The sequence below is a fragment of the Neoarius graeffei genome, chromosome 2, assembly GCF_027579695.1.
Source record: "Neoarius graeffei isolate fNeoGra1 chromosome 2, fNeoGra1.pri, whole genome shotgun sequence".
In the NCBI taxonomy this organism is placed as follows: Eukaryota; Metazoa; Chordata; class Actinopteri; order Siluriformes; family Ariidae; genus Neoarius; species Neoarius graeffei.
Window position 1 is genome coordinate 54,370,038 of NC_083570.1, and position 72,089 is coordinate 54,442,126.

Below are 72,089 nucleotides of genomic sequence, written 5' to 3' on the forward strand. Positions count from 1 at the left end.
AGCTGGCAACAGCGGATGGCATGGTGAATTGTGTTCACAGATAATGTTCTCTGGAAATATTCCTGAGCCCATTTTGTGATTTCCAATACAGAAGCATGCCTGTATGTGATGCAGTGCCGTCTAAGGGCCCAAGATCACGGGCACCCAGTATGGTTTTCCGGCCTTGACCCTTACGCACAGAGATTCTTCCAGATTCTCTGAATCTTTTGATGATATTATGCACTGTAGATGATGATATGTTCAAACTCTTTGCAATTTTGCACTGTCGAACTCCTTTCTGATATTGCTCCACTATTTGTGGGTGCAGAATTAGGGGGATTGGTGATCCTCTTCCCATCTTTACTTCTGAGAGCTGCTGCCACTCCAAGATGCTCTTTTTATACCCAGTCATGTTAATGATCTATTGCCAATTGACCTAATGAGTTGCAATTTGGTCCTCCAGCTGTTCCTTTTTTGTACCTTTAACTTTTCCAGCCTCTTATTGCCCCTGTCCCAACTTTTTTGAGATGTGTTGCTGTCATGAAATTTCAAATGAGCCAATATTTGGCATGAAATTTCAAAATGTCTCACTTTCGACATTTGATATGTTGTCTATGTTCTATTGTGAATACAATATCAGTTTCTGAGATTTGTAAATTATTGCATTCCGTTTTTATTTACAATTTGTACTTTGTCCCAACTTTTTTGGAATTGGGGTTGTATTATCTCACCTGAGACAGAGTACACCAGGGGGCGAGGTATTGTTTTCGGTGGGGTTTCTTCGTTTGTTTGTTTCTTTTTTTTTGGGTGAACAGTATTACGGGAAAACGGCTGGATCAATCTTCATGAAACTTTCAGGATAGATGGGCATTGTTCTCACGTAGAACCTCCAACATTTTGAGGGTCATCCGGTCTAGGTCACCAAAAAGGCCAAAATCATTTTTTTGTGGCTACTGCCTCATACAGTATACAGGCACTAGCCACTATGTCATCATGCTGTAAGAATGTAAGAATGAGTGTAACAATTGTTCATTGCGCATGTGCATACATGTGTTCCAATTAAAAAGGCCGGTGAGTGTATAAAAATGTAAAATATAAAAAATGGCATATGAATAGAAAATATAAAAAAATTGCATATAAAATGGACTAGACTAAAGAAAAAGCTTTCAGACATGTTTATGCTTATTACAGAGGGAAAGTGTGTTCCACTGAGCTCTTGTGCTGGGCCATTTCTGGGAAATAAGAGTTTGGGTCATGGCAACAGTGTGTGTGTGTCAGCCTCGGTTCAGAGGTTTCGGCTTCGAAAACTGTAAGAGGTAAGAGTAGAATAATATAATGTACAGACACTTGCTGTATTTTACTTCTGTGATTTTTAAATTGTTCATTTTTGGATTAAGCTTCATTTTTGTGGCTACTGCCTCATAGAGTAAATATATATGCTATATTTACTGTATGGACATGGGATCAGAAAGCAATTTTATTTATAAGCAGTAGCCACATGTACCCGTAGGGTACCTTTTTTTTTTCGCAAAATCTTCCTTCATATTCATCATAAGTGCTACCGGGCAAAGTTTGTTTTGTCTGGCAACACTTGTTGTTGTTATTATCTATCTGTCCATCCATTATCTGTAGCCGCTTATCCTGTTCTACAGGGTCGCAGGCAACCTGGAGCTTATCCCAGCTGACTACAGGCGAAAGGCGGGGTACACCCTGGACACGTTGCCAGGTTATCACAGGGCTGACACAGAGACAAACAACCATTCACACTCACATTCACACCTACGGTCAATTTAGAGTCACCAATTAGCCTAACCTGCATGTCTTTGGACTGTGGGGGGAAACCAGAGCACCCGGAGGAAACCTGCACAGGGAGAACATGCAAACTCCACACAGAAAGGCCCCCAACGGCTGCTGGGCTCGAACCCAGAACCTTCTTGCTGTGAGGCGACAGTGCTAACCACTACACCACCGTGCTGCCCCATTATTATTTTAATTATTATTATTATTAGTAGTAGTAGTATTTAAGGTGACTTAGACTCCCCTTATTTAAATTTTTTAAAGGAAAAAAAACTTTCACAGAAATGTTAATTTAATTTATTATTTATGCATTAATAGAGTAGTATAATTCAATGTAAAATTACACCAGCTGAAATGTTAGCAGAAAAGCTGTAAAATAATTTTAACATTATTTCTTTATGTAATAAAGTTTCTGTTTTCTTGAACCCTTCTCAGTGTCTGCAGTAAGAGAAAATACTGTTCTATAAAAAACTGAAAATGTTCATACAGCAGTGCTGTAGGTACATTCATACACATTCTGCAAGAACGTTCTGAGAAAACCCTGAAGCTTGATAGATTAAATGTTCAGTATAACCAGATGTTCCTTGAACCATTTAGAAATGTGCTAAAATTATTAGCTGGGCAGCAGTAGTTTATAGCATCCATCTCTTTCTTTCAATCTCTGCCCAGTTACTGTACCACTGATGTTCAATTATTAGACTGTTTTCAATAAAAATGCAGGGCTGCTTTAGACTTTTTTTCCTGTCATATAGCTTGCCTGACTAATACAACATCTGTTAGGAATTTTTGTCTCTCGTTCTCTTGCTGTGTGTGTGCATGTGTGCAGTGTGTTTATATGTTAGTGGGTGTCTACATCAGTAGATCTGACACTTTAACACACAGGACTGTCTGCATTTGCAGCCAAAGCTGTGTTCTGGTATTTGTTAATGTTTGACTCGTATTCAGTATGTGTAATGGCATCACCATACCCTATATTACATCTACTGATCCATGTGGCAAACTCCTGAATTTATTCCTAAGTTCATAAAAGCACTGCAAATTAAAACACTACAGTATTATTATTATTATTATTATATACTGGTATGTACATGCGACCCATTTGCGTGAATAAAAGAGGGTGTCGTGTAACAACCAGGAGAGAACACTATGCTTCTGTTGTTAAAGATAAAGATATGTACAGCAAATTAAGGGAGGAAAAAAATCTCAAAAAAGATATTTATTTACACCTACAATGCATGTCTGATGCATTGTAGATCAATGCATGTCTGTACATGTCTGATCAAGTCTAAAATAATGAGAGCAACAGTGCCTGTAAACATGAGAAATTTAAAAAAAAAATAGGGACCAAAAAACAGGTGCTATTTTTAAGTCTAAGTATTCAACTGTGTTCCAATAACAGTTACTGGTCTGATGGGAAATTCACGGATACGCCAAACAGTGCGAATTTGTACCTAATCGCAACTTGAATCCAGCATCGTCTCATATGCCAAATCAGAATGTATTATTTAGGATCAAAATACAGGGTGTTTCAAAAAATTTTTGTATTACCTGAGATGTAAATATCCCAGAAACTACATAGTCTTGGCAAATGAAACGGAAAGCTTAAAGGAAAACTGAAGGCAAATTTTTTATTATCAAAATTCTATTTATCTCATTTTATTAAATATAGGAATGCATTTTTGATCGCTATTTTGTCACTGCTATAGCAAATTATGAGTGTCTGAAATATGCTCTGTAATATATCAGTCCATATGTCAAAGCGGGCGGCACGGTGGTGTAGTGGTTAGTGCTGTTGCCTCACAGCAAGAAGGTCCGGGTTTGAGCCCCGTGGCCAGCGAGGGCCTTTCTGTGCGGAGTTTGCATGTTCTCCCCGTGTCCGCGTGGGTTTCCTCCGGGTGCTCCGGTTTCCCCCACAGTCCAAAGACATGCAGGTTAGGTTAACTGGTGACTCTAAATTGACCGTAGGTGTGAATGTGAGTGTGAATGGTTGTCTGTGTCTATGTGTCAGCCCTGTGATGACCTGGCGACTTGTCCAGGGTGTACCCCGCCTTTCGCCCGTAGTCAGCTGGGATAGGCTCCAGCTTGTCTGCGACCCTGTAGAACAGGATAAAGCGGCTAGAGATAATGAGATGAGATGAGATGTCAAAGCGATGGTCGTAAACGAGATTCGCTGAGACCTGTGCGAGACTTCATAGGATGGAAGTAAAATGTACAGCAGAAATCAAAGTGACCAACATCTGCCAATGTTGTCCAAAGGCGCATGCGCCTTCTTTCGAATACTGATGTAATCAAGCTGGAAGTTCTGTTTGTTTTGATACCGTAGCAATCAGGAAAGTTTGAAAAAAGTAAGCAGTAATCGTCATTTAAACTCGTTTTTGTGCAATATTTCATTTGGAAAACAGTTTTCAAAATGGTGGCACTGACACCTGGCTAACACTTCACGTTCCGAAGTCTCGCACAAGTCTCGTGAAGATCGCGTGGATAAGCGACGCCTGCTGTGGACCAAACGAACTAAATTCAACACGGCTAAAAACCAAATAAGCCGATAAGTATAATATTTAATTGCAATTAGTTGCCAATACAAGTCACAATATAAGGTTACTAAAACCAAAAATGTAATTGAATAACACGTTAATTAAGAAATAAAGCAAGTTTAAAAATGACTTCAGTTCTCCTTTAATGTTGAGTAATATATGATTTATACTTCAACATCTGAATGAGAAATTCAAAGGTATGTGGATTCCATGAACGATTTCACAAATTTTCAATATGCACGCTGCTTGAGACACGGTACACGTCAAGTCGGTAGTCCAGCTCCTGCCAAACACACTGCAGCATGTCTTTGGTAAGTCTTTTCTGGTAACAGTGCATTTTTAGAGAATATGCTCATAAATGCATGCTGCACAGTCTTGTTTGACTGTGTTTGAGCGTACTCTAACACACAAAACACCTTTTCTTTTCCAGTGAGTGGCATTTCTATACCTAAAAAGATAAAAACAAAACACATTAAACATAAAATTTTGACCTGTTTCCACACATGCTGTTAAAATTTGAGGTCAATTGAACGAGAATTGGCAAAGTTATTAGATTGTGAAATTATATCAAATTTTTTTGAAACACCCTGTACCTTCCACAGAGGTGGTGAAGAGCTCACTTTTAGACTTAACTCTCTATGGTCCGGTGTTATCTTCAGGCAACATTACAAATATTTTTTTTATCCATTGCAATCATAATGTGTACCATAGAGGGTTAAAATCTTGTTTCATTTATAGGGAGGAAAAGCAGGATGTTTATAACTTACTATTAAGCAGTTCAGGTCAAGTCAAAGTCCTTTCCACGCCAGGATCTGGTCTTCCCAGACAGTCTCCTGTCCCAGTACTAACCAGATCTTTTGAGGCGCATAGGTGCGGCGCCAATCTCTGTTTCCATAGCCCTCGGCCTCTCGCCTATACAGCTGGGGTTACAGTGGGGGGTTAATCCTCTGGTAACTCTTGCTGTTAAACAGTTACTCTCCATTTTATTAGTCAGAGCTATGAGAGGTCAAGCTGATATATGTGTGGACCTTAGACACAAGATAGACTAAGAAGGTTTTTAATGCACTTGGCCTTTGGTTATCAATGAGAGCAGATATACAAGAAGCAATGTGATTTAGAGGTTGCATATCAGCAGCACCCTACATTTCAGCTGTTGTTTTTCAGCTCTTCTGTGCTATAAAATGCAAATGTAGATGGATTAGTAGCTCTCTTGGACTTTCTGAACTCTGAATGCTCAAAATGCTAGGTTTGGTTACCCCTACTAGAGTGAAATCAGCAGACTTAATAGCAGAGGAAAGGACTGAAGTAGACACTTTGAATTACAGTTCTGTTTCTCTTTGAATGTGTTCATCTAAACGAACATACTTATACACACTACTGATGCCCTGTGCTAAAGAAGGCTACATGCAAGAGGTTAGGAACATTTCGTTTTTAATTTGATAAGGGAACATTAAATGAGCATTTTCATGTGCTTCATAATATATGGACAAGTCTTTAATGATATTTAACGACTCATGAGTGAATCAGAACATTGATCATGAAGATGCAAGTTTGTATTCAACTACACACACACACACACACACACACACACACACACACACACACACACACACACACACACACCATTTATATGCACAATTATTCACCTCATGCCTGTGTCACTTTTTGCCTGTAATCCATTGCTGATACTGTTTTTCAATCTAATTCATATGCAGCTATTTATTTCTTTACTCTCTATATGCCATATTTATTTATTTACTCTTTATACCCTGCTTTGTTAAAGTGCTGAGAGACAAAAAATATCTCCTCGTGCTACACAATGGACTTAACAAATAAAATTCTTGACTCTTCAATTTTGAAATCTTGGGTCTGTAGGTAGAACTGGACAGGATTCAATATCCTTCTACACACAACAACTGCCTTGGTCTTTCGATCCAAGTTGACCAGCTGGATCTTCTGTTCTGACAGGTGGCCTGTCAGATTGCTGCAGCCATGGCAACATCAGCTGGACATGAGACATGATGTCTGAGCTCAGCTGAAGCTCTCCATCCTCCTCCTGCCATCCTCTCATGGAGGAGGACAAAAAGATGAGTGTCACTAGATCTCGGTCATTTAACCTTTTGGCTGTCATCTTGCTCCTGTTTTCCTCTGCAGGTAAGACTAGTAGATGAGAGTCTGACTATATGAACTTGCTATGTAGCACGTATTGTTTTTCACTCCAGAATGATTGACACCCTTTAAGAAAATGAGCAAAAATGAGTGTACAGTGTCTTGCAAAAGTATTCATCCTCCTTGGTGTTTGTCCTGTTTTGTTGCATTACAAGCTGGAATTAAAATGGATTTTTGGAGGGATAGCACCATTTGATTTACACAACAATGGTGCAAATTGTTTTTTTAAACACAAGCAATAATTAAGATGAAGATAAACAGAAATCTGGAGTGTGCATAAGTATTCACCCCCTTTCGTATGAAACCCCTAAATAAGAGCTGGTCCAACCAATTCACTTCATAAGTCACAATTAGTTGATTAAGATCCACCTGTGTGCAATCAAAGTGCCACATGATCTGTCACATGAGGTTTGTATAAATCAACCTGTTCTGGAAGGACCCTGACTCTGCAAAACTACTGTCCATAGGACCACTTTAAGCCATACACTCCAGAGAGTGGGGCTTTATGGAAGACTAGCCAGAAAAAAGCCATTGCTTCAAGAAAAAAAATAAGAAAACACATTTGGAGTTTGCCCAACAGCATGTGGCAGACTCCCTAAACACATGCAAGAAGATTCTCTGCTCAGATGCGACTAAAATTGAACTTTTTGGCCATCATGGGAAACACCACGTGTGGCACAAACCCAACACTTTCCATCACCCTGAAAACACCATTCCTACAGTGAAGCATGGTGGTGGCAGCAGCATGCTGTGGGGATGTTTTTCATCTGCAGAGACAGGAAAGCTGGGCAGGATCGAAGGAAAGATTGATGGCACTAATTACAGGGCAATTCTGGAGGAAAACCTGTTTGAATCAGCCAGAGGTTTGAGACTGGGATGAAGGTTCACGGTCCAGCAGGACGATGACCCTAAACATACTGCTAAAGCTACACTGGAGTGGTTTAAGGGAAATATTTAAATGTCTTGGAATGGCCTAGTCAAAGCCCAGACCTCAATCCAATTGAGAATCTGTGGCATAACTTGAAGATTGTTGTACACCAACGCAACCCATCTAACTTGAAGGAGTTGGAACGGTTTTGCCTATGCACACTCCAGATTTCTGTTTTTTCATCTTAATTATTGTTTGTGTCACAATTAAAAAAAACTATTTTCACCTTTAAAGTGGTAGGCATGTTGTGTAAATCAAATGGTGCTAACCTCCCAACAATCCATTTTAATTCCAGCTTGTAATGCGACAAAACAGGACAAACACCAAGGTAGATGAATACTTTTGCAAGACACGTATATAATAAATATTACAGACTCCACTCAAACAAGTCTTCATTCAAACACTTGGAGAAACTATTTACGTTTCTTCTGACAGCAGAATTTTTTTTAATGTTAAATAATGTTCACACAAAAATGTGGCAATGGAATTGATACCACTAAAGAGTATTTCACACAAATGCTATCAATTTGCAATAAATGCAATAAATTATCATTCTTGGAAAGAACATTATGTACTAAGTACATATAAGTATGAAGTTGTTCATATGTAACCTTTTTTTAAGTACAAAATCAAACAAATTTGCCAGAAATTGATCATAATGAATTTTGTGTAAAAAAATAAATAAATAAAATAAAACAAAACAAAGGTATGAATGTAAAACTAGTGCCCATATAAAAATATACCCAGATTTCTGTAAAGCTGTTTTGTGATAATATCTGTCATCATTATACAAATTCAGCTATACAAAGGTAAACAAATAAAATAGATTTGAATCTATTTTTGCTCACAAAGGGTGCTAATAATTCTGGACTTTATGCCTGCATGTGTCTGTGAGCATAGTCTCTTGGAGCAAACCAATGCCTTACCCTAATCTGTATGCCTTGTAGTATTATCCACTTGTAAACAAGGGAGACTTGGTAACTAAAACTTTTTTTTTGTCCAACAACGAGATTGCTACAAATTCGGAAAGACTGAACACAACAAAATCCGTTTTAGAATGAAGAGAAATGCAAGGAAGGAAACAAGCATGGCATCTGAGTCTAACCTTATTCAGTGCTTGTTTTCAAAAAAACACTGTGCTCATTACACATCAGAGAAATACTGCAGATTTAACTTTATCCAACCATACTGAATGAATTATTAATATACTGTAAAATGTTGTGCTTTGGCCATGTTGGTCTTTCTTTTATAATAAATGTTGAAACTTGGAATGAAGCCAGGTTGTACTGTATAAAATATTTAGAGAGAATGACATCGTCTTTTAAATCTAAGTGATTTGCTAAATTATAGAAGGTAAGTTTTGTTTTTGTTTATTTGAGGACCAATAGAAAAACCCTTGCGTCTTTCTTTTAGTCCCATCAACACATAAGACTTCTCTTCTCTATACATTTTCTTTGACGTAGCTCAGGTACAGCACATGAAAGAGAGCAGATGCTGCAACACTTTCATCTCGGAGATAATTACTTGAGATCCGCTGGCTTCCTACACTTATGATTTCCTGGTCTCATTGTACATCTGGACCCACTGACACATCTTTGGAGTTGAAGGGGTTAATCTTTTGAATTTCACACAGCTCTTTTTATTAAATGCTACTGTATCTTGCCTAGATGTGAAATTTGTTGTTTTGTTTAAAAGTTCCATCATCCTGTCAGACACATACAGGTGGGATGCAAATGCAGGGCTTATTTAAAACACTTGAGGCAGAGAAGTTTTCAAATTCACAACATGAAACAGACCTAAATAAGGAGATCAACAAACAGACTAGACAACCCTTATCAAAAAGAAGTATACTTCAGGTTCATTTCATTAAGTATACTTAAGTAAAGTTAAAGTATATTTCCTTAATTATACTTTTGTGTACCAAGTATACTGATATCAATGTACTTACAGTATACTTGTAAGTAAACTAATCTAATAATTTTTGGGACTAAATTGGCCCACTCTTAGTTTATAAAAAGTATACTTTAAGTCTAAGAGAAGTAAACTTTGAGTATGCAACTAATATTTTTTATTCTGTACTGCAAGTATACCACAAGTAAACTTATATACTCATAGTTTACTAGTTCTATACTTGTAGTCCACTCTTTAGTTTACAGAAGCATACTTCACTGGAAATATACTATGAGTTTACTTGTTTTATACTTCTAGTCCACTTTTTTAGTTTACTTTGTAGTATACTTTGTAGTATACTGGAAATATACTACTGGTTTAGTCGTTACACACTTCTAGTCCACTTTTTAGTTTATAACAGTATACTTTATAGCATATTGGAAATATACTATTAGTTACTGGTTATATACATCCAGTCCACTTTTTAGTTTTGAAGTATACTGCAATTACCCTTCTAGGTATACTATTAGTTTTCTAGCCCTAACCCTTACCTCATGCACACTACCAGTAGACAACTTAAGTGTTTTGTACCTTAAGTTACAATGAAGTTATAAAGGTAAGAATTCACAAAATAACAGATACTCAGGATTAAGAACATATTCATTTTCTTTAAAAATCAAAATTTAAAACAACATTGTATTAAACGCCAAAGTATAAAAACATGGCAATGACAACTGAAATTGACATCCAAGCTCTAAAGGAAAATAAATAAATAATAAAAAAAAATGTAATCATCCCACTCAGGAGACATTAAAAAAAAAAAAAAAAAACTTATATGGAACCACAGACCTACCTAAGAGTCAACAATGCTGAAGCACAACTACAGGGCAAGTACACTTAAACATAAGGCACAAATATTTTAATTCTTTATTACACTTTTGTTAAAAGCTTAAGTATAAGCTTAATATACTTAGACTTTTCTATATACTTTTCAGTATAAGCCAAGTATACTTATGTATAACTTTATTAAGTATATCTCTGATAAGTAAATAGAAAGTAAACTGATAGCATACACTCTTATTTTTAGTTTAAAAGAAGTATACTAGAAGCACACTTGAATAAACTTCTTTTTTGTCAGGGAAGGCAGGGACAGAATTGAAAAAGCATACCCGAAACAAAGCAAACCAGGATAACGAACACAGAACAAGCAGGATCTGTAACATGACACAACACCAAGAGTGTGACTTTGTAATGACCGACTGAAAGCCTGAATTATTTATAGAAGTGTGTGTGATTAGGAACAGGTCATGTTGATCAGAAGTCCAGGATATGACAGTTCATGTGATGTGATGTTACTATAAACTCTCTTTCCTGCAGCTCTCTCGGCTCATTTTCGCGTGTGCGAGCCCTACACTGACCACAAGGGCCGGTATCATTTTGGATTCCACTGTCCTCGTCTGTCAGACAACAAGACCTACATGTTCTGCTGTCACCACAACAACACTGCCTTCAAGTACTGCTGCAATGACACGGAGTTTCAAACCATCATGCAGGTCAACCTCACCACCACCCTGGATGGGTTTTCACACAAGTAAGTCAGTTAATGTGAGGAAAAAAAAAAAACTTCATACAATATATCTGCTTCTTACTAGCCACATAAGCGTGAATATTTTTTGCAAGCAGTTCATATGCTTGAGAGTTAGTTTAAAAAGCATGCACGCCATCAATTTAAATGATATTTCTCTATTTATATGAGGTTTATATTATTATTTATTTCTTCCCCAACATTAGCCAAAATAATTTGAATATTAGTATAATCTAACATAGGATAAAAAATTTCATGAGCTGTCTCTACCTTGCTTGTTGACTTCACAGCACTGTTATGGTCTTCCCACCAGCAAAAAAAGCAAGCACTCCAGATGGATGGTGGAGCAAGTAACTGACATTTAGATTGCATGAGGCATAGATAGAGGGATTATCAGCCTGGCACTAACCCGTGCAGCCCACACAGATAGAAAAACAAGATTATGTGATAAACTTGGACCTCAAAAGAGTCTGATATTTTTTGCTGCTCTTGGAACAGCATCTCCTTTCCTACGCAGACTTTGCCGTTGAAATGAGGCTGCACATTTTCTGAGATGAACAATGTCAAGTCCAAGTCATATCTGCATTTTTAAAATGCCAAATTAAGTAATGCTGCTCTCATGCACTCCTTCGCCTTTCACCCAGTGCAGTTATTATCACAGTTTAGCAAGGCTTGAAGCTGTTCTTGTTTCCCACACAGTATGTGTCCTTTACTAATGGTCAGGGCAGTCTGTGCTCACCTACTGTGCTCCCAGGCATTATAAAAGCATTGTGTGAGGAAAGGAAACCTGGTGAGAAGCCATTTCATTCACATTTGCGGTCAGTAGGACGTAGCCAGTGATATTTATCATTGCCCTTAGGTTTAAAAAAAAAAAAAAAATGACTGCAGCCACTCACAATCAGCTCAGCTATCTGTGAAAGCAAGCTCATGCATAACAATTCAGAAATGTGATCTTTAAAAGAGAAAAAGTGGTTTTATCTATAGACTGGTGTGGGATTAAATGAACATATTAAGGAAGGAAACCGAGTACATATAAAAGCCAATTTATCTGGTCAGTAATCGGAAGCTGTGTGCACTCAATTTTGTGCACGAACATACAGTACACACTTTTAAGTTAATCAAAATTTTACAAAAATACCCATCAGCTATATACAGAATATAAAATTATAACTGGATGGTTTTGCAAAGCCTTAAAAAAGGGTCGCTGGTTTGATTCCTGGAACCGGCAAGAAAAATGTGAGGGGAGTTGAGTGAATGAACAGCACTTTCGTTTCCCTCTGTATCATGGCTGAAGTGCCCTTGAGCAAGGCACCTAACCCCCAACTGCTACCCGGGCACTGTAGCATAGCTGCCCACTGCTCTGGGTATGTGTGTGTGTGCTCATTGCTCACTTGTGTGTTCATGTGTGTGTTCACTGCTTCAGATGGGTTAAATGCAGAGGAGGAATTTCACTGTGCTTGTGTACATGTGACAAAGGCTTCTTCTGCTTCTTCTTCAATATCACTGCAAATAAAAGGAAGCAACGATGAACTTAGTAATGAGATTAAAACTGCAAAAGTGGCATTAGCTGTAAATTATTATTTTTTAAAAAGATATAAGCTCAAGTACATAGGTAATTATGCTGCCTTTAACATGATATAAAATCATTTGTATCAACTTAAATTTGTGGAACTGTTATTCAAACAAGACTGCCTAATCTAAAATCATCATTCATTCATTCATTGATCCTGGCTTGAGTTGCAGCAGATTCAGGGTTTGTCACAGGACCACTGGGCAGGAGGCAGGAACATACCCTTGATGGGACTAAAAATGATAACTTTCACATTTAAAAATCCTTCTTCTTCAAGTACTGCTAGTTCCAAATGTTGCACTGACTGGGATTTGGCAAGAACACAGTTTATCAAAACCAAAAATATCTCTCTCTATATATATATTGCTGAAGACACCTAAAATAAATAAACAAAAATAATCAAACCCTCTCTAGGCAACCAGCCATTGTAAATGAGGTTTAGGCCTTGAAGGTCTTGATCCATTTCCATCACTGAACAGACATTCCTGTTCATACCTTATGTGCTCTGTATTTTATCTCAGTAACTATACAGCGCTGGTTGGAGTGTGGATCTATGGCTTTTTCATCATGGTGCTGCTGGCACTGGACTTCCTCTACTACTCAGCCATAAACTACGAAGTATTCAGAGTGTACCTGGAGAAGTGGGGGCTTGGGGGGCGCTGGCTGAAGCAAGCTCGCAGTCAATGCCAAAGGCCTGAGCAGGAGGAGAGTCAGGGGCAGCTTTCTCATCCTGGAGCTCCAGCAGGATTATCACACTACCAACAACAACACTATCATTCCCAGCCCAGACACAGCCTGAAGCCTGAGGCCCAGAGTCCGACACACACTGCACACAACACATCAATTGCCTGGTGAGTGTAAAAACTTACTCTACACTAGATTTCAGCCAAGCCTCCTGAAGTGTTTGTTGACGGTCTTGCAATGAGAGTCTGACCAAATAATATAAATTTTTTTGTAATTTTGTGCTAGTCACCAGATAACTATCAAAAGTTTCCTTATCGAGGCTATCATTGATGTTACCTAAAACAAAAGCAGGCAAATACCCTAAAGCAAGCAAAACTGTGATGCATTATTTCTGTCACTCCAGAAAATAAGCTAAAAAGAAACCCCAATGGATTGTCAATTAAAATATGTCTCTGATCCGTTGGTGATTTAATGTTGACCAAGCAAAGCTGGAAGGGTTTTCTCCAATATTAAATAGAAAGGTACAGAAGGACTTTTTACCAGGTTGTTTTACCATATTTATTTAATGAACTGATACGGTGACAGCCTTTCGATCTGGAATGGTAATTTCAGAGTGCTATGCAGCTGCTCCTGCATCTTCTGCATTTCCAAACCTTTACTGGAGCTCTATGATAAATTGTCAGATGATTTGAACCAAGGGAGAACACTCAAATACACAGTCAGACAGAGACAAACAATAATGCACTCATGGGGAGAGACATATGTAGGATGATAGCACTGGTAAGAAACTGATACAGATGAAACTTCTACTCTCTCTCTCTCTCTCTGTATGTATAGATATAGATATCAATATAGGCGGCATGATAGTGTAGTGGTTAGCACTGTCGCCTCACAGCAAGAAGGTTCTGGGTTCGGGCCCAGCGGCCGATAAGGGCCTTTCCGTGTGTAGTTTGCATTTTCTCCCCATGTCTGTGTGGGTTTCCTCCGGGTGCTCTGGTTTCCCCCACAGTCCAAAGACATGCAGGTTAGGCTAATTGGTGGCTCTAAATTGACCGCAGGTGTGAATGGTTGTTTGTCTCTATGTGTCAGCCCTGTGATGACCTGATGACTTGTCCAGGGTGTACCCCACCTCTTGCCCATCATCAACTGGGATAGGCTCCAGCTTGCCTGCGACCCTGTACAGGATAAGTGGCTACAGATAATGGATGGATGGAGATATATATATATATATATATATATATATATATATATATATATATATATATATATATAAAGTGTGAATATTGTAAAAAAGTTAATTTTTTCACAATTTAATTAAAAAAGTAAACTTTCATATATTCTATACTGATTACCCAAGCCTTTTTTTGTTTTAATTTTGATGATTATGGCTGATAGCTCATGACTTACTGCATCAAAGCGGTGTGGCATGGAGATGATCAACTTGTGGCACTGCTGAGGTGTTACTGAAGCCCAGGTTGCTTTGAGTGTGGCCTTCAGCTCGTCTGTATTTTGTGTTGGGTGTTTCTCATCTTCCTCTTGACAATTGCCCATAGATTCTCCATGGGGTTCAGGTCAGGCAAGTTGGCTGGCCAGTTATGCACAGTAATCATGGTCAGCAAACCATTTGGTAGTAGTTTTGGCACTGTGGGCATATACTAAGTCCTGCTGGAAAAGGAAATCGGCATCTCCATAAAGCTTGTCAGCAGATGGAAGCATGAAGTGCTCTAAAATATCCTGATAGACGTCTGTGTTGATTTTGGATTTGATAAAACACAGTGGCCCAACATCAGCAGATGACATGCCACCCCAAATCATCACAGACTATGATTTCCAAATTAAATGAAAAAATTATTTTCATCTGAAAAGAGGACTTTGGACCACAAAGCAACAGTCCAGTTCTTTCTCTCTTTAGCCCAGGTAAGACGCTTCTGACATTGTCTCTGGTTCAGGAGTGGCTTGATATTAGGAATGTGACAGGTGTAGCCCTTTTCCTGAAGATGTCTGTGCATGGTGGCTCTTGATGCATTGACACCAGCCTCAGTCCACTCCTTATGAAGCTCTCCCAAGTTCTTGAATTTACTTTTCTTGACAATCCTCTCAAGGCTGCAGTCATCCCTCTTGCTTGTACATGAAATTGAGTCATACATGACGCACCTCGTCAGCTATAAGCCATGTACGATGAGACTGAGTGGAATAACTGTTTTATTATATCCACGTTCACTGGATTTTGAGAAACAGAGCGTTTTTATTTTTAGCAAATTCAATAAATAAAAACTTTATACAAAACGGTCAACAAAATAATTTCTACTTAGAATGTAAACAAACCGGCGAAATGACAGTAGCAATTTGTGAAAAAAGCTATAATAATAATTCTTGAAAAAAAAGATATGTTCTTACCATCAAATACTTTTATTCCATATTTTGTTCCTTTTTTGTATTTTTTGTAGTTTTGTTTTTGAGTAGTTTTTATTTCATCCTCTGTTGGTTCAGCAACACACTCTGCCATGTTATTTTTCTTTACTCATGGTATATGAGCTGATAGCCTAGTAGTATGGTAGTAGAGTAGCCAATCAGAACAGGCAATTGCTCATATCCAATGAATGTGGATATATATACACATTTTCCCATCCTCAAGTTTGAGGGTCGGGGACTCCAAATTGCCGCGCCATCTCCTTCCATGTTCCTTGATCACACGCCAGGGCTGTACAATGCGCAAGTGACCTTCCCAACCATTCTTTGATGTCATCACCCCATCTTTTTCATTGTCTTCCTCTGGATCACTTTCCATTAATGCTTCCTTCAAAGATGTACGTGCACAGGTTCTGGGCTCTGATCATATGGCCAAAATACTGCAGTTTCCTTCTCTTGACAGTTTCAACTAAAGTTCGTGTGCCCATCTCTTCCAGAAGTGATTCATTTGTTCTGTGTTCCGTCCATCTTATCCTTAGAGCACGTTTATAGCAATCCATTTCGAACACATTCATTCTTCTTATATCGTCTGTCTTCATAGTCCATGATTCGCAACCATAGACTGCTACTGGCCATACAAGTGTTTTTAAAAGCTTCAACTTTATATGTTTGTTCAAGGCGCAGTCTTTCCATAGAGGATGCAGTGACCTCAAAGCCGATCTTGCTGCTCCAAGTTTGGCTTGAATTTCTTGGTTGCAATCAGCCTCACAATCGATGACTGATCCTAGGTATTTAAACTGATGAACCTGCTCCAGACTTTCACCTCTACAGGTTATATTTAATGTTTCTACTTCTCTGCTGGCCGCCATCATCTTCGTCTTGCTCTCTCTCTCTCTCTCATGTATGTATGTATGTATGTATGTATGTATGTATGTATAAATAAATTGGGGGCTTTTGTACTGATGTTTACAAAAGGAAAAGTCACATATAATTTGTGAAAAAATCCATTTCCAATTTAATGCCCGAATGTTTAGCTTATTACAACAATATGAATGAGTGTATGACAACATGGAAAGGATCCCTGTTGTTAACATCAGAAAATATCCCCAGTGCAATAATCAACTGCAGGCACTGAATGGGGCTCTGCATTAGAGACTGAAAGAAGGTAAAACAATGAGTGTAGAAACCATCATTTTCTACAATTTCTTTCCAATTATTAAGGTAAACAGACACAGACATATCCCTGTAGGGATCATTTCCATGTTGTCAGACACTTATAATAACATTATGAGCCTGTCATTGGCAAAAACAAGTGATTTACTTTGACACAGACTTTTGCCCCATAGAATTACTTTGTATAGCTCTTTTGGGGTTGATGGTTATAGTGTTCTAACTCAATACTGGACCAGTTCCATTTGTTTTTGTCCCTAGTAAATGTTTGGACCCAAAGAGATGGGAAAATAGGGCCTGGTATAAAAAAATCCAAGAATTTTCCTTTAATGATTTTCCACAGAAGAAAGATATACTGGGCTCATCATTTTCTCCACAAGATCTGGACACTCAGTCCCAACTATGACATGTCACTGCATTAGGAGTGTCTCCAATTCATAGAGATTAGAGACAAGCCACTCTTGCTCCTTGGCATCACCCTGCACTTTCTCAATGTTAACATCACCTCTCCAAGTGGCATGAGTGTAGTGGTCATTTCTGAGCACGTTTAAGCTTATTCCTTGGGTGAATTTTATTTTAATGTCATATGTAATCCATGTTTCATTTATTTTTTTAACCACTATAGCAGGGTTAAACAGAATGTTATGTATGCTAATTATGTATGTAACTCATGCTTGCTTATCAGTCAGAACCTGTGAAAAGGATTTGTGTGATGGTTTCAGGGACAGATGGTTGCATAAAAGGGATATTTATTGCAAATCCTTCATCATGTGTCACTATGTGACTTTGCTGCAAGGTCTCGGTGTGCGGAGACACTGGAACAAGAAGGTATCCAGGTGGCAGTTAAAAGAAACCACAATTATATATGTATCTGGTATTTCAAAATAAGTAATGGCCTCTGAAGGAGCCCATATAATATGCTTAGGCAAGTTTTTCTCTTTTTAGAAGATGGACACACACAACGCCAACACCACCCACAACAACAACCACTGTAATTAGCCTGTATATAATATCACATAGTGTTTATATGCAGACTGCAGTTCCCAGTAATTTTACGGCATGTTAATGAAACACAAAGCAACTAATAAACAGTATACTAATCCCGCTTCCTGTTAACATTCCCAGGAGTTACCTTTTGTTATCCTAATGACACAATACACAAAACTTGCCATGTAAAGCAATATCTAGTGCTTTCTCATGCCATGCCCAGAGCAAGAAAATAAAAAGGCCTGTACAGAGACATCATATTGGCTTCGCATACTCGAGACATCCAAGTTACTTGCTTCAATTCCCAAGTACATAATAAGCAATAACTTCAAACATTAGGTTATATTTTAGTCAGTGATCTTTCTTGAGTCCATCAGCAGATGTTTTCTTCAGGGTTGGGGCCAGTTCTATTAATTTCCCTAATGATCCCTGAGGACTGGATTAGACTGACTCCAATGACCTCAAGCAGACAATCTAATTCAAAGCACTATGTTTACATATGGGTTGTGTCTGTGAAACGCAATAACAAAAATGAGTTGTCTCTGCAATCCCTGCACTGTAGAAATAGATGTCAACAGTCATAGTACTCCATGAAAAGCCTTCTTTAAACACTACCAAACAAAAGATCCATAAACTGCTTTGAATGAAAGGAATTTGAATGAGCCAGCATTGAGCTGAGAGAGCTGCAGGAAACTAGTTGATTAAAGTGTAAGTCTGAATCAGGTTAACAGCAAGAAGATTCTGGGTTTAAACCTTGTGGCTGAATGGGACCTTTCTGTGTGGAGTTTGCATGCTGTCCTCATGCCTGCGTGAGTTTCCTTTGGGTGCACCGGTTTCCTCCCACAGTCCAAAGACATGTGGATTAGGTCAATAGGTGTAACAGGCCCATTAGGCCCATAGGTGTAAATGTGAGTGTGAATGGTTGTTTGCCTCTGTTTTAGCCCTGTGATAGATTGGTGACCTCCCCAAGGTGTGTGTGTATATATGTGTGTAGTAAACCCCGGTGTGGGTGGAGCACAGAAGCATGGCAGGCGAGAGTTTGTGTTTACACACACACACTTTATTCAGCTTTTTCTTTCTTTCTTTCTCACTCACTCACTCACTCACTCACTCACACATACACAAGTGTTGTGGTCGGGGAGCCTCTTCTCTCCTCTCCCCCTCCTTTTATACTCCATCCCTGCAACAAAACACACACACACACACACACAAATTGACATCAGGTGTAATGACCTAGCCACTTACCTTCTCTGACCCCGCCCTCCATTCACAGACTGCTGCTTGGCCATGCCTCCGCTGCCACGTACCCCCACCGCTCGACTCAGGCCGGGGAGCCGTCCGGCCTGAAGCTGACTCCCCCCCCCCCCCGACGGGACAGGAAGTCCGCCACCACCATCTGCGCCCCCGGCCTATGGATCACCTCGAACTTAAATGGCTGGAGCGTGAGATACCAATGGGTGATCTGCGCATTGGCATCCTTCATGCAGTGGAGCCACTGGAGGGGCGCATGGTCCGAACAGAGAGTGAAAGGGCGCCCCAGCAGGTAGTATTGGAGGGCGAGGACAGCCCACTTGATGGCGAGACACTCCTTTTCAATTATGCTGTACTTGCTCTCGCGCATCGACAGCTTCCGGCTGATGTACAGCACCGGGCGCTCCTCACCCTCCACCTCCTGGGACAAAACGGCCCCCAGCCCCCTGTCCGATGCATCAGTCTGCAAAATAAAGGGGAGGGAGAAGTCAGGGGAGTGTAAAAGTGGCCCCCCACACAGTGCAGCTTTTACCTCCGAGAAGGCCTGTTGGCATTGCTCCGTCCACTGGACCAGATCTGGAGCCCCCTTTTTAGTGAGGTCGGTTAGCGGGCTGGTGACGTCCGAATAGTTAGATATAAACCTACGATAATAGCCAGCCAGCCCCAAGAACTGCCTCACCTCCTTTTTGGTCTTGGGCCTCGGGCAGGCTGCAATCGCTGCAGTCTTGTTAATTTGGGGATGCACCTGCCCATGACCCAAGTGGAACCCCAGATACCGTACTTCCACCCGCCCAATCGCACACTTTTTGGGGTTAGCTGTGAGGCCCACTCGCCTCAGCGACTTTAGAACAGCCCTCAGGTGTTCCAAGTGCCGTGGCCAATCATGACTGTAGATTATTATGTCGTCTAGATAGGCAGCCGTGTAGGCAGCATGAGGGCGGAGGACCCTGTCCATAAGCCGCTGGAACGTAATGGGCGCCCCAAATAACCCAAAGGGGAGCGTGACGAATTGGTGTAAACCAAACGGTGTGGAAAAGGCCGTTTTCTCTCAGGATAGAGGAGTCAAGGGGATCTGCCAATATCCCTTGGTTAGATCCAGTGTCGAATAAAAGCGAGCAGCGCCTAACCGATCAAGCAACTCATCAATGCGAGGCATTGGGTACGCGTCAAATTTAGACACCGCGTTGACCTTTCTATAGTCCACACAGAACTGGACCGACCCATCAGTCTTGGGAACCAGGACCACTGGGCTGCTCCAGTCACTGTGGGACTCCTCGATTATGCCCCCTTCGAGCATGGCCTTGAGTTCATCCCAAACCACCTTTTTCTTGTGTTCGGGCAAGCAGTAAGGGTGGCTACGCACTACCACCCCCGGGGGCGTTTCAATGTGGTGTTCTATGAGGTGGGTATGACCCGGAAGGGGCGAGAACACGTCGGAAAATTCCTTCTGCAACCTGGCTACCTCCGTGAGTTGGGTCAGTAAGAGGTGATCTCCACAAGGGACCGGAGTGGTCTGCGATGTTATCTTTTTTACCTCTGGCCCCAGCTCCGCCTTCTCTGGTCCCCATGGCATTGACCGACGCCAACGCCATGGGGACCCCCTCATTCCAGCGTTTTAAAAGGTTGAGGTGGTATACTTGCAGTGCCCCGCTCCTATCCGTTCGCTTTACCTCATAGTCGACATCCCTGACTCGCCGTGTGACCTCAAAGGGCCCTTGCCACTTGGCGACTAATTTAGAACTCAACGTGGGCAATAATATGAGTACTTTTTCTCCCGGCGTGAATTCTCTAAGGCGCATGCCCCTGTCATACAGCCGGCTTTGACGTTCTTGTGCCTGCCGTAAATTCTCCTGTGTTAATTGCGTGAGGGTGTGGAGTTTTGCACACAGGTCAAGAACGTACTGGATTTCATTTTTACTCGGTGAAGGTCCTTCCTCCCAATTTTCCCACAGCACATCCAGAATGCCATGTGGCTTACGCCCATATAATAATTCGAAGGGAGAAAACCCTGTGGAGGCTTGCGGGACCTCTCGTACTGCGAACAACAGGGGTTCGAGCCACTTATCCCAATTACGCGCATCTTCATTAACGAATTTCTGAATTATGTTTTTGAGTGTCTGGTTGAATCGCTCTACTAATCCATCCATTTGTGGGTGATATACACTAACCCTAACCCGAGAGAGGGAGGAGGAGCTGAGTGCTCCTCACTCTGACGCGGTGGTGATGCAGACGGCTCTGTGACAGCTTCTCCAGCCAATGCCACACCAGGATCTTCCCGTGACCTACTAGGGCAGGACCCACTGCGTGTTAAATACTCCATTAATTCTTTAAATCCCAGCCAATCAGTACCCAAGATCAACGAGTGGGTAAGGCGAGGATTAACCGCCGCCTTCATTTTATGTGTTTGGCCCCGGAATAGAATATGGACAGACACTAGAGGGTAATGGTGAACATCCCCGTGCGCACACAACACTTTCACCGCTTGTGCTCCCCCCAATGCCTCACCTTGCACCAGGCGTTGGTGAATTGAGGTCTGATTGCAACTGGAAGCCACCAAAGCGTGATATGTATCCTCTTGAATACTCACTGGTACGCGATACATTCCGGCCCGATCGGGGGTGGTTTCCGGCACGTCAGGGATCCGGATGACAGCCCCCACCTCCCTTGCGGGACTCTGATTTGGGAGATGCTCCGATTCCCCGCCGCGCCAGCACACCAGCACAGGCTTTCCCTCTGCACTGTGTTATGGGTGTCACTCACCTGAGGGGGAGACAACACAGACACAGAAGAGGAGGGCACCACGGATGCGACGGGCCGGCTGGGGAGGAGCCAGCCACCGCCTTCGTGGCAGGGGAATGGGGTAGGGAGGGGGACAAGAGACAGGAGAGAGAGAGGGAGAGAGAGAGGGGGAAGAGAAGCGAGGGGAGGCGCCTCGTCTGCCTGCCATCAGAGCCTGCCATCAGAGGCGCGCCGCGCGCTGCTCCAGCGGCCACCCCCACGCCTCGGCTGTTTGCTCAAAGAGAGCGAGGAACACTTCCAGATCGTCCTGCGGTCCCATCTTCGTGAGGGTGGCGGCAGTGGTGGCCGGCGGCCCTGCTGATGTGAGCCAGTGCCGGAACGCCTGGCGATCTTCCTGCTGGGCCAGCATCAAGGCTTCGAAGTGCTGCTGCTCCTTCCGGAGGGTGAGCAGCTCTTGATGCTGGTTCTGTTGGGCGGTAGCGAGGGCAAGGATGAGCTCGTTGAACGGGGAGGACTCCATGGGACGGTTCCCTTCTGTGCGTCCCAGGTTTCGGCACCACTGTAGTAAACCCCGGTGTGGGTGGAGCACAGAAGCACGGCAGGCGAGAGTTTGTGTTTACACACACGCACTTTATTCGGCTTTTCAGCTTTTTCTTTCTTTCTTTCTTACTCACTCACTCACTCACTCACTCACTCACACATACACAAGTGTTGTGGTCGGGGAGCCTCTTCTCTCCTCTCCCCCTCCCTTTATACTCCATCCCTGCAACAAAACACACACACACACACAAATTGACATCAGGTGTAATGACCTAGCCACTTACCTTCTCTGACCCCGCCCTCCATTCACAGACTGCTGCTTGGCCACGCCCCCGCTGCCACAATGTGTATAGTGCATCTCAAACAATTAGAATATCCTGAAAAAGTTCAATATTTCCCATCACTTTTTTAAGAAAGTGAAAATTTAATATATTATAGACTCATTACATATAAATTAAAATGGTACAAACATTTTTCTATTTTATTTTTGATAATTGTGGCCTATAGTGCAAAAAAACCCATCTCAAAATATGAGGATATTTCATTCTGAGTTTGAGTAAGTTACTATTCAAACAGTATACTGTAAATACCGTGCATCTCTCGGTCTAGTTCAGTACATGCAACTAGAATCATGAGGAAGACTGCTGTCTTGACAGTTATCCAGAAGATGATCATCGACACCCTCCACAAGGAGGGTAAGCCAAAGAAAGATTCAAAGATTCTTTACAGTCAATTCACTATATATCTAGGACATATAGGAGAATCGAAATGCCGTTTCTCTCTCACCTTATTTGTAAAAAACAGATAAAGATTACACACACACACACACACACACACACACAAAACAATATATAAAAATATTTATAAATATAGATAATATAGATAAAAAAATTAAGAAAAACAAATAGATAGATAGATAGATAGATAGATAGATAGATAGATAGATAGATAGATAGATAGATAGATAGATAGATAAAAATACACTCTAAAATCAAACAATGTACAAAATAGCAGTAGTGCAATACAGTACAATAATGGAGAAGGTGCTAGAAGAGCAGCTTATGAGAATATTTCATTTTGAGTTTGAGTAAGTTACTATTCAAACTAAATTGACCATAGATGTGAATGAGAGTGTGAATGGTTGTTTGTCTTTATGAAAGTCATTGCTGAAAAGGCTGGCTGGAAAAGAACCCATATGGGTTCTTTTTTATATAATTTTTTTATTTTTATATATAATTTTTTTATATTTATATATAAAACATTTATATATAAATATAAAAATATTTATATATTTTTTCAATATATAAATATAAATCATTACTTCAAGATATAAAGGTGAGTCAATCCAGAAAACTTTGAATGTATTTTCAAGTGTAGTTGCAAAAACCATCAAATGCTGTAATGAAACTGGATCTCCTGAGGAATAAACATGAGACCAGTGGAAAGTACTTTGGAAGTACTTTGGTCCGATGATACCAAATTTAAGATTTTTAGTTTCATTCCTTGTGTCTTTGTGAGACACAGAAAAGGTGGAATGGATAGTATCTGTATGTGTTTCCAAACGTGAAACACGGAGGAGGTGTGATGGTGTGGGCGTGCTTTGCTGGTGACACTGTTGACAATATATTCAAAATTGAAGGCACACTTAAACAACATCACTATCACAGCATTCTGCAGCAACATGCCATCCCATCTGGTGTATGTTTAGTGGGACCATCATTTGTTTTGATTTTCAAAAAGGCAATGACCCAAACACACCTCCAGGCTTTGTAAGGGCCATTTAACCAAGGTGAAGAATGGAGTGCTGCATCAGAAGACCTGGCCTCCACAGTCACCTGACCTCAAACAATTGAGATGGTTTGGGATAAATTGGACCGCAGAGTGAAAGAAAAGCAGCTAACAAGTGCTCAACAAATAGGAACTCCTTCAAGACTGTTGTAAAACCATTCCAGGTGACTACCTCATGAAGCTGGTTGAGAGAATGCCAAGAGTGTGCAAAGCTGTCATCAAAGCAAAAGGTGCCTCTCTCTTCTACAAACCACCATGACTTTATAATGAAGCAGAGTTTTACAGCTGGATGCCCTTCCAAACACCAACCTAGAACTCATGGCCTCCCGGGGCAACTTTGAAGAATCTAAAATATAAAACCTTCTGCTTTCTTTACACTGCTTTTGTTTACTATATAATTCCACATGTGTTATTTCATAGTTTTGATGCCTTTAACATTGTTCTGCAATGTAGGACATAATAAAAATAAAGAAAAAACATTTAATTAGAAGGTGTGTCCAAACTTTATCTTTCCCATGTTGATAGATGACTAAGGGACTTTGTCCTCTGTCACCTTATATTTGAACCCCAGTTAATAAGCCAGTCATGGATTACTAAGCCCTTTAGAATTTTCTATATTTCTGCATAAATATGACCTAAAACATCATCAGATTTTCACACAAGTCCTAAAAGTAGATAAACAGAATCCAGTTAAACAAATGAGACAAAAATATTATACTTGGTCATTTATTTATTGAGGAAAATGATCCAATATTACATATCTGTGAGTGGCAAAAGTATGTGAACCTCTAGGATTAGCAGTTAATTTGAAGGTGAAACTAGACAGGGACACTCTAACGAGTGCAAACCCCGCCTTTTCCCTATTAAAATACATTGGGTGAAAATTTCGAAGTTCTGCCATGACCTTGACCTTTGACCTTCAAAATTTAATGGTTTCCTTCCTGGGTGATTGGCAACACATGTACAAAATTTGGTCCAAATCGATCCATTGGTTCTTGAGATATCTTGCAGACACACAGACAGACAGACAGACAGACAGACAGACAGATACACACACACACAGACTGACGCAGGTGAAAATAATAACCCCTCCGACTACTGTCGGCGGGGTTAATTAGAGTCAGGTGTTTTCAATCAATGAGATGACAATCAGGTGTGAGTGGGCACCCTGTTTTATTTAAAGAACAGGGATCTATCAAAGTCTGAGCTTCATAACACATGTTTGTGGAAGTATATCATGGCATGAACAAAGGAGATTTCTGAGGACCTCAGAAAAAGCATTGTTGATGCTCATCAGGCTGGAAAAGGTTGCAAAACCATCTTTAAAGAGTTTGGACTCCACCAATCCACAGTCAGACAGATTGTGTACAAATGGAGGAAATTCAAGACCATTGTTACCCTCCCCAGGAGTGGGCGACCAACAAAGATCACGCCAAGAGCAAGGCATGCAATATTTGGTGAGGTCACAAAGGACCCCAGGGTAACTTCTAAGCAACTGAAGGCCTCTCTCACATTGGCTAATGTTAATGTTCATGAGTCCACCATCAGGAGAACACTGAACAACAATGGTGTGCCTGGCAGGGTTGCAAGGAGAAAGCCACTGCTCTCCAAAAAGAACATTGCTGCTTGTCTGCAGTTTGCTAAAGATAACGTGGACAAGCCAGAAGGCTATTGGAAAAATGTTTCATGGATGGATGAGACCAAAATAGAACTTTTTGGTTTAAATGAGAAGCGTTATGTTTGGAGAAAGGAAAACACTGCATTCCAGCATAAGAACCTTATCCCATCTGTGAAACATGGTGGTGGTAGTATCATGGTTTGGGCCTGTTTTGCTGCATCTGGGCCAGGACGGCTTGCCATCATTGATGGAACAATGAATTCTGAATTATACCAGTGAATTCTAAAGGAAAATGTCAGGGCATCTGTCCATGAACTGAATCTCAAGAGAAAGTGGGCCATGCAGCAAGACAACGACCCAAAGCACACAAGTCATTCTACCAAAGAATGGTTAAAGAAGTATAAAGTGAATGTTTTGGAATGGCCAAGTCAAAGTCCTGACCTTAATCCAATCGAAAGGTTGTGGAAAGACCTGAAGCGAGCAGTTCATGTAAGGAAACCCACCAATATCCCAGAGATGAAGCTGTTCTGTAAGGAGGAATATATATATATATATATATATATATATATATATATATATATATATATATATATAATTTGGGGTGGCACGGTGGTGTAGTGGTTGGCATGGTCACCTCACAGCAAGAAGGTCCTGGGTTCGAGCCCAGTAGCTGACGGGGGTCTTTCTGTGTGGAGTTTGCATGTTCTCCCCATGTCTGTGTGGGTTTCGTCTGGGTGCTCTGGTTTCCCCCACAGTCCAAAGACATGCAGGTTAGGCTAATTGGTGGCTCTAAATTGACCGTAGATGTGAGCGTGAATGTGAGTGTGAATGGTTGTTTGTCTCTGTGTGTCAGCCCTGCGATGATCTGGTGACTTGTCCAGGGTGTACCCTGCCTCTCGCACATAGTCAGCTGGGATAGGCTCCAGCTTGCCTGCGACCCTACACAGGATAAGCGGTTATGGAAAATGGGATGGAATACACACACACATACACACACTGCTTTGAATTGCTATTATCTCTCAGTCACATTCTGTAACTTAAAAATGTATTCCATGGTGACACTGAAACAGTTTATTCCACAGTAGCAGATGCTCCAACCAAGCTCAATGAAAAAGAGGGAGATCTCCCTACACTCACCCCAGAAAATAGGGAGAATTTTTTAAACCTTGAATGACATACACAAAGCTACAGGAAGATGTTAATGATACACATCTCATCTCATTATCTCTAGCTGCTTTATCCTTCTACAGGGTCGCAGGCAAGCTGGAGCCTATCCCAGCTGACTACGGGTGAAAGGCGGGGTACACCCTGGACAAGTCGCCAGGTCATCACAGGGCTGACACATAGACACAGACAATCATTCACACTCACGGCCAATTTAGAGTCACCAGTTAACCTAACCTGCATGTCTTTGGACTGTGGGGGAAACCAGAGCACCCGGAGGAAACCCACGCGGACAACATGCAAACTCCACACAGAAAGGCCCTCGCCGGCCCCGGGGCTCGAACCCAGGACCTTCTTGCTGTGAGGCGACAGCGCTAACCACTACACCACCATGCCGCCCTAATGATACACATACTGGTACAAATGATTTAAAATGTACAAACAAACAAGATTTCTGTATCAAAATAACATCTATTTATTCAAATGTTGTTATCTGTCAGTTGGGTGAAGTACAATCATATTAAGGAGGAAGTAATAAAATCTTGAAAAAAATTAATCGTAAAAAAAAATTCCAAAACAATCTTTTTGAAATTTAGAACTATGATAAAATAATATCAAGAATCAAATTTATAACAACATTAGGAGACAAATAAAACAATGTGGATGGATCACTGTAATAGGATAATTAAGTTTACTCATTGCAGTTACTGTCCTTTTTTCAATCACAGAGTTTCAGTATCACAGTCTATTTATTCAGGAACTCTCTTCTCCATAAACTCAGTATTATACTGGACTGTTGCCTTCTTAGCCAAAGAGATCAAGGAGGTACTTGGTTTGGTCTCATAGCATATGTTATCTGTGTTTATTAAAAAAAAAAAGTGGTAGGCCTATCATTAGATTGACACAGAATTTAAGGACTGGAATAAAAAGCTATTCTCTTATCTGTTAATAATTATTATATTATGGGAAAAACACTTACTGTAGTGTGTCTTGTAGAGTTGTGAACAAGTTTTGAGCATTCGGTATATTGCACACTGAAATGCCAAGAAATCTGTTTTCAACTCTGAAGGTCCTTTTGTCAAGCAGTCTGACCATGATGGCACAAGCTTTGTCATCTGACATTTTGTTGGACTCCTCATCATGATGGTGATCGGGCCCTCTTGAGCAGTTTCCACAATGTTTTCCATATAGTGAGGAGCAAGAGCCTTATTGATTATAGTTGCGGTTTTTGTGTGTCCACACTGATATTTTTCTGCTATCCTGCTGTCTGGAAAAGCTGCCTTCACAAGCCGTGTTATATGGTCAGCAACAGAAAATGGTAAGTTATGCTCAGCTATAAAACGGCAAAACAGTACCTCAGCTTTTGTCACTTTATCGTCCACAGTTTCAGTTACTAATATTGACTGACGTAGATCAGTCAATCTTGCTTGAGTACCACTCTGTTTGGCAGAACATTCACTGTCTTTGTGTTTTTGTCGATCGGAATGTTTTCGAAGATCGTTTTTACCTCCATAGGCTACTGAGAAAGTCTCAAAACAGTAAACTAGGGTGACCAGACATCCTGGTTTTACCGGGACAGTCCCGATTTGGGGTTGTGTGTCCCGAGTCCTGACAAAAGTCTGTCGGGACACGGATATGTCCCGGTTTTCGCCACTCGCGACGTTTGCGACTGAGCAGCGTGGGCAGGGGCGCTGCTAGGGGCAGAAAAGTTAGGATGATTCTAAGGGCCTGGCACTGACAGGAGGGCCTGTGAGGGATATTAATATTATTTTAATAGTATTGCCTTGTGTAAGTTTTTGAAATAAAATATTTCATTTCATCTGTTAAAATATGCAAATTATACATGGTTATGATTTGCTATAACATTTTTCTTGAATTATTTATGATATTGTCATTTCACCCTTCCACCCTTTTTACTAATGGTACAGTCTGATTCTGGGAGCGGGACATGTGAAATGTGTAGCTCCGTGCATGCACAGCGCTATTAGCGCAGCTTAGAGCAGCTGGCAGTTTTTCTATGTGCGCAACAGAGGTGAACATTCTAGAAGTTGCTAAGCAGGAGCAGTGTGATGAGTTATGAAGTCCGGATATCACACTGTGTGTGAAAAAGAAATCACCTTTTTTCATAGGCATCTTTATTGTATAATTAAGTCTAGATGTTTTGCCATTGTTCATGTGTGGATTTGTTGATATTGTTAAGTATTTAACTTTAATATTTTGCACATTAGCTGTGGTCATAGATATCATTGCTATTGTTCATGTGTGGATTTATTGATACTGTTGCTAAGTATTTAACTTGAATATTTGAACATTTGCTGTGTTTTCTAATAAATGTGTGATGCCTAAAAGAAACCAAAAACACTTAGTGGATTTCTTGCAGTGAACTCTGTAATTGTATCAAAAAACTAGTGTAGTTATTCATCAAGGCATACATTTGATCACATACAATAAGTCAATAAATGGAGGAAACAAAGGAATACATTTTGTAATCCTGATTATTGACGATGTTTGCTGGAGGGCTCTGACGTATCCATAATGTGCATACAGAATGTTATAAATCCATACTGATACAGTGATGCATGCAATTTCTCTCAACACAAACATTTGGATTGAATGAACTCCTTAGGCTACTGAGTGGCCTAATACAGGGAGTGCAGAATTATTAGGCAAGTTGTATTTTTGAGGATTAGTTTTATTATTGAAAAACAACTATGTTCTTGATGAACTCAAAAGACTCATAAATATCAAAGCTGAGTATTTTTGGAAGTTGGAGTAGGGCTTTTTTAGTTTTAGCTATCTTAGGAGGATATCTGTGTGTGCAGGTGACTATAACTGTGCATAATTATTAGGCAACTTAACAAAAAACAAACATATACCCATTTCACTCATTTATTTTCACCAGGGAAACCAATATAACAACTCAACATTCACTAATATACATTGCTGGCATTCAAAAACAAACAAAAAAAAAACAAATCAGTGACTAATATAGCCGCCTTTCTTTACAAGGACACTCAAAAGCCTGCCATCCATGGATTCGGTCAGTGTTTTGATCTGTTTGCGATCAACATTGCGTGCAGCAGCAACCACAGCCTCCCAGACACTGTTCAGAGATGTGTACTGTTTCCCCTCCTTGTAGATCTCACATTTGATGAGGGACCACAGGTTTTCTATGGGGTTCAGATCAGGTGAACAAGGAGGCCACGTCATTAATCTTTCTTCCTTTAGACCCTTTCTGGCCAGCCATGCTGTGGAGTACTTGGATGCGTGTGATGGAGCATTGTCCTGCATGAAAATCATGTTTTTCTTGAAGGATGCTGACTTCTTCCTGTACCACTGCTTGAAGAAGGTGTCTTCCAAAAACTGACAATAGGACTGGGAGTTGAGCTTGACGCCATCCTCAACCCGAAAAGGTCCCACAAGCTCATCTTTGATGACACCAGCCCATACCAGTACCCCACCTCCACCTTGCTGGCGTCTGAGTCGGACTGGAGCTCTCTGCCCTTTGCTGATCCAGCCACGAGCCCATCCATCTGGCCCATCAAGACTCACTCTCATTTCATCTGTCCATAAGACCTTAGAAAAATCAGTCTTGTGATACTTCTTGGCCCAGTCTTGACGTTTCATCTTGTGTGTCTTGTTCAGTGGTGGTCGTTTTTCAGCCTTTGTTACCTTGGCCGTGTCCCTGAGTATTGCACACCTTGTGCTTTTTGACACTCCAGTGATGTTGCAGCTCTGAAATATGGCAAAACTGGTGGCGAGTGGCATCTTGGCAGCTTCACGCTTGACTTTCCTCAGTTCACGGGCAGTTAGTTTGCGCCTTTTTTTTTCAACGCGCTTCTTGCGACCCTGTTGACTATTTTGAATGAAGCGCTTGATTGTTCGATGGTCACGCTTCAAAAGCTAGGCAATTTTAAGAGTGCTCCATCCCTTTGCAATATATGTCACTATTTTTGACTTTTCTGAGTCCGTCAAATCCCTCTTCTGACCCATTTTGCCAAAGGAAAGGAAGTTGCCTAATAATTTTGCACACCTGATATAGGGTGTTGATGTCATTAGACCACACCCCTTTTCATTACAGAGATGCACATCACCTGGTATGCTTAATTGGTAGGAGGCTTTCAAGCCTATGCAGCTTGGAGTAGGCCAACATGCATAGAGAGGGTAATGTGGTCAACATACTCATTTGCCTAATAATTCTGCACTCCCTGTAATAGTTGCTCATAAAAGAAAAAAAAAAATATATATATATATCTTCCATATATATCATGGAATTTTCATTTTAAGGCAACAGTCTATTCAGTCTAATTCTGACAGTTCTGCATTTAAAATGTTCATATACCAAATAATTGCATCACCTAAACTTGATAGGTAGCTGATCACATGCATAGTAAAGTAGAAGTGCCAGCCAAAAACAGACTTGAAATTCAGTTGCTTGAGATTGAAAATTTTACCGGGGGGGCCCTAAATTGTAATCTTTCATAGGGCCCAAGATTTCTAGCGGCGCCCCTGAGCGTGGGAATCATTAGCGGAGAAATGTCTGCATTTACTATTTTGATGAATTGATAGGAATCGCAAACTTTCCTGGTTACTGCCCCCTGGCCCTGTGGCATGGGTGTTTATTTAGCCACATTATTCCAGACAACAGAACGTGTTGCCATGCAACAATAAAATAAACATTAACTGGCGCGAATGTTTTTTGTCTAGCAGCTAGCAGCAGTAATGCCGCAGCAATTATGCCAAAAAGAAAATGTACCTTTTCCAAAGATTTACAGGGCACCTACCCCTTCCTCCGAGAGGTGCAGAACAATGCGCACGAAGCCTACTGCACACACTGTAAGTGTTCCTTCTCTGTAGCCCACGGTGGTAACGCCGATATACAGGATCACATTAAAACTCTTCTTGTAAATATACGTAGGCTAATGCATTTTTTTTAGGGTGGGTGGATTGACAGTCGCCTTAGCTTTGTTCCTGTGCTTTGTTCTTGTACTGAGTTGGGTAGCCTATGTTGCAAATGCTGTGCGCTCCTGTGGGGGCTTTCCTCAGGCTGTCGCCCCTCTCTTCCTTTATTGCTGTTTTGTTTGAGTGTATATTCTCAAATCACTTGTCTCTTTTTTGTTTCTGTTTAACATACCATTCTGACAGTTTGGCCATATTGCTGTGTTGAACAGCTTGTTGCACCTTCCATTAAAGTGTTCACTTTTGTACACATCTTCTTGCTTTATTCATTCAGTTGTGGGGAATGGTTAGTAAGGTTGATTCTGACCTAGGCTATGTTGAGGTCACATATCTACTTTTTAAGTTCGTGCTATAGTGCATACAATTTTAGAGATATAGCCTACATGTGCATATGCATTCTTCTTGGTGTTCTCACAAACAGGTGAAATAAATCAGTTTAAATTTGGCCTATGGACATAGCCTGGCCTATTCTCAGCCATTACAAAATCTGTTGTCTGACCATAATTTAACTGATCTGTATACCACTATGCTACTAGATAACAACATGCCTGTTTGTTTTATTTCATGTGAGATGTTGATAAATGTGAGCTTCAACAAAATGATAAGAGCACCTCTCTGAGTGTCATGTTTACGTAAAAAAAAAAAAAAGGTGTGCGTGCATGAGCATGGTCGCGTGCAAAAGTGTCCCGGTTTCAGACTAGGGAAATCTGGTCACCCTACAGTAAACACTCGGCGAACGTCAGTCCTTTCTTGCTTTCTCTGACCCATGGATACTCCGTTTTCCAACTCGACTGATACTTTGATAAGTACTTCGTTGACTTCTTAGGCAGTTGAGAGCCAGCAGGTTCTGTATTTTGTCATTTTGGCATCCTTAATTTACTCTTTTTCATTGGTCAAAGCAAAAAAATGCTGCCAACCACAGAAAACCGAAAGTACACAGATTTACTTCCGGCAGAAGGCGGGAACTAGACTAGGTGAAGTGACATCTTACAGCGAAAATAGTAACCGACGATCGAGTGGCACTGCAATCACCTTCCGCAGAAAAAAACTGTATAAAAATAATTTTCGACTTCAATCAACGAAATGTCGGGAGGATTTTTTTCACATGTCGGGAGATCGGGAGATTTTTTAGAAAAGCGCCAAATGACAGGAGATCTCCCGATTTATCGGTAGACTTGGAGCCTCAGCAGTAGTGCACTGTCCAGTGAAAATCCAAATCTTGTAAAAGTTCTAACATGCACATTTAGAATAGGAGTGAAAATCTCATTTAAGTAATAATCTTAGTACTAATGTATGTCTAATCTAATAATCTGAAGGTCAGTGCACATATTTGCATGCCATATTTATGAACCCAGCACTAGAAGACATGGAAATGAATGCTCTACACATGTGTTTTCAGGATGTATAGAAGTTCGAAGTGAAAACACCTGTTGCACTCAGGAAAGCTTTCTTGGCTCCTTGTTGTGTTTATCAGTTGTCACAGAATGTGAACGTTTGTGACTAGCAAGCTGTTTAGACTGCTGTGCTGAGGCCAGATTTGACTCTGTACCAGGGTCTGAAACTGCCAGCCGAGCTCACCCTGTCAGCATTAGTTGGCTTCAGACACTGTCTAGTCAGTGATGACTTATAAAGGCTGATAATGCTAACAAGGGGAAACTGACTTTAATGGACACTCTGCAGCATTCTACCGAAATGCCTGTACTATACAGCAAACACACACCAAGCTGGAAGAGGGTGAAAGGAGGCTATCCTATCTTTGGAGTAAAGGATACCTGTCACATCAATGTTGGTCAAAGTGACTAAATGGATAGTGTACATGGGATATGATATGTAGAAGGCAAAAAGAAAGGAGAGGATTACTGCATGAAGACAATATGTGTTGCAAATTCTATGTTGCACATAACTTGATAAAAATATTGTATATGTACAATAGAATTATTTAATTCTCTGACTTTGTCAAGCATTTAGAAGAAGGGTAATGAAAGAATCAGGTGTTAAACAGTATAAACTCTGTTGTTTTTTTAATTAAAGGATTAAAAAATAAGTCAACTTAAATCTAATTACCAAATTTGTTTGTTTAGTATTTGAATTTATTAAACATTTTGTGTACCTCTTCTACTCATATTTTAGGTACTAATTGTTACACACAAATCTATTAATCTTCTTCACATATGATGACCTAATGGGAATATGTTGTAATTTCAAGGATTAGGTCATCAGTTTGTGATTTGAGACATGGCTAGAAATGCGATGGATGACAATTTGCCTGCTAGTTCTGCACCAATTGTTAAGCTGTAGGCTTTCCAGGTGCAACAAGCAAGTTTACCAGAGGTGGTAAAGAAGGCAACTGGACTTGCTCGAAATTCTTGAAGACATTTCACCTCTAATCCGAAAGGCTTCTTCAGTTCTGTCTGACTAGTGGGGAGTTCCAGGTATTTATCCTCTAGTGGACCAAAAGCCACCCAAAGGAGAGTTGTTCAGGTCATATGAGTCACTCAGTGCGTTTACATGCACATAGAGAGAATCGAATTTCTGCCGTTGCTCGACTGAAATCGAAGTTCAAAATGACATGTATACACCTTAATTCGGCTGAAATTGAACCGAACTTGATTTCTCGGAATCGAGCTACATGACCTAGATTATGCGATTTCTGCCGAGCTACTTAGTGCATGTAAACCCTATCGAGCTACGTATTCGAGCTACTTACTTCAGCACTGCCCCTTCCGGAAGTGACGAGTGACGAGACCACAAGGGAAACACAACAGCCTCGGTCGGCATGACAACGAATCATGACAACGGCATGAATCTTTTCTTTTTGTGGCATTGTTTGCACTGTTAAAATTTAGCTCACTTACTGTATCACCAAATACATCTGTACAGCTGTTGCATAGCTGTGAATTGTGTACATAAACAAGTCATTGTATTTGTGTGTGTATATACACACACAAATATATGTCCAACATCTGAAGAATGTCAATAAAAACAAAACAATTGAACTTTTTGTGTGTTTATTAAGACATAAGTTAAATTGTAAGCAAAAAAAAATATTTTTTTGTAAGCAAAAAATGGACTTTAGAAAAATATTATTGTGCAAAATAAGTTGTCTTACAAAACAGTGGTCTGTGCCGGACAGTTTGTAGCCATAGTCTGTTAGAGCAAGCCTAACAGCTTGAACACGGAACTGCCAGTGTTGCCAGATTGGGGGGTTTTAAGTGCATTTTAGCGGATTTGAACATGTTTGAACATGGGCTGGAATACGTCAGCAGTATCTGGCAACACTATAGCTCTTCTTCATGACGGCAACCGGAAGTGTACCAACACGATGGGGTATGTAGCGCCACGTGTGGCTTGGGTGCACAATGCACCTTGCACAATAGCCCGATTTCACTTGTGCATGTAGAATTGGATTTCTCTGGCACCCCTGCTGGGACCCTTTGCTCGATTACCGACAGTAGCTCGATTTGGACGTGCATGTAAACGTACTGACTGACACTCTCAGTTATCCTGTAGGTTTTAGGGTCACTGGAGTCTGGGTGTGAACGGTGTTAGCAGCCTAGAGGGTCGTTAGGGTGATCTGTGGGTCATTGGCTCTGTCTGCCATCATGTGAGTCATTGAAGTCAGCTGAGTCTTGGTGTGGATGCATATTCAGTTTTCTGGGAAGTGTGCACAGTATCTACACCAAGACTCAGCTGACTTCAGTGACTTAGGCCCTGTCCACACGGCAACAGATTCAGGTGAATCTGATAAAATTATTTATCGTTTCGGCCTGGCATCCACATGGCACTGGCGTTTTGGGTGCCCCAAAACGATCTTTTTTGAGAACGGGTTCCAGAGTGGAAAAATCTGGCAACGGCGCCATTGCGAAGTCGTCTGGATGAGTAGAACGGATTTGTTTACGATGACGTCACAACCACATGACTAGAACAAGCAGCACTCTCGCTGTTTTGTATGAACCACTGCATTGCATTCACTTTTGTATACAGCTTTTCTTTTAAATAAACAAGTAACTGAACCATTTCTTGAATTTCTTTTTTTATTGGATAAGACTGCTTTTCAAAATGTTCACACACAATATAAAAAGTTATATAAATTATATAAAAATGCTTTTCAAAATGTTCACACACAATAAGAAAATTAAGTTATCTTGTTCTAGAGCAACATATGCTCCCTTCCAGATGACGTCTCTTTCAGGGAAGACCTTGCATTTTCCAACATGACAATGCCAAACCACATACTGCATCAATTACAGCATCATGGCTGCGTAGAAGAAGGGTCTGGGTACTGAACTGGCCAGCCTGCAGTCCAGATCTTTCACCCATAGAAAACATTTGGCGCATCATAAAATGGAAGATACGACAAAAAAAGACCTAAGACAGTTGAGCAACTAGAATCCTACATTAGACAAGACTGGGTTAACATGCCTATCCCTAAACTTGAGCAACTTGTCTCCTCAGTCCCCAGACGTTTACAGACTGTTGTAAAGAGAAAAGGGGATGTCTCACAGTGGTAAACATGGCCTTGTCCCAACTTTTTTGAGATGTGTTGTTGTCATGAAATTTAAAATCACCTAATTTTTCTCTTTAAATGATACATTTTCTCAGTTTAAATATTTGATATGTCATCTATGTTCTATTCTGAATAAAATATGGAATTTTGAAACTTCCACATCATTGCATTCCGTTTTTATTTACAATTTGTACTTTGTCCCAACTTTTTTGGAATCGGGGTTGTATATTCAGTTTTCTGGGAAGTGTGCACAGTCAGCTGACTTCAGTGACTTACATGATGGCAGACAGAGCCAACGACCCACAGATCTCCCTAACGACTAGGCTGCTAACACTGTTCACACCTGGCCTCCAGTGACCCTAACACCTACAGGATGACTGATGGTTCTCAGCTGTCTCGCAAGTTGAACGAGTTGTGAACCAGCACTGGCTCCGAACCAGCCCTGGAACTGATTTGGTGGAAAAGGGGTACAAGAGGGTCAATGACCCATGTGACCTCAATGACTCTCCTTAGGATTGCTTTTGGTCCACTAGAGGATAAATACCTGGAACCCCCCACTATTCAGACAGAACTGAAGAAGCCTTTTGGATGAGAAATGAAATGATGACTGAGAACCTTTACAGACAACAAACAAGTATGTAAATTAACATTATTTCTGGAATGTCAGGGCTCGAAATTCATATATTTTTTCACCAGCCAGCCGGACCAGTTACCTTCCAAAGTAACTAGCCAAACAGAAAGTCAACTCGCCAAAATTTGTTCATGTATGAATTTTACTCAGGGGTGAAAGTAACTTTTATTTCTTGCCATTACTATTATTTTGAGTCATAGTGCGCGCGCCGAAAAATACACCTAATTATTTATTATTGTCTAATTATCAAGCATTCACTAGGACTTCTTATCACTCAGTAGTACTAGTATAGTACTTTATCACACTATCACTCTTTCATCCACCTGTATCAGTTTTTGATTATAAATAAATTGCAAATACATCATTTTAATAACATTTTTTTAGCTGAACAGTTGAAAACTAACTTTTCATTTTGGACATTCTGTTTACTACAACACTTTGGATAGCAGCTGTGCACGTTGGCGCAGGATGGTGAAGCAGTGGCTCCGCGCACTCTCCCGCACGCTGTCTGTCGAGTGAAACACGGAAAGAGTTCACTTCAGACATAATTCAGAGACAGGTCAGAACGAGTTATATGCAATGTATATTGAGGAAAACGTGTTGCTTTTGGTAAATTGACGTTAGCAGGTGTGTTATGCTGAAAGTGCTTTTTTTTTTCAGAGACAGTATATTTTTCTTTCCGGTACGGCCAAATCTTTTACTGGTCCGCCGGACCGGCCAGGACCGGCTTACTTTCACCCCTGATTTTACTTCTGTCAAAAATAACACAAAAGAGAGTAGTTACCATTGTTCATGACTAATGTGCATTTATTTCAAGAACCAGAATATTTTGATACTGTTGTTAAATACATAAATGAGAACAACACAGAGCACCATAATATAATATCAACAAATAATAATATATTGGATTTTTTTCCCCCCATCGGGGGGGTACGGCGAAAGGCAGGGTACACCCTGGACAAGTCGCCAGGTCATCACAGGGCTGACACATAGACACAGACAACCATTCACACTCACACCTACGGTCAATTTAGAGTCACCAGTTAACCTAACCTGCATGTCTTTGGACTGTGGGGGAAACCGGAGCACCCGGAGGAAACCCATGCGGACAACATGCAAACTCCACACAGAAAGGCCCTTGCCGGCCACGGGGCTCGAACCCGGACCTTCTTGCTGTGAGGTGACAGCGCTAACCACTACACCACTGTGCCACCCCCTGCTGTTTTATGCAGTTCTCTAATCAGCCAATCCCTTGACAGCAGCACAATGCATAAAATCATGCAGATACAAATCAAGAGCTTCAGTTAATGTTCACTTCAAACATCAGAATGGGAAAAATTGTGATCTCTGTGACTTTCACTGTGGCATGGGTGTTGGTGCCAGATGGACTGGCTAGAGTATTTCAGAAACTGCTGATCTCCTGGAGTTTTCAAATGCAACAGTCTCTAGAGTTTACACAGAATAGTGCGAAAAACAAAAAAACATCAAGTGAGCAACAGTTCTGTGGGTGGAAATGCCTTGTTGATAAGAGGGGTCAGAGGAAAATGGACAGATTGGTTTGAGCTGCCAGGAAGGACATAGCAACTCATAGCAACTATTTACAACCGTGGTGAGCAGAAAAGCATCTCAGCGTTCAAAAGCAGAAGACCACATTGGGTTCCACTCCTGCAGCAAGAACAGGAATCTTAGATTCAAGAACAAGTTTCTATTAAAGTAACCACTGTGTGTGTGTGTGTGTGTGTGTGTGTGTGTGTACATGCGTGTGTGCCCGCGCACAGTGTATTACCTGCACTCTTGTAGGTAATGGATATGTTTATTGTTTACACATAACATATTGCACTGGCATTAGGATGGTAGCAGTAAATAAGTTCTGTTCACAAGAGTACAAAGAAACTCTTTGATGTTGAGAAAACAAGATTTTGCATATGTTACTTTGTAAATAAGACAGCAAGTCAGCATTAGAATCGACTGGCTATAGGCCTTGGCAGTGTCTCTACAGACTAGCACAGGGCTTGCGGGTTAACTTTTGCATCCCAACTGAGGACAGAGAGCCAAATGGTCTGGCTTAAGTTGCAGACATCTAAGAGTCCACTGGGATTCAGGATAAAGCTGAGGAAACTCTATCTGGCTGGGCTGTAGGAGAGGGGGCAGTTAGAACGCAGTCAGAACTTGGGACATGCCAACATTCTAGCTAAAAATACGCCATAAACGAAAACAGACAAGACATGGCAGTGGGAGTGCTTTTTCTGGACGCAATTATATCAGTAACTGAGCGATGCTTCCTTTGCTGCTAGACTGCATAAATAAGAAATGCTTTAAATTATCATAATAGAATATTAGAGTAAATTAGAAATTAACTTAAATATTAACAATATTTATTTGTTTGTTTGCTTGTTTGTTGCTAACCGAGAGCCAATATCTAATCCGGGAATGCCATCATGCTTGTGTAATGCGGCTGTGACAAACCAGATGCTCACGGATTAAGAATAAACTCAAGGTTTTAATAGACACAGTGAGAGAAGACAATGTACAATAATCAGGCCAGGTCAATACCGGGAAATCCAACAAAGTAGTGAGGGCTAGACAAATCGAGGTCATGAAATGGGCAATAGTCCAAGAACTGGAAATCAGGAAAACACAGGCAAGATAAACACAAGGGCTAGGCAAATCGGAGAAGAGAAACAGGCGAAGATCGAGAAACCGGGAAGCGAGAGAAACGAGCAGATAAACACAAGGGCTAGGCAAAACGGGAAGAAACCGGAAGGCAAAAAGGGTCATACACGGAAACGCAATCAGAAATATAAATGCTCAGTAGGAAACATGGAGGCAATACTGTGCAATGAACAAAACAAACAGAGGGGTATAAATACAGATGTAAACAAAAGGGTACAGGTGATGACAATTAGAGCTCAGGGGAGCCACTCCTAGGAAGTGGCTCCTGGTTGGCTGATGGAGTGCACTTGGTGATGTTAGGTGTGTGAGTGGGATTGTGGGAAGTGGAGTCCAGAGTGTTAGGTGAGCCCGGGAGTGTGACAATACCCCCCCACCCCCAAGGAGGCCAAGGGATGAGGGCGACCACAACGACCACCACCCATGCTGCCGGGAACACTCCTGAGTGAGCCATGGTGCTGGACAGAGGGTCATTGCCTCAGATGACCTCTGGGACCACTGCTGCGCAGACTGCCGGGAAGGCTGGACCCATGGTGCCTGGGACGGCCCCTAGGCCGAGGCGCAGCCTTCTCTGGATGACGCTGATGGAACTTGTCCACCAACCCCAGATCCAGGATATCTCGTGCGGGAACCCAGCTACAGTGGTGCTTGAAAGTTTGTGAACCCTTTAGAATTTTCTATATTTCTGCATAAATATGGCCTAAAACATCATCAGATTTTCACACAAGTCCTAAAAGTAGATAAAGATAACCCAGTTAAACAAATGAGACAAAAATATTATACTTGGTCATTTATTTTCTGAGGAAAATGATCCAATATTACATATCTGTGAGTGGCAAAAGTATGTGAACCTTTGCTTTCAGTATCTGGTGTGACCCCCTTGTGCAGCAATAACTGCAACTAAACTGCGGTAACTGTTGATCAGTCCTGCACACCGGCTTGGAGGAATTTTAGCCCATTCCTCTGTACAGAACAACTTCAACTCTGAGATGTTGGTGGATTTCCTCACATGAACTGCTCGCTTCAGGTCCTTCCACAACATTTCGATTGGATCAAGGTCAGGACTTTGACTTGGCCATTCCAAAACATTAATTTTATTCTTCTTTAACCATTCTTTGGTAGAACGACTTGTGTGCTTAGGGTCGTTGTCTTGCTGCATGACCCACCTTCTCTTGAGATTCAGTTCATGGACAGATGTCCTGACATTTTCCTTTAGAATTCACTGGTATAATTCAGAATTCATTGTTCCATCAATGATGGCAAGCTGTCCTGGCCCAGATGCAGCAAAACAGGCCCAAACCATGATACTACCACCACCATGTTTCACAGATGGGATAAGGTTCTTATGCTGGAATGCAGTGTTTTCCTTTCTCCAAACAAAATGCTTCTTATTTAAACCAAAGAGTTCTATTTTGGTCTCATCCATCCACAAAACATTTTTCCAATAGCCTTCTGGCTTGCCCACATGATATTTAGCAAACTGCAGATGAGCAGTAATGTTCTTTTTGGAGAGCAGTGGCTTTCTCCTTGCAACCCTGTCATGCACACCATTGTTGTTCAGTGTCCTCCTGATGGTGGACTTATGAACATGGACATTAGCCAATGTGAGAGAGGTCTTCAGTTGCTTAGAAGTTACCCTGGGGTCCTTTGTGATCTCGCCGACTATTACGCGCCTTGCTATTGGCGTGATCTTTGTTGGTCGCCCACTCCTGGGGAGGGTAACAATGGTCTTGAATTTCCTCCATTTGTACACAATCTGTCTGACTGTGGATTGGTGGAGTCCAAACTCTTTAGAGATGGTTTTGTAACCTTTTCCAGCCTGATGAGCATCAACAATGCTTTTTCTGAGGTCCTCAGAAATCTCCTTTGTTCATGCCATGATACACTTCCACAAACACGTGTTGTGAATATCAGACTTTGATAGAGCCCTGTTCTTTAAATAAAACAGGGTGCCCACTCATACCTGATTGTCATCCCATTGATTGAAAACACCTGACTCTAATTTCACCTTCAAATTAACTGCTAATCCTAGAGGTTCACATACTTTTGCCACTCACAGATATGTATCGGATCATTTCCCTCAATAAATAAATGACCAAGTATAATATTTTTGTCTCATTTATTTAATTGGGTTCTCTTTATCTACTTTTAGGACTTGTGTGAAAATCTGATGATGTTTTAGGTCATATTTATGCAGAAATATAGAAAATTCTAAAGGGTTCACAAACTTTCAAGCACCACTGTATGCTCCTCGGGCCCATAGCCCTCCCAGTCCACAAGGTACTGCAGAGTCCCTCCTCTCCTTCTGGAGTCCAGCAACCAGTGGACAGCATACACCGGGGTACCTTTTACGTCCACCGGAGGTGGGGGTGTGACATCGGGTGTGGCCTCGTCCAACGGACCTGGGACAACAGATTTCAAGAGAGACGAATGAAAAGAGTTAGAAACATGGTAATGCACAGGCAGATCCAATTTGTATGTAACTTCATTGATTTGCTGGAGAATTTTGAACAGTCCTATGTATTTGGGTAATAACTTTCTACCTCCCTCAGGAAACCTGAAGTCCCGAGTCAACAGCCACACTCGGTCCCCAGGGAGGTACAGTAGGTAGGGGTGTCCCCTCTATGGCGATCTGCCATCCTCTTGTGTCCGCACAGGGCGTTCTCAATCTGCTGATGGGCCTGTTCCCAGACCTGCTCACTCCGTTGCATCCAATTGTCCACAGCCAGGTTGTCAGAGGGCATGGCCGACCATGGCATTAAGGGGGGGTTGGTAACCCAGCATACATTGAAAGGGTGTGAGACCTGTACCAGAGCTGATTAATGAGTTTTGGGCTATTTCGGCCCAGGGCAAATAGTTCGACCAATTGGCTGGGTTTTCATGACAGTATAGTCTCAAAAACTTTCCCAGTTCCTGGTTAACCCTCTCACATTGACCATTAGACTGGGGGTCGTAACTGGAAGTGAGGCTGATGTTAACCCCCAGTCTCTCAAAGAAAGCAGACCAGACATGTGAGGTGAATTGGGGCCTTCGATCGGACACAATATCTTCTGGGATACCAAATAGACGAAACACATGATTAAAAAGGGTTTCAGCTGTCTGAAAGGCAGTGGGTAGGTTAACGAAGGGAACAAATCTAACTCCACGTGAGAACCTGTCTACAATGGTCAGAATGACCGTGTAATTCTGTGAGGGCAGGTCAGTGACAAAGTCTACCACTACATGTGACCATGGACGAGAAGGGACAGGTAAGGGTTTACCAGCACAGAGGGTTTTGGGTGTTTTACATTTAGAACAGGTGATGCACGAGGAGACAAACCTATGGATAGCGGATAACATATTCTCCCACCAGTATCTGCCAGATAATAACTGGTGCGTACGTGTCTCACCAGGATGGCCAGACGACAGAGAGGAATGGGTCCAGGTAATCAACTTATCCCTGCATTGAGTGGGTACATATTTACTTCCTACGGGACAGGACTCCAGGACAGGAGTGACAGATAGTTCTTGGTTGAGCTCTTCATCTATTTCCCATCTAATGGGGGCAACTAAAATGGATGGGGGTAATACATCGACTGCCTCCGAGATGGCTTCGGGACTGGGATATATGCGAGACAGAGTGTCTGCTTTAGTATTATGGGAACCGGGTTGATAAGAGATGGAAAAATTGAACCGGGAAAAGAAGAGGGACCACTGGGCCTGACGAGGGTTGAGCTGTTTAGCTGACCATAAATATTCTAGGTTTTAATGATCTCTTAACATGAGGAAGGGATGCATTCCTCCCTCTAGCCAATGGTGCCACTCTTTGAAAGCTAATTTCATAGCCAGCAATTCTCTATCCCCAATACCGTAATTACATTCGGCTGGGTCAGTTTGTGGGAGTAGAAGGCGATGGGATGTACAACTCCAATTCCAAAAAAGTTGGGACGCTGTGTAAACTGTAGATAAAGTCAGAATGCGATAATTTGCAAAACATGGAAACCCTATTTTTCATTGAACATAGTACAAAGACAACATTTCACATGTTGAAACTGAGATTTCATTGTTTTTTGAAATATATATATGCTCATTTTGAATTTGATGTCAGCAACACAGTTCAAAAAAGTTGGGATGGGGGCATATTTACCTCTGTGTTGCATCACATCTACTTTTAACAACACCCGGTAAATGTTTGGGAACTGAGGAGACCAATTGCTGTAGTTTTGAAAGAGAAATGTTGTCTCATTCTTGCCTGATGTACAATTTCAGTTGCTCAACAGTTCATGGTCTCCTTTGTCTTATTTTGCACTTCATAATACACCAAATGTTTTAAATGGGAGACAGGTCTGGACTGCAGGCAGGCCAGTTTAGCACCCGGACTCTTTTACTATGGAGCCATGCAGTTTTAATATGTGCAGAAAGTGGTTTGGCATTGTCTTGCTGAAAGAAGAAAGGCCTTCCCTGAAAAAGATTTTGGCTGGATGGCAGCATATTGCTCTGAAACGTGTATATATCGTTCAGCATTAATGATGCCTTCCCATATGTACAAGCTACCCATGTCATGTGCACTAATGCACCCTCATACCATCACAGATGCTGGATTTTGAACTGTGCACTGATAACAAGCTGGATGGTCCCTCTCCTCTTTAGCCTGGAAGACGTGGTGTCCATGATTTCTAAAAAGAATTTCTACTTTTGAGTCGTCAGACCTCGGGACAATTTTCCACTTCACCTCAGTCCATCGTAAAAGAGCTCGGGCCCAGAGAAGGCACCGGTGTTTCTGGATATTCTTTATATCTGGTTTTAACTGGACACAGTAATGAACTGTTTTCACAGACAATGGTTTTCTGTAGTGTTCCTGAGCCCATACAGTGATTTCTACTACAGACACGTGTCTGCTTTTAATGCAGTGTCGCCTGAGGGCCTGAAGATCACAGGCATCCAGTGTCAGTTTTCAGTCTTGTCTCTTGCATACAGAGATTTCTCTAGATTCTCTGAATCCTTTAATGATATTATGGACCATAGATGATGTGATTCCCAAATTCTTTGCAATTTTACATTGAGGAACATTATTCTTAAATTGTTGCACTGTTTGCCCATGCAGTCCTTCACAGAGTGGTGAACCTCTCCCCGTCTTTACTTCTGAGAGACTCCACCTCTCTGGGATGCTCTATTTATACCCAATCATGTTACTGACCTGTTGCCAATTAACCAAATTAGAGCTTTTTTAGCATTACACAACTTCTTCAGTCATCTGTTGCCCCTGTCCCAGCTTTTCTGAAACATGTTGCTGACATCAAATTCAAAATGAGCATATATTTTTCAAAACCAATAAAATTTCTCAGTTTCAACATTTGATATGTTGTTCTTGTACTATTTTCAATGAAATATAGGGTTTCCATGATTTACAAATCTTCACATTCTGTTTTTATGTACAGTTTACACAGCGTCCCAACTTTTTTGGAATTGGGGTTGTAGTTTACAGGGCTCACCTATGTGCTGGGACAGCACTGCCCCAGTGACTACCTCAGAGGTGTCCACCTCCACCATGAAAGGCTGAGTGGGATCAGGATGCTTCAGGATGGGGGCAGAGGTGAAGGCTACCTTGAGGGCTTCGAACGCCTCCTGCGCTTGGGGGTTCCACAAGAGTCTCTTGGTCTTTTCCTTCAATAAGGTGGTAAGGGGAGCTGCAAGACTGCTGAAGTTACAAATGAATCGACGGTAGAAATTAGCAAACCCAAGAAATTGTTGGAGCTCTTTTATGGACATAGGGACAGGCCAAGTTGTTATGGCTCTCACTTTCTCATCATCCATAATGACACCTTGCGGACTGATGACATAACCAAAGAAGGAGGTAGAAGGGAGATGAAACTCTCACTTCTCTCCTTTAAAGGTGCCCTTCCACCAAAAATGTTTAATACTGGCTCTTTTTGAAATACCATAGTTCACTCTGAGTTGCATATATATGCAGCATGTGAAAATATAATTCTACTCCCATTCCCTATATTAGCTTATGAAAGAAAATAGTCGGAAAAATGAGCGGATCAGAAAAAGCCATACGAAGTGACATCACTTCAAAAATTAGTATTCATGGCCTCGCCCACCTTGGCTTGTGACCACTCACGGGAAGAAAGCGCGAGGAGAGAGACGTAATTCGCCCCGAGGTGCAGCGCGGTGCTCTGCATCACTTTCGTTTCTAACGGCGGCTCCAGCCCGACTTCGCATGCTCGTAACTCGGGCAGGGGAGGTCCCAGCCTCCCCAGACTTGGCAGCCAGCGGCCTCTGCCCTCTCCCAAACGAAAGAGTGCTCCCTGGGCGGGCTAGCCCCATGCCTCGGGACGTAATTCACCTAACCCTAGGTCCCAGCCTCCCCAGACTTGACAGCCAGCGACCCCTGCCCTCTCCCGAATGAACCAGCGCTGCCAGGGCCCATCAGCTCCCAGCCAGGGGACGTTATTCCCCCCCACACACCCCCGAGGCGAGCTCTGCTCTGTTCCTCGTGCCTTGATGAGCCACTGCCGCAGGGAGTATTCAGTTAAATAAAGAAATAAATGAATGAATGAATGAATGAATGACTCCCTCCCGCGCACGCGCGCACACACACACAAGCATTCTGGTTGGGGAGAGAGCTCCCTTCCTCTGCTCTCCCTCTCCTCTTATAGGGCGCGGTCAATGGGGAAGACACACAAACACACGTTAATTCCCGTCAGGTGCAGTGATTCTGCCACTTACCTTTCCTGACTCCGCCCTCATTCACAGACTGATGCTCGGCCACGCCCCCGCTGCCACATCTACATTGTTATTGGTCAAAACATCGATGTCAAGACCATAATAGCCAATCGAAACAGTTTTTACAAAGACACCCACATCCACTTGTTCTGACCCACTGGAGGTAGCGTCACAGTGCTGTTAGCCAATCAGAGGTAACACGTTTACATGTCATGAATATTAATGAGTAAGAGCTGAAATCCTGTCGTTCTCTCGCCACTCACTCCTCCACCAAACTAGAACAGCCTGAAACAGGAGAACCACAGCATTTTTTCACCAAAACCGGCTCACAGGGCATTCATTCATACTAGAGACCACCGCACAATTAATGAAAAAACGATGCAAGGGGACCTTTAACGAACAACTGATTTTCAAGCAGACGTGTGAGGATAGAACGGACATGATGAAGATGGGTTTCAAGGTTTGGGGAGTAGATCAAAATATTGTCGATGTATGCAATGACATATTTGCCAAGCATCTCCCGGAGTACGTCATTAACGAAAGCCTGAAATATGGACGGGGCATTGCACAACCCAAAGGGCATTACCAAATACTTGTAGTGCCCCCTAGTGGTGATAAATGCTGTTTTCCATTCGTCACCTTCCTTTATACGGACTAGGTTATAAGTGCTTCTTAAATCAAGTTTTGTAAAGATATGTGCTCCACGAAGTTGTTCTAGCACTACGGGAGCTAAGGGCAACAGGTAGGAATAGATAGTTTTCACATGACGTCACAGAGTCGGGGATTCCCAAGTGGTGGCCATCTTGCGGGTCAAGCTTACCGTACGGGTGACTGAGCACACATTGTAACGCGCGAGTACAAAGTCTTCAAAAGAACCCAAGCAGGCTATTTAAAGCTAGCAATGGTGCACACCTGTTGTATTCACGGCTGTCGTAATAGGTCAGATGATGAAGTCAAGTGGAGCTTTTATGGAATTCCCACTGTACGGGAGCACGAAGGCGAGCAAACAAACTCAGCATACAAAGGAGAAATCTATGGCTTGCGAGAATCAACCGCAAGGATTATCAGCCTTCCAAACACAGCAAAGTCTGCTCTGATCATTTTATAAGTGGTAAGTTGTTTAAATAAACAATCAATTGTGTTTAAGTTTGTTTTTGGAAACCAAAACATCATGTGAACAATCTCTGGAGAATGCCTAACTGGAACCGCTGAGTGTACGTTTACATTGTAATGTACACTTAATATCGCTCGTTTGTCACGTTTCTATTTGAAACTTGTCACTTCACTCATGCAAGGGTCATTTTTGAAAAACATTTTAGGTCTATTCTGTATGATTTGATTTGTGTTTGGGATGCAAACAGCGCACCTTTTGGCAGATGCCACCTGAATCGCGCAGATCCGATTTTTTTTTTTTAGGGGGGGCGTTGGAGTGTCTGATTATAATTTCAAAGTAAATTCTGTATTAAAATTACTAAATAAGCAAATCCATTACAGTCTATGAAACAAGAAGTATAAGGATGAGAAAAAAAAAACAGTTTAAATCGGAAAGCTGCGCACATTTGCGCAGCCCGAGCGGTGTGCAGGACTGCGCAAATGTGCGCAGCTTTCCGATTTAAACTGTTTTTTTCTCATCCTTATACTTCCTGTTTCATGGACTGTAACGGATTTGCTTATTTTGTAATTTTAATACAGAATTTACTTTGAAATTATAATCAGACACTCCAAGGCCCCCCCTAAAAAAAAATCGGATCTGCGCGATTCAGGCGGCATCCGCCAAAAGGCGCGCTGTGAATATATAAAGTTGTATATATCAGACAGCCTTTAAAGTTTGATGAAGTCAGTTTCAGGCTTTGGAGCAGGCTTTGGCAGTTTCAGGCTTTGGCAGCCCTGCATAGTCACTTGAAAATGCATCTTTGTCCAGCCAGTTTGGCTGCATACCATTGTTGTGAGATGTCGTCTAATGTATCTATATACTTCTGTTTGCTTGATTTTGCCGACATTGATCTTTATTTTAGAAAACTGACTATATAACCTCATAAATTCGTCCGAGATAACATAGCCAGTAGTGGCGATGGTCCGTTTTGTTTGCCCCACAAGATGGCAGCTGGGGGGCGTTCCCCGGAATGCCGTGACGTCAGTGAAAACTATCTATACAGTTTCATGACTTGGTTTAACTCACAATAGTCAGTGCAGAGCCTAAGTTCCCCGTCTTTCTTGCTGACAAAAAAAGAACCCTGCAGTGGCGGGGGAAGTAGAAGGATGAATGAAACCCTGTTGTAAGGCCTCCTGAATATACTCCTCCATAGCTCTCTTGTCTGCCTGAGTAAGTGGGTAAACCCTAGATTTAGATGGGACCGCACCATCTAGTAACTCAATAGAGCAGGCATATTCTCTATGAGGGGGAAATTTGGTAGCATTCTTTTTACTAAACACTTCTAGCAAATCACTGTATTCGAGGGGCACAGAAACTATAACCTTGTCCCTGGGGCTTTCTATATTGGTAGATGACACCAGAGCTGTGGGAAGCATGAGACAATGATCATAACAGTAACTGGACCATGAGAGTATTTCCTTGTCAGACCAGGATATGACGGGATTATGTTTTCTGAGCCAAGACAAACCTAAAATAATTGCATACTCACAAGCGTTTAGTACAAAAAAAGTAATCTTTTCAGAATGCAAAGCACTGACAGTCATATTAATGGGTTTTGTGACCCGGGTAACAAGTCCCCCTCCAACTGGATCCCCACTGACAGCTGTCAGTCTCAGTGGTGACTCCAGTTGTTCCACAGGAATCTGGAGTTGCTCCACCAGCTCGGCGTGGATAAAATCCCCCTCAGCTCCGGAATCAATGAGTGCTGAAAACACACAGACAGACTGAGGGCAGTTAACTGTCACAAGCAGGAGGAAGGACTTGGAGACCAATCCCTTAGTGGGTGCACTCACCATCCTGGGGTCGGTGCCAAAGTGCTGCGTTGACGGATTTGACAGTCACTTAGGAGGTGGCCCGCAGCTCCGCAATAAAGACACAGTCCTTCGTGGAGACGTTGTTGCCTCTCCTCTGCAGACAAACGGAAGGAGTCACACTGCATGGGCTCGGGGTTTTCTGGCTCCTTAGGAGCCCGGGTCAGTGGTGGACACGGGCAACGAGGAGCCAGTGCAGCAGCTGGAGCCATAGGGGATCTACGCAGACCTCTCCCGTGCTTCAGCTGGTCCAGGTGAATAGCCAGGGAAATCAGCCTCTCTAGGGAAAGAACGTCATCCTTGCATGCCATCTCCACTAGTATGTCAGGGTTCAAACCATTGCGAAATATTACCAGTAAACCCGGCTCATTCCAACCACTCCCAACCACAAGAGTGCGAAATTCCAAGGCGTAGTCCGACACTGAGCAATTACCCTGATGTAAATGGTTGAGTAATTCCCCTTGAAAGCGGCCCTCATTGGCGTGATTGAAAACAGCGTTGAATTCTTTAATGAAATTGTCATAAGTGTTGAACTGGACAATGGGCCAAACTGTGGTAGCCCAATCTAAGGCCTTGCCCGTAAGGCGAGAAATGACAAGAGAAATGCGAACCTTGTTTGAGCTCTAGGGGGAATTCGAAAAAAATATAGAACATTGCAACAGAAACCCCTTACACTGATTATGTGAGCCATCAAATTTATCCGACTTGCTGACAACAAATGAACAGGTACCTGCCGTGGGGGGAACAGCCTGGCTAGTGACCATAAGTGCACTGGGGGGGCTGATTCATTGGAGTTGGGTTGTGATTTCTTTCATTCTTTCGGCGATCTGTACTAACTTGTTTTGCTGCTCACCCTGCTGCTGAGTAAGATTCTGGATGGACTGGGTCATGGAGTCAAAACTCTGGTGATGTTTTCCAAGCATCTGTCCTTGACTGCTAAGCACCACCTGTAGCTCCATGTAATCTGCTGTCTGCATGTCGGCACAGTATTCTTTAACGTGGCTGTGACAAACCAGATGCTTGCAGATTAAGAATAAACTCAAGGTTTTAATAGACACAGTGAGAGAAGACAATGTACAATAATCAGGCCAGGTCAATACCGGGAAATCCAACAAAGTAGTGAGGGCTAGACAAATCAAGGTCATGAAACAGGCAACAGTCCAAGAACCGGAAATCAGGAAAACATACAGTAGGCAAGATAAACACAAGGGCTAGGCAAATCGGATTCGAGAAACAGGCGAAGATCGAGAAACCAGGAAGCGAGAGAAACGAGCAGGTAAACACAGGGGCTAGGCAAAACGGGAAGAAACTGGAAGGCAAAAAGGGTCATACACGGAAACGCAATCAGAAATATAAATGCTCAGTAGGCTCACGGAAATGTGAAGGCAATACTGTGTACAATGAACAAAACAAACAGAGGGGTATAAATACAGACATAAACAAAAAGGTACAGGTGATGACAATTAGAACTCAGGGGAGCCACTCCTAGGAAGTGGCTCAGGGTTGGCTGATGGAGTGCATGTGGTAGTGTCAGGTGTGTGAGTGGGATTGTGGAAAGTGGAGTCCAGAGTGTTAGGTGAGCCCGGGAGTGTGACAGCATGAAAATGACAAACCTTATCAAATACTCATCACATACATGTCATATCAATGCTAGAATTGGTGTTAAACTTCAACTTCTAGAGTAAAGTGCGGCCTACAAACATGGCCACCAAGGACTACAATTCCACACATTATGGACAATCCCATGATCATGATCACCCAACTACTGATTCCACACACCTGGACACTTGTAGTGCATCCTCACTTCAACTTCACTTCGTAAAGTTGAGGCTCTATGTTGCAATTGCAGTTTCTACCAAGTCTTTTGTTCATTGATTGTCATTCTGGTTATGATCTCGTTTCTGGTTTTCTCATCTTGCTCTTGCCTGTCCTAGTTTGTTGTTTACTGATCGCTTGACCCTTGCCTACACTTTGACCTTGATTTTGGATTATGTCTTTTTCTTGTTTGCTAATTTAAATAAAGCTGTGTATACCTGCACTTACATTCATACCTGCATACCTGACAGTAAAGGTTTTTTTATATCCTTTGTATTGAATGTAAATGTAAAATATGTACAATATATATTAAAAGTAGTAGAGCATGCAGTCTTCAGTCGCACAATGTATTGAACGAGTCATGAAAGCATAATAACTGGTGTTAAAATCATTGTTATCACTATTAAATATCATCATGATGGTGTCATGATGACCAGAACTGAATGTAAAATGGCTTCTTTCTACAGTACAAATTTACAAGACACTAAGGCAAAGTCCACATAAAAGGTAGACTGCCTTTCAGATTTTTCAAGTTTAGGTCATAAAAACAATTTTCCCTGACACCCAATTATTTTTGTTTAGTGAACCCAAAGCTACTGAATTTGAAATCACAGCCTTTCAATTTTATAATTTTTTTTTTAATTAGAACAATTCATGAATTTAGGGCCACATGGCCCTAAATTCTCTGTTATTATTTCTTGCTTCACCATGATGCAATCCAAGATATTGCATCATGCATCATGTGGTGGGCTTTTCCCGTTTGCGCAAGGCATTGTAGGATACAAATTTTGAAACGGGAAAGGAAAATGGAGGATGCAAATGAAACGTGAAAGACTGACTACAGTAACGGAAAGCAAGAAGAAAAGACATTATGGTGCAAAGGAAAGGAAACACAAGACCAAACTAATAAATATCGGCGGTCAGCGAGCGCCTCGGTGTGATCAGCTGTTCATTTAGCGACAGAATGATGTAACTGTCAGTGCACAATTAAAGTAAACCTGTAGATGGCAGTAATGCAACACTGGATGCCAGCTGCCATGAAACCCAAAAGAAGAAGAAGACAACGACACCGAAAGGCAAACCTGGACATGCATAGATTTACACAGAAGACTAGATTCCTCACCGCGTATTCCAGAATGTCCGCACAGGGCGGCCATCTTACCACAGACAAGCTTTTGCACAGAATTTGCGGTACACTGAGGTAAACTGAGGTAAGACCATTGAGGTGCTTAAATGTTTATACTCTTATCTCGCTGAAATTTTGACGTATATACAAATGGTTTGATTTCTTAAAACATTATTAATGTGGTTGTAATTCTGGGTGCTTGAACATGCTAAAATCGTCTTCAAAAACGACTTACTGCAGCTTTGTCAAAGTTGTGTTTCATACTAGGCTAGCTCGTAGCACCAAGTAATTTTACATGGAAGGTCATGAGATAATATTTTCAATAACTGTATTGACAGCCACCACCACACTCTGCTAACACTGGTTGTGTCCCTATTTTTTAAGCTTAGACTCCACCACATTGCCAAGATGACAACCCTTTCCTTACAGAACAACAGCATGAGACAGAAGCACAACAAAGCAGTACTGTTTAAAGGGCATTAGCCAAATATACAGTGTAAAAATTTTCAAGGGGTATGAAGACTTACGCAAGCACAGCACAGCCCAGCACTCATATTATGATTTACAGGAAATCAAAGTACAGACTTTGATGACAAGATGTGTGTGTCTGTGTGTGTTTTAATTGTAGATGTTTATATCAGTATGTTTAGTTTTATTTTAACTGCACATTGGAGCCTAGTCAAATGAAATTTCAATCTTCTGTGCTAACATATATTGACTTTGACATGATAATCAGCTTTGAATGTTCTTTTTGTAAATGTAAAGATATATTTTTATCCTGGGTGGCACAGTGGTGTAGTGGTTAGCGCTGTCGCCTCACAGCAAGAAGGTCCTGGGTTCGAGCCCCGGGGCCGGCGAGGGCCTTTCTGTGTGGGGTTTGCATGTTCTCCCTGTGTCCGCGTGGGTTTCCTCCGGGTGCTCCGGTTTCCCCCACAGTCCAAAGACATGCAGGTTAGGTTAACTGGTGACTCTAAATTGACTGTAGGTGTGAATGGTTGTCTGTGTCTATGTGTCAGCCCTGTGATGACCTGGCGACTTGTCCAGGGTGTACCCCGCCTTTCGCCTGTAGTCAGCTGGGATAGGCTCCAGCTTGCCTGCGACCCTGTAGAACAGGATAAAGCGGCTAGAGATGATGAGATGAGATCTTTTTATCCTTGGAAGTATAACCACGTGATTAATTACATGCTTTTTTTGTCACAAACTACCGTGAGTCGCTGTCACTGTTTTATACTATTACTTACTCGGGCAGTGCATTTGTTATTATGCTATGATGCGAGTTTACATTTGTTATTATGCTATGATGTGAGTGCATTAGGTTTTTGAGGTGGATGAAGTATTTCTGAAGTTTCAGAAGTGAGTAAGCTGTTTATTTAACTTTAGCTTCCCCTACGGCCCTATCACATGTAAAAATATTTTCAGTAAAAATTGGAAATAAATTGTATGGTTATTTGTCCTAAGGCCGCAGTTATCCATAAGTATGCAGTGTTGGGCTTCTCACAGCATAGGAATTTCAGCATGCATCCTGTCTTACAGTCTGTTGTATACTGAAATATTTTCGCCAAGCTATGCGTATTTTTTTAAAACATAAAATGATTATTCATGATTAATATCATAAATACATACTTCCGTTTGTTTTTTTTATATAACAAACCAAACCGTTTGAATATCGATTGAAATTTGAGGAAGTTACGGTCATCTGAAAAGTACATATCGCTACCAATACAATGTAATGGGTAAGCCAGCTGTCTGAGGTAAGATGGCCGCCATGTGCGGACGTTCGACTTCGTTGACGGGCAACGGGGATGAGGCATCTAGTCTTCTATGTAAATCTATGTGGACATGCGCACACCGGATTTTCTCTGTCTGCTTGACAGCGCAAAGCGAGTGATTTCATGCACATTATTTGTTAGGGAAATTAAATAACTTCCCAGCCACAGAATGGCCTGGGTTTTTTTTGTTTTTTTAGATATTACAGAAATAAACATATATCACAATGACCAAATGTCAGAGGAAATTACAAAATTTCATGAAATTACAAAATTTCACCGGTTTTATGAAATTGAAAGCCAGTCTACTTTTAATATGCTTAAGTTTTAAAACAAAAACGATCTCCATTTAGATGAGTATTTTAGCTCTGTTTCAGAAATAATCTCCATCCATACTAACACATGTGAAAACACACATCACATGACCATTCATGTATACTGGGCATGTGTGTGCCGGCATAATGCACGCTGGTTTGTTTTCTTCTGGAAAAAGGTCACATGATTGGAGCATGACGACTCAGGGAAGGATACGTCGTGACTGATAAGATCCAGTTTTATCACAAAGCGAATGTTGGTGTCTGTGTCATCATTTCCAAACATCTCCATTTTTGTCTGTTTACACTAAAACACTACCTGGAGTTTTCAAACTAAAATGAGGTTGGCAGCATTTCCAAAATTCTTCATTTTCGTGGCTTGAAAACTCCAGAGCAGTGTGGATGCCAGGTGTAAATGTAGCAAAAGTGATGCATTTTAAAACTTAAACATATTAGTGTGGGCGGCGGCACGGTGGTGTAGTGGTTAGTGCTGTCACCTCACAGCAAGAAGGCCTGGGTTCGAGCCCCGTGGCTGGCGAGGGCCTTTCTGTGCGGAGTTTGCATGTTCTCCCCGTGTCCGCGTGGGTTTCCTCCGGGTGCTCCGGTTTCCCCCACAGTCCAAAGACATGCAGGTTAGGTTAACTGGTGACTCTAAATTGAGCGTAGGTGTGAATGTGAGCGTGAATGGTTGTCTGTGTCTGTGTGTCAGCCCTGTGATGACCTGGCGACTTGTCCAGGGTGTACCCCGCCTTTCGCCCGTAGTCAGCTGGGATAGGCTCCAGCTTGCCTGCAACCCTGTAGAACAGGATAAAGCGGCTAGAGATAATGAGATGAGATTAGTGTGGGCATTGCCTAAGTGAGCATTGTAGATACCACACCATACCATAAAACGTAATTCTAGTTCTGGTTCAGTTACTCTGGCTAAATTACAGGAAACAGGAAATGTGTGAACATGAATTAATTAGTAGGTGTTGACTGCAAGACTGCAAATTAATAATCATTTTATTAAACATTTGAAAAAGTTGAAGTTTCTTCCATATTACTTCCCATAAATACTTATTAGTACTTCCTACACTATACTTCCTGTGGCATTGAGGGTTGGTATACTTAAGGACCTTTGACCTAACAACACATTTCTGATAAGATAAAGGATTTTGACACGCAAGACATGATGCAATTCTTTATTGGAAGTTTCATTTATGGGCATAGTTCAGTATTCTACTGTAGTATTTGGTGGAAAATATTATTCAATTATTCTTCTTGTATGAACATCTTTATTAATGGGGGGAAACCAGCAAAGGTATAACAGTCTGTGCCATTTATTGGAATTTGTTATGGCAATTATAAAATGAGAAGGATTTACAAATGCTAACATTGCTAATTCAAAAAAAACAAAATGCTAATTGACTGGCCTTCATTCACATATTAGCACTTTTGTTTTGTCTCGAGCTTTTAGTCTTTTGACCCTAAATAGACAGTGGTGTACAGGTCAAGATAAACTATCTGGGTTTTATCTAACTATAGTATAGTAAGCTCTTGATTCTTTGCTTTACTTACCATTTTCTCTCATCATGGAAATGTTCTTGTTTTCTTGGTATTTTTGCAACTGTTCCTAATGAGTTATTTTTGTTAAAACATGATACTAAACTATGCATTTCCTTATTGCTGGTGTGGTACCCTTAGTTTTTGTGACATAAACTACTAAAATGTATCCTTCAGCTGTGGATGTGGATATAATTGATCTTAAAAAAAAAAAAAGCTTTATGGTATATAATTAGGACCATAAGGACCATAACTACCTTTTAGAGTAAACTAATGGTGTGTGCTTGAGGGTGCACAAGGAAGGGTACAGTTTAATACCCTTCTTTTTCTGAGAGTATGTTAATTGTATGTTAAATAATATCTTCACAGAATGCTGTAACTGATAGAATCATAATCTCCATAATCATTTACTTTAAAAATGCTAATGTTTTCAGGGACGTTATTTGAGGGCAGACTGAGTGCACTCCAGCTCCCTGCAGTAATGTTGAGTAATTTCATGCTTAAACGCTCTCCTACTTGACTGAGGTTTGGCTTGGAACTGATTCATATTAGTTCTGCCCTAAAACTCATAAAACCAGTCGCCACAACTTTTCTAACTGCTGCTCACTGAGTAGCTGAACCTCATCATTGGAAAGTGCCAACTACCCTCTTCTGCATACACAAATTTACAGAGACCCCATGATTGGCTAGTATTGCTGTGATTGGTTTGGAAGATAGGAACACCATCCCTCCTTCTTCTTCTTCCTCTTCTTCCGGCTGCTCCTGTTAGGGGTCACCACAGCGGATATGTTCAGCATATTTAATTTGGCATAGGTTTAACACCGGATGCCCTTCCTGATGCAACTCTTCCCAATCTATCCGGGCTTTGGACCGGCACCAAGTATGCACTGGCTTGTGCAACTCCGGTGGCTGGGTATTTTACCTAATCTGCATGTTTTTTAACTGCGGGGGAAACCAGAGCACCCGGAGGAAACCCACAAGTAGCACCATCCCATCTACAGCCAGTTTGCTCTTTTGGAGTTTACACTTCATGTGTTAAAAAAAAGCCAAAATCCAAATACATCCCCCTCACACTTTTGAAATCTGAGGTTTTTATTTGACAAGATCCGGTTTCATCTAGCAACTGAGATCATATGGTCAAAGTAGGTGGATGGAAAACTTGGTCGAGAGTATTGTTAGACTCGAATGGGATGGACAAAAAAGAATGGAGTTTAATGCAGTGAGCAGATGTACAGAGATTTTAGATTTACACTGTAAGATATGTTGTCCAAAACTTTGTAGGAATGTTTGAGGTCAAGTGGTCCAAGATGATAAAACCATTAAAACAAAAACAAACCACCACTACCACCAACAACAAAAACAAGTTCTTTATCAAGGACTATTTGCTTCCTGTCAATTTTTCCCTCAGAAAAATCACCTTGTTACATAAATATATATCCTCCTTAGGCAGCCTTCGGTCTCGAGAGACCATGGATAGCGCCATGGAAGGTCAGTTTCTGGTTTGTAAGCAGTGTCTGAAGTGGCTGAGGAGCCCTATTCTGGCGTGGCAATCGTTGCCACATTTGTTGCAGATGAAATCTGTAGGTTGCTACTGGCTTTGTTGTCTCTGTTTCCTTGTCGCTCTTTTCACCTCCATCTGGTGGGCACGTCTTTCATCACCACTCTTCACTGCTTTTGTGACAGCTGTGATGGTCTGCTGGCCTTGTCTGTGTTTGTCTTGCTTTGTGTGTGTGTATGTGTGTTCTTTGTAGGCGTGGCTGCAGACCATCTCGGGAATTGGCGACACCTGGGCCCGGTGTCGCCACGTCCTTAAAACCACTTTTTCCCCATTTCCCGTGGGAGCTTCTTTTTTTTCCTTCCTTTTGTTTTTTTTTTTGCATGCAACACGCACGAGCTCATTGTTCATGCATTCATGCACTCCACTTTGTTGATTTTTCTTGTATTTTGTTATTATAATAAATTAATTATTATTTGAACTTTACCCGTGTCTTCCTCTTTGTCATGGTTTGAGCCAAGCCGTGACACAGCACTCCGCCAACGGCTTCGGTCATTTGCGAGGGACTCCCAGCTTTGGGCGTTGATACCAGTGAGCTTCAGGTCGCGCTTACACACATCCTTGTACCTGAGCTGCGGTCTGCCAGCAGGGCAGAATCCCTCAGTCAAAGCGCCGTAGAGAAGGTCTTTTGGGATGCGGCCATCCTCCATTTGATGGACATAGCTAAGCCATCAAAGACGCCTCTGGCTCAGCATGAAGTGCATGCTAAGGAGACCTGCTCTGACCAGGACCTCAGTGTTGGGAACTCGGTCCTGCCATACTAATAATATATATATATATATATATATATATATATATATATATATATATATATATATATAAAATATAGTGCCTTGCAAAAGTCATCCCCCTTGGTGTTTGTCCTGTTTTGTTGCATTACAAGCTGGAATTAAAATGGATTGTTGGGGGGTTAGCACCATTTGATTTACACAACATGCCTACAACTTTAACATTAATTAAGATGAAAAAAAAAACAGAAATCTGGAGTGTGAATAAGTATTCACCCCCTAAAGTCAATACTTTATAGAGCCACTTCTCCACAACTTTGTCTCTGACCTGTTTGGAGGCTCCTTGGTTTTCATGTTGCTTGCTTAGTAGTGTTGCAGAGTCAGGGTCCTTCCAGAACAGGTTGATTTATACAGACATCATGTGACAGATCATGTGACACTTTGATTGCACACAGGTGGATCTTAATCAACTAATTATGTGACTTATGAAGTGAATTGGTTGGAGCAGCTCTTATTTAGGGGTTTCATATGAAAGGGTGTGAATACTTATGCACACTCCAGATTTCAGTTTTTTCATCTTAATTATTGTTTGCGTCACAATAAAAAAAATCAACAACAACAACAACAATGTGCACCTTTAAAGTGGTAGGCATGTTGTGTAAATCAAATGGTGTTAACCCTCCAAAAATCTATTTTAATTCCAGCTTGTAATGCAACAAAACAGGACAAACACCAAGGGGGATGAATACTTTTGCAAGGCACTGTAAAAGTGTGTTACAAATGTCAGTTTGTAGATCGCTACTCTTTTTCTCTCTGCATGTTACACTAAATTACCAGATTTGGGTACTTTGAGTAATCTAGGTCATGCTGTGAAGTAAACTGAAGTAAACAAAAATCAGTCTATTTTAAGGTGTGCTTGGCATATCGTGTGTATAATTAACAGAGCACAGAAAACACCTTCAACTAAAAACAAGACTGTTGCTTAAATCATTTGAATACTGTGCAATTTTGCTGATAACTGCTAAAATGCCAACCAGCCTTGAATTATAATTTGAACAAGTTTTTTTTATTATTACATACCTTTGGTCAATCAAACCTGTATAACCAACCTTCAAAATCCGTATTTCCCTTATAAAATCCGTATAAGATGCAAATTAAAATAATTTACCTAAAATTTGAATGATAATTAACAATGATATATCCCAGTTACTTTTTATTCAATATTAATAACAATAAACCTTCAGAATGAATACAAAGCTCCAATGTTTGACAAAAACACTAAGTGTTATCAATGTAGTTACGAAGGAAATACTTCATTGTTTAGAGTCAGGTTTCACCGAGCGGCTATTATGCACGAGACTTCATATTAGCCACAAAGTCAGGAAAATCTGTTTGTAAAATTACGTTATAATGACCAAATACAATGAAAAGTATTTTTCCAGTCTCACCTGTGAAAGGTAATCCCATGTGTTCTCGTTTGGACGGTAAACCTGTTGGTATAGTTAAACGCAGCACATGAATGAGGCATCTTTATTCTCGGCTACTGTCTACCTAGACACTATACTGTCTACACTGTCTGTCTAGACACTATACCAGAGACGGTTGAAGAATCTCCACTTTGCCACATCCAATATGGCGGCGAGGATGACGTATGATTCTACGCAGAAGGCGGCATCTATGTTTATATATGTAGTGGAAATTCATTATGTCTGATAATTATAACTATTCTTTTAAGTTCGTTTCTTAAGACACGTATTTTTAAGTATGTTACCTCGCTTGTTGACAGTTTCGGCGAACACTTCCGCCTTCTTCAAAACAGTCACCAGATGTCGAGTGGTGACGTGCCTTTATGTTGAGACAACAAAAAGACTCACAAGATCCGAAAAAGAAAAAGCAAGCCAAGAAAACTTAAAATCAGCCATTTCAGACCACTGCAAACGACAAAATCATATTATGAATTGGGAAGAGGCCAGAGTCATTCGCGCTGAAGAGAATAGATATCAGCGTTGGATTTTGGAGGCAGTGGAGATACGTAAGCGGGCGCAGAGGACCATGAACCGGGATGAGGGAGCGTACGCGCTGTCGCACACATGGAGCGCAGTCCTGGGGCAGCGACCTGACAGCAGGAGGCGTGGACTACCTGTCAAATTGGGCGGGACGTTCACGCCTCCATAGAGTAACATCAGCTGATAAGGCACGTCACCACTCGACATCTGGTGACTGTTTTGAAGAAGGCGGAAGTGTTCGCCGAAACTGTCAACAAGCGAGGTAACATACTTAAAAATACGTGTCTTAAGAAACGAACTTAAAAGAATAGTCTATGTTTATATGTCTATGACTTCACGGTTGGCGGGATCCTCGCAATGCGGTGTGCGCATGATCAAAAGTGGAACGAAGTCTTGCTACCACAAGATAACGCGCAATTTCATAAGACTCTTTACTGGCTGTCTGTGGTGTACAGTACGGTTTGTAAATGTTATGCGCTCTTTTATCATCGTGGGAATTGATTATAGCTCTAAATAAATATTGAAGTTTTTTTAAAGAATCTGTATAACTTTATGTATACGCCCGTATACTACATTTATTGAATCAAATCCGTATAAAATACAGACATTCCGTGTAGATTGACATGTATGTTATTATATTTGGAATATTTTTGTGCTTGAAGATATTGGGCCAGAAAAATTTAATAGAGGAGAACAGTAGAAATGTTATGGCTGTGGAGATCCTCACTCTTGATATGAAAGCGCAAATATCAGCAAGTATCTATACCTGTAGGTTCCTCCACAAAACTGACGTTGCCGTTACAGAGGCGACTTGAAACGTTTCCTTTTCAAGTCAGTAAATCCATTTCGTGACTGGGTCATTCTTTCCACCTGATCACTGGAAACTCCAGTCTTCACCCAGGAGTTACAGTAGTACTTTTTTCCAGTTTTGCAAACAGTAATATTTTAGTCAGTGCTATGCTCTCTGCATGACAAACGTGGCCGATATACTTAAGGTATTGGCTATAAATAACATCACGTAGGGGTGTTGTTTTGAGAATGTTCTCAATCTGCTCATTCGTGTAAACGAAGTCATAATCTGTCTCTTCGTCTTCATCGTCACTTCCTATAATGTGCCTTTGCTTCCATCCATCTTTTCCATCCATCTTCGTAGACATTGACTCCAACATGCCTCCAGCTTCTTAAGCTCTTGTTCATTTGGAAGTGAAGCAGCTGTTCCATACATTAGCCGGGATCTTACACAAGCCCCTAAGATCTTGCACCTTGTACGTAGATTGATGTTTGTGTCACATAGTACAGCTTTAAACTCATGAAACTTCACTACAGCTCTCTCAATTCTATGTTGTGTATAGCATTCATTAACATCATTAGTTATGACTTGTCCAATATAAGTGAAGGATCATACATTCTCTATTTCTTGTGATTCAATGCTAAACACAGTCTCCTGATTCACCAGTTCTTCTTCATTATTATTATTATTATTATTATTATTATTATTATTAGGTGATCAAAAATGTTTGTGAATCGTTTGTGTTGTAGCTGAACACTGTTAAGATGCAATTATAATGGTTGTGATGGGTAGCATGTGAAAGAGTACCCGTTGTGTTGATAGATGCTTCCTTTAAAGTCCCTGCTAAAGAATAGACTTCCCAATGGGAATTGCCATAATGGTTTCATTTGGTACAGTGTGTTTTCTTAAGTATCTAACAGAAACTATTAAGACAATTTCCCTTAGGAAGTGTTTTGCTTTCAGCAGGGATGGCTAGCAGTGCTGGAATAAATCTGTAAATGACAGCTTGTTAGAAGAGGAAGAAGAACTAAAGTCTTCATCATTGAACAGTTGATAACTACAACAAAATAGACTTTAAAATGAATGTAATGCCTCTAAACCCCACTTTTTTCCTTGTACAAAGCAATAATCGTTATGTTGATTGACCATGTGTTTTCGAACCATAGCTGATCCGAAAGGCCATAAATTGATGAAAAAATCAATAAGATCAGCTAATTTTCACGGAATCTGCCGAGACTGAACCGGAAGATCCCAAAGGGGTGCGTGACGTCACATGTGTAACAATCCAGGTATCAATTTCATTCCCGTGTGCAGCAGTGGTTAGATCAGTCTCAATATGGACTCATGTTTTGGAGAGAATTCTGATAGTGATTGGAATTCTTATATGTCAGATGAAGGGGCAGATGATTATCAAGGATATTCCGGAGTAAATGGTTATCTTTTTGAGCCCCTGAGACGAGAAACTGCCAGTTCACTCAGTTCATGACAGTCTTCCTCTGTAGCGCACACGAGATGGAGAGATGGATAGAGAGAGAGAGAGATGTGCAGAATGCAGTGGTTACCTTTCATCATGTTTTCCTGAACAAAACTAAAAACAAATCGAGTCTTGCAATATTGCAATCTGAGAGCATTTAACACGTTTCAGTTCATAATTAATGATGATTGCGCGTACATTTATCTTCCTGTTAAAGTGCATCAGATATGATAAGATTGGATGTCGCGAGCATGTAAATGTTGCTCATAATCCTGCGTCTGGTGCACTGCGTGTGTGTGTGTGTGTGAGGTAATAGAGGAATCAACAAACTGTCCAAATGTCAGATCAAGTCATTTATGAAATAAATGGATTTCTTTTTTGCTCCAATAATTCCCATCAAGTGTTCAATAATGAACATTTGATGAATCAGATTTATTATTAGTGGGCGACATAAAATCTGCAACACGAAATTAGTGGGTGACACGAAATTCTTTTTTGCTCCAATAATTCCCATCAAGTGTTCAATAATGAACACTTGATGAATCAGATTTATTATTAGTGGGCGACACGAAATCTGCCCGCTTAGTTTGCACAAACTTCACCCACTGTTGCTTTAGATTAGTGTAGTTTCTGGGAAATTCATGAACTGAATGCTCTGTTGTATATGGATGTGAACATCCAAACAGAACTCAGCACTTTCACATTGTTATTTTTATAAGATTCCAACAACAATATCCAATTTCAGCGAGTAAACAAGCACGGAGTCAGATGAACTGAAATGACCCAGATAACCAGGGTTCCACATAGGACGTCATGTGAGATTAGCCCTGAGGCAAGGCTGCCTTTTTCCGGGATCCAGAAGCCACAATTTATCAATAGTTTTGTGCTTGATAATAAAATAACAAATAATTAATATTATTTTCCCCCTGCTTTATTAATTCATTTTAGTCATTACTAATGATACACTACCGTTCAAAAGTTTGGGGTCACCCAGACAATTTTGTGTTTTCCATGAAAAGTCACACTTTTATTTACCACCATAAGTTGTAAAATGAATAGAAAATATAGTCAAGACATTTTTCTGACCATTTTGAGCATTTAATCGACCCCACAAATGTGATGCTCCAGAAACTCAATCTGCTCAAAGGAAGGTCAGTTTTATAGCTTCTCTAAAGAGCTCAACTGTTTTCAGCTGTGCTAACATGATTGTACAAGGGTTTTCTAATCATCCATTAGCCTTCTGAGGCAATGAGCAAACACATTGTACCATTAGAACACTGGAGTGAGAGTTGCTGGAAATGGGCCTCTATACACCTATGGAGATATTGCACCAAAAACCAGACATTTGCAGCTAGAATAGTCATTTACCACATTAGCAATGTATAGAGTGGATTTCTGATTAGTTTAAAGTGATCTTCATTGAAAAGAACAGTGCTTTTCTTTCAAAAATAAGGAAATTTCAAAGTGACCCCAAACTTTTGAACGGTAGTGTAGATATATATTCATTTTAAAGCATTACAATAAGGCATTACATACACTTTAAGATAAAACTATAATGAATGTTGAATTTGGGTATTGTACGCCCCCATCTGGGATATGCTACCCAGGTATAGTCCCCTCAGACTGTTGGGCTCATCAAACAAGTTGAATGTATACAACGATGAGCAACCAAGTACGTACTCAAGTTTCCCTTCTGCTGTGATATGGAGTATAAGTAGGCTTGACAGCATGCCGCTGCACTGATGAACCTCCCATATGTTTGTATGGGAGAACAGCATGTTTTCGTTTGGCCTTTAAAGACATTTAAAAGTCTTTAATCTACATAAAACTAGTGTCGATTCAAGAATAAATAACATATTTAATAAATAACAATAATAAGAACAAAAATAAAGAATAAATAGCATTGCTAATTTTGTGCAGCGTTATGATGAGCTTTTACTTTAAGTGTTTTTTTAACATTGTGCAATGCAATACACCAAACTCATGGGTGAGATGAGAGAGATGAGATAAAACTTTATTGATCCCTTTGGGCGGGTTCCCTCAGGGAAACCTCAGGTGCCACCATCTTGGGTTTTTCAATAATATTCGTCACCGGTCCGTGTGATTTTTTGTTTGTTTGTTTGTTTCCAGCTTGCTCACTGTTGGTTCAATCAGCTTGAAACTCATGATTCCCACCTATTGGTCGAATCTCTCATGTTGACTTGATTTTCCAGTAAAATCGGCCAAACACTTTGCTGTCTAGTGCCCGCGAAAGATCGGATCACTGAGGAAAATTTTGTATCCTTCCTAAAACTCAATGATTTTCCTAATATTTTTTTCATGGAGAAAAAATGAGAAGGTGTATAAATATCAGTAATACTACTTTGAAGAGAATTAACAAAAGTTTGACCCTCTTATACATAGCGTGTTTGAGCACCACTGTCATTAGTCATGCTTGGTGTCCACAATTTAAAGCGAACATACCCACTCAATTCTGGATTTTATGTTTAAACACAAAGGATGTGCCAATTTCATTGATGTATTACTTTTAAGCCTTCTAGGTGCATAATTGTGATATACAAGAAGAAGCCTTTATCTGTATTTCGTACCCTGATACTCAAAATTCTAAATCTCTTTATTTTTGACTTTTTGGTCTATTAATTTCTGATTAAGGTTTATTTTTCATGAATGGAAAATTAAACCAGTGGAAAATGATTGCTGGTTTGTGACCGTGGAAACGGACAGAAATGGAAATTTTATAAAACACTGGATTTTCAAATGTTCATAACTTTGGGGGTTTTTTTAAAGACATATTTACATAATTAAACAAGATTTCAATTCAGATCTTCACACTCTTTTAATTTGATACATTACACAACACTATGACAACTACTTTAAAAAATGGCCTTTCAATGCTAGTATAAGGAAAGACGAAAGCTAATCAATCTACTGCCAATCTCATATTGGCATGAAATGCTTGATATCATTTTCCTCTTCAAGGGCATTAATGGTTTGATCCACATTGACACTGAGGTGTTACTAGTCATGCGAGATACAGGCAGGACAACTAGAGCATCCAGTAATGATAGAGAAGTCATGTTTACTCAGAGAAGATGTACAGTAAGACAGCTACTTATGAACACTCCTTTGTCAGAGCATGCAGAACGTGGACTACACTTACATGACAGAAGTGCTTCTATATCTAAATGTAAAAAGTCTCTCTTGGATTACTACTACTACTACTACTACTACCAGGATGATTCTCGAACATGGAAGTCGATCTGCTTGAGGTGTAATACCACCCGTGGTCTACACAGCACTCCATCCTGTTGTTTCTGACTTTTATATCTTCAAAAGAGGACAAAAAAAGGGTAAAATGAGAAAGGACAGAAACAACAAAGAGCAGCAAGAGCAATGAACCGATTTTTAAAACAATGAACCAGTTTTAACATTTAAATGGGATTATTTTGTTTCAAATTTCTTTGGTTAAATTTGATATGTATGTGAGGGGCCACTGTAATTGGTGCAAGCTGTAGTGGTTTCCCAGCCATTGTGTATGTGCATGTATGTCTTGTGATGTATGATGTGATGTATGTGTATATGTATGAGTATGAGAAATGGAGAGAGAGAGAGAGAGAGAGAGTGCATGTACATTTAACATGGTTTATCATTATACATCTATGGCAAAGCTAAGTTTAAAAAAAATCAGAAATTACTCTGATGGTCATAAGTTCCTTTTTACACAGTTGCACTTTGAGTCTATAGTATACAATTATGGAAGAGAAATTATTCACAATCTTACTCTCTACACAGCAAATTCAGAAGTGTTAAATTTTGGGTGTTAGTGAAATTTGAGCAAAAGTAGAGTTAATTTTACTCTGATAGAGTTAAATCCATTATATTTGACTTCAGTTGATAAGTAGTTGGTGTCAAAATTGGGTGTAAAAACAAAGCGTCACTAAATCAAACCTGTCAGTGTAATTGTATAAATACTAACTCTGAACTTCTAACTCTCAACTACGATCCTGGGTTTTACACTTGAAGTGTTCATGTCACCCCGCCCACTGCATAGACACACATCGATTGGCTGAAGCCAGAAGATCTATGCGTGCTTCACCGACTGCTGAACAAAGTAATGGACATGCTGTGATTTTTGTTGACCAGTTGACTTACTTTAGACCATTTCAGAAGCAATACACTGAGTGCAGAATTATTAGGCAAGTGAGTATTTTGACCACAACATCCTTTTAATGCATGTTGTCCCACTGCAAGCTGTTTAGGCTTGAAAGCCTACTACCAATTAAGTATATCAGGTGCTGTGCATCTGTGTAATGAGAGGGGGTGTGGTCTAATGACATCAACACCCTATATCAGGTGTGCATAATTATTAGGCAATCTCTTTTCCTCTGGCAAAATGGGTCAGAAGAGAGATCTGATAGACTTTGAAAAGTATAAAATTGTGAGATGTCTTGCAGACGGATGCAGCACTCTTGAAATTGCGAAGATGTTGAAACGTGATCACCGAACAATCAAGCGTTCCATTGCAAATAGTCAACAGGGTCGAAAGAAGCATGTGGGGGAAAAAAGGCGCAAAATAACTGCACATGATCTGCGGAAAATCAAGCGTGAAGCTAACAAGCAGCCATTAGCATCCAGTTCTGCCATATTCCAGAGTTGCAACATTCCTGGAGTGTCAAAGAGTACAAGGTGTGCAATACTGAGGGACATGGCCAAGGTAAGGAAGGCTGAAAAACGACCACCACTGAGTAAGGCACACAAGATAAAACGTCAAGACTGGGCCAAGAAATATCTTAAGACTGATTTTTCTAAGGTGCTGTGGTCTGATGAGATGAGAGTGACTCTTGATGGGCCAGATGAATGGGCCTGTGGCTGGATCAGTAATGGGCACAGAGCTCCACTCCGACTCGGACGCCAGCAAGGTGGAGGTGGAGTACTGCTATGGGCTGGTATCATCAAAGACGAGCTTGTTGGACCTTTTCGAGTTGAGGATGGACTCAAACTCAACTCCCAGACCTACTGCCAGTTCCTGGAAGAAACCTTCAAGCAGTGGTATAGGAAAAAGTCAGCATCTTTCAAGAAGAACATGATTTTCATGCAGGATAACGCTCCATCTCATGCGTCCAAATACTCCACTGCGTGGCTAGCCAGTAAAGGTCTGAAAGGTGAAAAAAATAATGACATGGCCCCCTTGTTCACCTGACCTAAACCCCATAGAGAACCTGTGGTCCATTATAAAACGTGAGGTCTACAAAGAGGGAAAACAGTACACCTCTCTGAACAGCGTCTGGGAGGCCGTGGTTGCTGCTGCACACAATGTTGGTCGTGAATAGATAAAGAAATTGACAGAATCTATGGATGGAAGGCTTTTGAGCGTCCTCATGAAGAAGGGTGGCTATATTGGTCACTGATTTGTTTTTGTTTTGTTTTTGAATGTCAGATATGTTTATTTGCAAATCTGGAGTTGTCATATCAGTGTACCTGGTGAAAATAAATAAGTGAAATGGCTACATATTTGGTTTTTATTAAGTTGCCTAATAATTCTGCACAGTGAAAGTTTCCTGAACACATACATATTCTCCTAAAATGGCCAAAACTAAAAACACCCCACTCTAACTTCCATACATATTCAACTTTGATATTTATGAGTCTTTTTGTTTGATTGAGAACATAGTTGTTGTTCAATAATAAAACTAATCCTCAAAAATACAACTTGCCTAATAATTCTGCACTCCATGTACACTAATGAGAGTGAAAGGACATATATTGTTCCATATTGTTACATTTTTTAATGTGACTTCATTTTTGGGGGGTGCAAATGTTTAAAATAAATGTTTAATTGTAAAACACAAAATATGTCCACTTTTATTTCAGCAAACTTTAATTTGAAAATGATTTCCAGGAAGAGCTGTATTTACACCTTTTAAGTGTTATGGGGCTAACACTTTTATAGTCAACAAATGATCCTCTGAGAGAGTTAATGTCTAACACTACATATCAGTGTTGAGAAAAACTAACACTGGATGTTGTTAATAAGTGTTAACTTTTAACTCCAAAAAGAGTGAAAAATGACACCAAATTAGTCTTAAGGTACCAACACTGCAAAAAGAGTTAAATTAACACTCATGGGGTGGACCCATATAGACACTTTAAAAGTGTTGAAATTAAATCTGACAGTGTTAATTTGGGTATGGGGATTTTGCTATGTAGAGTCACCCGGATGAGGATAGGTTCCCTTTTGAGTCTGGTTCCTCTAAAGGTTTCTTCCTCATGTTGTCTTCCTTAGTTTTTCCTCAAGGCCAAGGTTGAGGCTATCTTTATTGTCCCACTAAGGAAAATGTATTTTGCAGCATGGGTTCACATAATGACAAATACAAAGGGATAACATAAATAACAGCATCCACAAGAAATCACAAAGCTAGTGCAGGGAAATTGAAATTTCACACCAAGTATAAATATCCAAAAGTGTAAATGTGTCAGGGTAGTGCAAGGAATACAACCAGTGTGCTAATTGCCATTGGCACCCTTGCCACAGTCACCTCTGGCCCTCATTAGGGATAAATTTATAGATGTAAAACTAATATTCAGAGTTTATATATTTCTGTAAAACTGCTTTGTGACAATGTCCATTGATAAAAGCGCTATACAAAAAAAAAATGAGTTGAATTGAATTGAGGAGAAGGAAGTAAAGTATAAGGGTTCTTCAAGCACCAGTTTTATATTCAAGTGAAGTTCTTAGCCAAAGATAACAAAGCGATAAGTATACATAAACTTTTAAACTTACAGCTTATGATTCAATTATCTTACAGCATATAACCTAATGTTATATAGAAAGGTATGTCAAAAGGTACAGTATGTCACTATGTAGAACACAAGTCTGGACCCCTGGGAGTTTATAGGGGGTTAAATGGTGAAAATACAGCTAGTATATTGCCAGACTTGGGTCATGCTCAGTACAGTACAGTACATGTTTGGCCTTTAATCTTACTGATTGTGTCTTCCTTTTCTCTCCCCCCCCCCCCAAAGAGACACCAGATGATTGGAGAACATCTGAGAGAATGCTTAGAAGAAAATAAAGTTTGTGCCTCAGTCTGGAGAATAACCCTGTTGTTAGTGAATGCTGGTTCAGGCGTGCCTCCCATTCCAGCTGTCTCTCTTCAAGAACAACCATCTCTAATCATCTGTTCTTCTGTACGGATTTCCCATCAGAATCAACTGGAGAAACCCTAAAAAATCACTGCCATGCATGGTTCTTTTACAGGACCTGGTAATTAAAGGAACTACATGATGATGATGAGACTAAACTGAACGTCAGGACGATTTAAGGAACTATATTGAAGTCTGTCCAGGATAATAAACAATAGCTCTTCACTCATGATCAACACATGCCTCATAAGGGCAGGAGTGTTCATGAACACCTTTATATTTAATATCAATATATTTATATTGTTCACACATTGTTTATGACCTAATCCTGACTAATTACTGTAATTGTGTTGTGGTAGGAGCATTTCTTTTTACATTATTTATGTGTTTTATTTAGGTAATATGGTAAGGAAAGCCCTATTAGAAGCCACCGAGACAATACCATTGCTGCAAAAACAGCTTGATGAACACTGCACATGGTACATGTACATACTGTACTTTATTGTAGGTGCGGTGTTGTCTCTATTCTTTTAGTCTGGTAGCTCAGTACTGAAGTTGCAGTGTTTCCTGATAATACAGTATATTTTTTTAATATTTGACATTGTAATTTTTGGAAAAATGATGTAATAAATGCCCAAGGATATTTCCCAGTACATTATGATTTTTTTTTGTTTTTATTTATTTATTTATATATTTTTAGCAATATTTAATTGAGATGCATTCAACAAGCTGAAATTTGAGTGATTTGTATTTCATAGATGGCAAAAAAAAAAATTCTATAACATGAAGCCAGATATGATCATAGATGTTGGAGTCTTGTCTAGTTATGTCAACTCTGTTCACTTCGATTGTTAGATTAGCTGGAGTATCTGATGGAGGTCTAATCTCAGACTAGGATGTTACTTCATGAGTTAAAGTAGCAGCTTTCATTTACAATTCATGTTTTATCAGTGTGTACTTAGCTTAGTACTGCCTGACTGAAATTATTTTAACACCTTTCCTCAAGTAAATATAAAATGTACATCATTATAAAATATATCCCCATCTATGAGCAATGCAATGTGGTTACACTGTTTTATAAAAAATTGTAATTGGCATCACTTCTGATTGTATGTTATTGAGCTGGATATTGAACATGGACATAGTATACACTGCAAAATTATGTAAAAAGAAATAATGAGTCTCATGAGAAGCATGTGACTGATTAGGTAACGGTTGTAATCCTGCAACCCATAATTATGGTAAATAAGCTTCAAATATGCCCAACATAGCCAAAATCCAATTACTTGATTTCTAGAGTGGAACAGTATCATCTCAGGTTACATTAAATATATTCATTGCAGTGATAAACTGGCTGGGAATGCAGGAGGGAGATGGACACAGAATGAAGAAAGGCAGAAAATAGGGAAAGGGAAGAGAATTTCAAGGACATCTGCAGTAGGATGGTAATTTTATAGGTGTGGAAAACAATTTGTAATTTGATGTGGTCTAGTAAACAGACTGCTAGGCTGTATTTTCAATCTATAAACATCATTTACTGTTTGGATTTGAATTCCACAAACGTCAGGATATTTAGTTGAGTATACCAGGGGCAAACAAGTCACTGGGCTAATAATAAATGACTGTCCTTGGTTTACCACAAAGAAGGAACAGCCTCACATTGTTTTTTGTTTATTTGGTTGGTTGGTTGGTTGTCTGTCGTTTTTTTTTTTTTTCATACAAGACAGCCCGTCTTGGCAATGGTTGCCTTAGTAACTCTAAGCTTGTACACAGCAGCAGTGTAGCTACTGGTACCTTAAAGCAGGTTGTATGCTGTTCCATATGTATACACACCCACCTACACCCACCCACAAACATGCAGGCAACATGCCACACAAATCTGAGCCTGTGTTTTGCTATTAGGTAGTCTGTACAGCCTCTATTTCAATCGTACTTGCAGTTGTTAACTTTGTACTGTCGAAAAATAAAGATCTATCTTTCCAGCTGTGTTCCTTGCTACAGATGTGTGACTCAGTTCTTTCTTAAATTGATTCAGAAGCATCCATCAGTCATGAATTCGCACCAGCATGCTCATCTTAACACCTATTACAGTAGCTCCTGAGTAGCATAAAAGACAAGCAATCACCCTATCGTCCGAAGATTGAAATGTAATTGTCCTGATGATGTCACAGCCGTCCATGTCCAGGAGCTGAGAGCGCATGGCATAATTGGACATTGGGCATGGGATGGCATACTATCCCTCCCATGTCAATCACAGTGACATGGGAGTCAATCATTGGCATCTGTGAGCTCATGTATGTGGAACAGGGCAGATAGTGCATTCCTTTGAGTGTGTTATGCCACCTTGTGATGTAGCAGGAACAGTAGTTTGAAAAGATGCTTTTGGTTGGCTTCATGTGTCTCCGAGGAAGCACATGTTAGCCTTTTCATCCTTCCCATATGGTAGACGTTATATGATGGGGAGACCTGACTGGTAGGTGAGAATATGCAAGACATATTTATTTTCACAAATGTGTCTTTGTCTTATTAGGATGTTCATGTGCCTCATTATTAAAGGATCAGATGGTCAACACTTCAAAGCCACTCTCG

General features: G+C 40.8%; 1 protein-coding gene across 1 annotated transcript; it reads left to right on the forward strand.

Annotated features, from left to right (window-relative positions):
- Positions 1 to 6,379: 6,379 nt before the first annotated feature.
- Positions 6,380 to 13,307, forward strand: shisal1b (shisa like 1b). The gene is made up of 3 exons (XM_060908308.1): positions 6,380 to 6,464; positions 10,675 to 10,888; positions 12,974 to 13,307. The coding sequence occupies exons 1-3, from the start codon at positions 6,380 to 6,382 to the stop codon at positions 13,305 to 13,307; spliced, it is 633 nt and encodes a 210-aa protein (XP_060764291.1).
- The last annotated feature ends 58,782 nt before the right edge of the window (positions 13,308 to 72,089 follow it).

Coding starts and splice junctions, on each gene's coding strand:
- shisal1b (XM_060908308.1), top strand. CDS start 6,380: ATGGAGGAGGACAAAAAGATGAGTGTCACTAGATCTCGGTCATTTAAC. Junction 6,465..10,674: donor GCTCCTGTTTTCCTCTGCAG/GTAAGACTAGTA, acceptor TCTTTCCTGCAG/CTCTCTCGGCTCATTTTCGC. Junction 10,889..12,973: donor CTGGATGGGTTTTCACACAA/GTAAGTCAGTTA, acceptor ATTTTATCTCAG/TAACTATACAGCGCTGGTTG.